Source organism: Mya arenaria, chromosome 8 (assembly GCF_026914265.1).
Source record: "Mya arenaria isolate MELC-2E11 chromosome 8, ASM2691426v1".
Classification (NCBI taxonomy): Eukaryota; Metazoa; Mollusca; class Bivalvia; order Myida; family Myidae; genus Mya; species Mya arenaria.
The window spans coordinates 52005793-52077881 of NC_069129.1; the positions used below are offsets into that span (position 1 = coordinate 52005793).

Genomic DNA, 72089 nt, shown 5'->3' on the forward strand with positions numbered 1-72089 from the left:
TTACAAATTAATCAGTGTCATTTGCTAATGAATACTCCCGTGCCAGTAAAAAGCTTAAAAGCGAGATGATGAAGTCTAGCCGATGTCAAGGAAAATCTAGAGCAATGAGTTGATGGCAGCCTTTGTAAAAGTTCGTGCGATGAATATACATTTTTATGGAAATCAAGTTCGTGAAGTTAATGCGGAAACCTTTTTCAATTTAAATTAAAACTGTTTCGAATATTCTCATGTATATGCTTCTTAAACATGATATCATGTTGGTTTGATCTGCCAAGCATTCCTAAATCAGGGGACCACATTTTAGATTTAAATGAATTATTTTGAATGTTTTCAAACAAGAGTTTTGTTCCATACTTAATATATCCATTGATTTCTTAAAAGACTGATACTTTTTAATAATTATGATTAACACCTTTTGCATTTAATGTATAAGTTTATAAAAAAACAAACATGATCAATATAAATACTCAGAATCTTACCACAAAGTCCGTTTTTAGATAGTTTTTCAAATGAGTCGGTTGTAACACATTGTCTAAAGCACCGGAAGTGTCAAGTGTAGTTACGTACGATAGTAAGCCATACTCTAGGCTTGAAAGAATGGTTTCTTGTAGAGCGCAGTATATTGTAATTGACAAAAGATCTTTTTGGTATCCATTTTGTTGTACATTTGAACCTATGGCTGGTGCTTAGTTGAGCCTTTTTTGAAAACAAATTTACAGCAGTTGTTTGAACACATTGAATATGGCATAAAGTTATATATTACACCTTCATTATGACATAAAATAACTCTTTGAGATAATACTGAAAAGTAGCTTCATTATTATTAAGTGTACATTAATGTTTAAATGAATTTGTGTCTGTGATGTTTGAAGATACTTTGTGTGTTTATATTGAATTAAATGACACAATTTTAAATCTGTTATAGCTTTGCTTTTATTGAAGTTATTGGTAACATGATACAAGTAGTTCACATTACCCTAAATATGCAATCATACTTTAAATACATCATATAGAAAACAAGCAGCACGTTTTTCACACCGTAATGTGAAACAAAATCCTACCTCTGGGAATCAATATGCTCTAAAGACTTAGTCCTTACGTTCGTTTAAGGATTAAATGTTCAAGTAATGCTGTTCATCGGTAAATAAAAATATGCGTAGGACTTCATTATTATCCTTACACTGACCAACTAATTTTCATACATAGATGAACCTGCGATTCTACAATGTTCAATGTTTGTATTTGCACTCATTATTTGCAAAATTTGTTTGGGGTAAAATGGTCTTTGACTTAGTAAGAAATGGTCTGAATTGGTAAAAATATGGTTTGAAAATAAATGCGTCGCATTTATCCATTCCCCATACTACATGGTATCTGGGGGGTTTCGCCACTTATGTGATAGCTCAAGTTTGCCATTGTCATATTACGAGAAAATGTTTGCTGTATTTATTGATGTCAACACACGATTGTTTCCATATTTGGCGAACGTAATTCCCAAAGGAACTATAGACTCATGGCACAGAATCGAACATCGGAGCTTTCAATATGTGCATCTATTGATGCTGGCAATTCATATAGTATTTATAAAGCTGCTTTGCGTGTGGACTGTTAAACAGTGATTGTTCTGACGTTCTATTGTCCTCGATCTATAAGGTTCACTACGATATGTAAGTAATATGCTACAACAAGAGCTTTGCAAGCGGATGTCAACACTCGTCAGTTTTTGACGATGCCTCTGTTCAAACGGTCAAATTTATATTTATTTTCGGGAGGGCTTTTTCTCAGGGTAAAGTTTTAGTTAACCCTAAATAAATCTGTGTGAATATTAACATTAAATATTCTAGGATTGCACTTCATTTTTGTTTGAAAAATATGTTCATTCATTTGTACTATATTCAATATAAAACCAACGCAGGAAATAATTTCTGTTCAAGTTTACTATTCAAAAGATGCACAAGGTTTTGTATCACATTGTCATGTGAGAAACGTGATTCCAGTTGTATTGATGTATTGAAAGTGTGTCTCCATATTTCGTGGTACGTGAACAACGTGTATCATGTATTCCATAACAGATTTTAACGAAATGCTGCGATTGATTTAATTGAGTCATTATAAATTTTCATTAAGCACACGTCGTACTTTCAAATATCTTGAGCATTTACACATTTAAAGTTATATTCAATTTAATGGTAAAACATATCATGCGTGTTATAGCTGACTTGAGAAAACAATTGTTTTGTCTCCGGTGACTGAAATTTCTTTTTTTTTCTTTTTATAACTAAGGTTCAAAACTGCATGATCAGACTTTAAGCAAAACCGTTCATAGCATCATCACGATTCAAAGTGTTTCGTCTTTCACATTTACCATTGATGAAAGACTTCATCAAGGTGGGTAAATAAAAGCCTATAAGCCTTGGTCCCGCATTTGTTTCACCATGGCAATGTTTTTGGTGTTAAAATGATATGCAGTATCTTATAGATTGACGTTGTATTTCAAAAAGCGATGTAAAACTATCGTTTTACATAGATTTCATTTTTTAAAGGTTTATGGGAGGTGCCTTTGACATTTGTTAATTGATTTGTCTATGAAATACTATGTACCTGGTTCAAGTTTTAATACCGATCTTTTATTTCCCTATCATTAATAAAAATAACCTAACTTCAATACGTATTTTGTACACAAAAAAGCTGAAGATACATTTTACTTCATGGTTGTTTGTTTTACATACAGAACTAAAAGTTTACTGAAATTACTTTTGATTTGAAATGTTTTTATAGCATTACGTTTTATCATATTGTCTATAAAGCTTGTTAAACATAATTATCCAGAATGTTTCTGGGGGGTTTTGAGAAAGAAATGTATATCTTGTGTACATTTTAAAATATTGCAGGTATAATTTAATATTGTTCTTTGAAATCATTTAAAACAATTATAATTGTTGGCCTCTTGGGAAGAACATACTAACGCGGAGCTATTTTTCAAAACCAAATTAATGGACATATTCTAAATAGTCCTTTATTGAATTCTGAATTAATTTCGCGGTATTGACTCCCCTAGGAAATTATAGTCATTTCACGAACTTTTATAATATGCTTTCATTAACTCCTGGCGCTAAATGTTTATCTACGTTTGCTTGATTTAATTATCTCCTTCATAAGCTCTACAATCACGCGCGGATATTGGTTTATCCAACGATTATCCGTAATATCAATCCGCACTGACAGAAAAAAACCACTATATATGAAATATTGAAGCAATACTCAATCCAAAATGCATTAAAATCTAATTATACAATCACATATGAAGATGGAAGCGACCTTTCCTAATATTATATGCACCTATAAACAAACATGTTTGTTTTTCATACATGAAATATTTAAGCAATACCCAATCCAAATTTCATTAAAATCTAATTTAACAATCATTTATGAAGATGGAAGCGACCTTTCCTAATATTATATGCACCTTCAAACTAACGAAACATTGTTTTTCATACATGAAATATTTAAGCAATACCCAATCCAAAATGCATTTAAATCTAATTTCACAATCATATATGAAGATGGAAGCGACCTTTCCTAATATTAGACACATATTCAAACTAACAAAATCCTTTTTTTTCATACAGTTTTAACTTAAGTTTAGCTTCAGTCTTTCTCTCATTGAATTTTTTAATCGGGAAACTTAAACAGATTAAAAGGTTACTGGAGCGTGTGCAAGGACAAGTTGATTGTCATTATGCGAGACAATAAAATTGCAGGGTTACGAATGTATTCCTCTGGTAGTTGTTTCTTTGCTCAGGAGAGCAGTAAGCATGATCAAACGAGTTTAAATTCCGAGCATTTTTAAAACCTGCACTAGGATTTTTCAGCAAATCTGTTGATCATTGGTGCGGTACCGAAGTGACTCGTGTCATTGTTGCGAACCGACGGACAAGCCTTACCAAGCCTTACAAAGCTGACATTAGAGAGGCAAACAAGGCTTCCACGATCAGCCGTTATTGCCATCGATTGGTATTTTATTAACGAAAACTGTCTCGCAACATAGATGGTAGGCTGATCCAATACTCAGAAATTGCCGGGACTGTACTGCTCCCTGTTGGTCTCAGAGATAGGCTTGCTATTGTAAATTGCTTTTGGACGGATCGGACTTCGTGGTAAGTGCGTTCATGATTTTATTTTTATTTTTGTATTACTTGTATTATTAGGTTTTTAGTTTGCATTTATATATATTTTTAAAATCGGGTAAATTATTTGCATTTAGAGTTACAATTCCTAATTGATTTTCTTTCTTTTCTTTATTTTGTTTTATTTTTAATTGTTCTTTCCTATTTGCAACCGAGATATGGTTAAGAAAATTAATTTTAATGCGATTATTTTTTAAATTATAAATCAAAATGCAAATAGGATCGTCAGAGACTTTAATATCAACATTTATTTAGGTATATTTTTGCTTGGTTTATGCGAATAACTAGGCAATGCAAGAAAGTGATCAATATTCATTTTAAATTACGATAATTGTGTTCAAAAATATTTTAAGATCAAGAATTTTAGCTAAAATCATATTCAGTTTGCCGAAAGAGTAAAGTTCCAATTCAAACGAGGTGTGTTTTCTTGTAGATTGTTTCGTAATTAATACTAATAACCATGTAACAGTGAGCGTACAAAACGATCCGGTTGATAAGAGGCTGCCTGTATTGTTGTACTAAAATCGTGACTTTGTCTTCATTTTTTGCTTCGCTTTTTGAAACGAATTTCCCATGATATTGTCAATGTAAGGGTTCACGAAAAATAAGCATTCAAAAGTACAGAAATTAACCTAGGGTTCTTTTTAATAAAGGTTTTTGTCGGTATATGTCTGACATTGAAATTAGCTTAGTGTCATAGTATCTTGCTTTTGCTACATATTTGTGAAAAATGATATTAAACCAGTACTTAAAACGCACATAGAGTTCATGAAAGGCTTGTTTACATTTGTTCCAATTTATAACTTCTTTTTACAGATTTAAGATTATTGAGGCAATGACTAAGATCCGAGCCCAAGATCAATTTATGATGATGCCTATATATTTTTTTAAAGATTTAAGAATATTGAAGTTACGACTAAAAATAATTTCTTGAAACGGCCCCAAGATCTTTTTCATGCCTGTATATTTGTTTAAAGATTTAAGAATATTGAAGTTACAACTAAATTTTATTTCTTGAAACGGCCCCAAGATCTTTTTCATACCTGTATTTTTTAAAGATTTTAAAGATTTAAGAATATTAAAGTTATTACAAAATTTCATTTCTAGAAACGACCCCCAGATCTTTTTCATGCCTATTTTTTTTAAATATTTTTATAGTTATGACTTTAGCGCTTTTTTTAAACGACCCCAAGTTCTGTTCCATATATATATTTATTATGTATATATTATATAAGATTTCTAGATTATGAGAGTTATGACTAAGATCCTTTTTTGAAACGGGCCCCAGTTCTTTTCCATTTCTATATTCTTTTAAAGATTTAAGATTATTAAGGTTATGACTAATATTCTTTTTTGAAACAACCCCAAGTTCTTGTTAATGTCTGTAATGCAAATCAGCTCTAAATAGTTTGAAACATGAATATTGGTTCACAAATATGTATAAGGGCGAATTTTAGGGATTGATCTAACTTTCTTGTCTTAAAATAGGTTATCTCAACAAAAACACTCAGCGGCGTTTCGAATTATAGTCTTTAAGGCGGCAAATCGTCCATTAATGCATTAGTGTCCATTTGGAAGGTGAAATATTTATAAGAAATGATACCGATATACAACACCAGTTCAGAACCTTTCGAGATGTGACAGATTTGAATCGTGTTTGGGGACACACAGATTGTATAGTACAAAGGAATTGGGCCAAATAAGCAACAGGTCTTAAGTGCAAATATTAAGTGTCAAGTTTAATAGTCTAAATGTTATTGTATAGTTTTTGTTTTAGACAAGGTTTGGACTTCATATATTTACAACCGGTATAGTTTAAGTTCTGTTTCGCGATCAGAATCTCAAAATATTTTATTTGCATTCTGCAATCGAATTGTGTTTTATGCGACATCTATTTATTTCAACAAAAAGGTGTAAAGTCATTTTTGCGGTCGAAAATGGGAACATTATAGGTACTTTTGCAATTGGAAAAGGTTATTTTCATAATTCATTTTTTGTAATCTGATGCGAGGCCATTTAGTGAAAGGATGGTAGTCGAACTTCATTAATCTAAAATCTGTATAAACGTCAAAAGTGGCAACACACTGATTGTTTTATTTCCCTTAACATTTTATTCATTCCAGATACTAGTTTAAGTTCAATTCACTCAAATATGAAGCAAAACAGTGAAACTATGGAACTAAGATGAATAAATTAAATGCATAAAATGACTTTTATTTGCCATTGCTTTTATACCAATCAAAAGTTTTATATATATATACAACAATTCATAAACTTTTTATCATAAAAAAACGAAAAAAGTTTAAGAGGAGATTATATGGACACACAAAATACTTCCCTAAAAACTGTTTCCAGTTTACTGACATTCCCAACTGCACAGTTTTTTTCCACCCAACCTTAATTTTATATTGCTATCTGACGAATGCGATTCTGACCTTTATTATGTCCTCCTTATGGCACACATTTTTCGTAGTTTCCTGCATCGATAAGTCGCCTACTCGTAGACTAAATGACGCTTTTTTTGAATTGTGACAATAATACTCTGACACAACTTTACGTATACAAAACAGATCTCGCCCTACCAACTCCATTTTTTTTTTAAAAAATCAAACTTATTGGTGTTAATGTAGGGTTGGGTTTGGGTGAGCACTGTATTCGGAAACAGACACTATTAAAGGCCTTAATGATAGTTACGGTAGGACAACCATTGTCCAGTAAAACCGACGTATACCTTTTAATTATTCACTCCAGTATATATCACAAACAGATGAGGTGGGGTTTTTTCGGTGATGGTCTAGACAAATATTCATCAGTCGATTAAATAACCAAAATACACAATCTAATATACCATCCCGATTGGGGACTGCAAATATAAATGGATAAACCTGAACAAAATCTTATGAAGTCAGAAATACGCTAGAAAAGTATCCCAGCGGTGGTAGCTCCGTTAGGTTAGTGCTAGATCGTTTGCTTCGGGTGCGAAAGGTCGTGTGCTCTAGTATCGGCCCAATCGGAACGCTTAATCCATTTCCCTTAGAAAGCAAGGTTGGATGTGTGCTAGTATATCAGTAGAAGAAAGCTTGATAATTATGGTATCAATTAATTGTAGTATTTAAACGTGTACTGAGTTCATATGGATTCCCAGTGAAGTGTATTTTTGAATTAATAATTAATATTCCGAGGGGTCTTGTTTTACGGCTTAACTACTTAATTGAATTTACTACGTGATCTACCTGCGTAGTTAAGTGTTAATACTGTTTGGCATTGTTAACCGTCCATATACATCCGCTGTTGTTTTGGATAGGTAACAACCGAGGAGTTCCGATTGGCATAGGTCGCGTCATAACGAAATATGTAAAACTATGGTACAAGTAGCCCACTAGCATCGCGATAGGTATGAAAAGGGAAGTACATGGAAAAAGGTATACTAAGTACTGATTTAACCCCCCCCCCCCAAAAAAAAAAAAAAAAATATATATCCCTTGCATTGGTGCTTTACATACTAGTTAAAGTTCAGGAGGTCAAAAGTTTAGAGTACCGCATCCGGGTCTCCTTGTATCTCACTTTTCTTCTTCCAAAATTTGGCTGGGATATCCTGTTACTTCTATCTTATGTCTCTTATAACATCAGGCCATATGCAGCTTATTGGCGCTGGCAGACCTCCATAAAATCTAACAAACATCATCCAACATAAATCCTAGAAAAAACAACATATCCTTGATAAAAAACCGAAGCAAAAATAAATGTTAGCAGATTATTCAACTTTGTTAATGCGGATTAAGTAATTACAATGCAATAAACTCAGCTTTTTGTTATGGAAATTAGTTGCAAATTGCTTGTTGTTTATGCTAAGATGGATTAGACACATTATTACTGCTATTGTGTTTAAGTATTGTTTTCCCCACTGAATGTATTTAACCAGAAAGCGAGGTCAGCTGAATTGATTTTTTTCTTTCAAATCAGTAGAGAAAACATTTAAAAAGGTACACCTTTAAACACAATATTTTTTTGTTATCTACGTTTGTATTTCAGATTGAATAATTTCATTGTTTCAATAACAAAACTGTTAACGATCACCGGCAATTACTTTGGAAAGAAAACATATCTGGTCCTATACAAATCACCGTCGTGTGTGTGTCTGTCTGTATGTCCGTCCGTTCACATTGTTTATGTTTTTAATAACTTACCAGCCGTTCTTTCTTTACTTGTTCACAGTAATTATACGCTCTTTTGGGACATATTGATTTATAGAATTCTGCTCTGTTCTTCACTGAACTAAATAAGATAGTCACTAAGCATTAGTGTCAGTTGATTCAGAACTGACGTCTAAAATAAAGACAAATTTTATCAGTCCTACTTTAGTAGTGGTTCTAGGCATTATCGTATAATAAACAGATGTCACAGCTTCTGGAAAATATTCTGTATTTTAGTCTCATGTTTTTTTTTCATATTCATACCTTCATTATGTAAGAGTGTCATCAGCCCACAATTTCTGTAAACACTCCATGCCAAGTGAGGATATGTTAGTAGTAAATTTAAATGATCCTCACTAAAATTTTAGAAATATCAATTCGAATAACAATACGTTTGTGATGACTGGTCGACTTTTCTGAGTATTATTCTTTATTATAAAAAATACACCCTTTTTCATTTATTTTGAGAGGAATGAGTCACAGTTGAGATGGTTTCGGTGATTTCAACATTTATTTTACAGCTTCGTCTTCAAATACATTATATATTTTAATTCCCGATTACTCATACACTTTTGCTCTAGATTTTATCCCGATTTACAAGATGATATGCCAGTTTCTTTGACAGATCCATGATAACAAGTTGGCTGTATGTTAATTAAAGCAATCGCTTAATGTGCCTGGGTCTAAAGAGGAATCATATTCTCCATAATGCAAAAAAGTAAATTGAAAAGTCCTGCAGCCAACAAGATACTAAGTTTATTGTTATTTAAACCATATGGTACCAAAGTAACAACACCAACACCACCAACAACACAAACACACGGAACATCACAAATAGCAGAAGAAAGTGTATTCCAAACGTTGGGATAACGTCTTGGAACTGCCGGCGAAAATATGAAACACCCAAATTGCCGGATTGTACCTACATGTATTATCATAATAAACAAAGCAAAATAGGCCATGGAACACGATTATAACAAGCGCAAATGACAAAGTAGACCAATATATCCATGCACGTTAATTTTTTGTAATTTTCGGGATTATATTGTTCTTTTAACGATTAATATAAAGAGTGAAACCTTTAATTCTACAACTTTCATTTTTCGAATCTTGTTTTACCTTGTTTAGGGAAAATAATGTTCAATGATTATTACTGTGTGTAACTGTTGTCAATAAAGTTTATGACCACCTTTATGGCATTTCGGCGGATGTTATTGTACCCAAATCAGCCGTTAGGAACACATCATTATTGAATGTGGGGTAATTTTTATCGAGTTATTGTATAATTAATGGCAACGGTTCTTTAAGGAAACTTGTGTACTAACAACACCCGTGGATGCTTTATTTACCAAACATTGCTGCGAAACAATGCTATAATGTACAAAGTTCACTTGAAACTGACATATTGATTATCAACTGGACCAAGAGATAACATCAATGTCAATTACAAAAACTACGTTTAAGTTTCGTTCGGTCTCACACAGACACGAAACATAATACTATTTAACTCCAATATTGACAAACATTGAAACAAGGACACAACAGGTTAAAAAGTAACTCTGCAATTTAAACGCCAACTTTATGGGTGTTTTTTTTTGTGAAATACATTCGAAATGAAAGATTCCTAAAAAGCACAAATTGTTTTGCGCTACAGTCAACCTTTTGCACAACATTGAGTACGCCCTCATGCCGACTCAGGTTAAAACATGTTTGGGATAAGAACGCCGCAGCAATCCTTATGTATAACATTGCACACGCCCTCATCAACCACTCAGGTTAACTCATATCAGAAACACGAACGCTGCAGCCATTCTTGATAACAACATAACTCACGCCCTCATCGCCGACTCAAGTTTAAACATGTCAGAAACACGAACGCTGCAGCCATTCTCATGTATAACATTGCATACGCCCTAATCGCCAACTCAAGTTGAAACATGTCTGAAACACGAACGCTGCAGCCATTCTAATGTATAACATTGCACACGCCCTAATCGCCAACTCAAGTTGAAACATGTCTGAAACAATAAGGTTGCAGCCAACCTCATGTGTAACATTGCGAACGCCCCAATCGCCGACTCAAGTTGAAACATGTCAGAAACACGAACGCTGCACCCAGCCTCATGTATAACATTGCGAACTCCCTAATCGCCGTCTCAAGTTGAATCATGTATAGCTCACGAACACTGCACCCAGCCTCATGTAAAACATTGCGAACTCCCTAATCGCCGTCTCAAGTTGAATCATGTATAGCTCACGAACACTGCACCCAGCCTCATGTAAAACATTGTGAACTCCCTTATCGCCGTCTCAAGTTGAATCATGTAAAGCTCACGAACACTGCACCCAGCCACATGTATATCATTGCGAACGCCCTCATCGACGACTCAAGTTGAAACATGTCTGAAACACGAACGCTGCACACAGCCTCATGTATAACATTGCGAAAGCCCTCATCGACGACTCAAATCAAATCATATCTAAAAACCCTGACGCTGCAGCCAACGCATGTGGACTGATCAAAGCACTATCAAAGGATTGCCTATACCCAATCGTGACATCGCCACAATGACTTTTGATTGATTGACATTTGATAAGCTTAATATCACCCAAGTGTGGTTCCCGGAAAGGACACAATATATCACATTGACAGCCTCTGAACTTGAGTACGCAGTTGATTACTTTTAATAATATGAATTTACATTGATATATTGGGCGCCATTATCAGGTTCGTAGCTAGCCCTTAATTCATGTGAATTCATAATTGTGCTGGGGTGGAGAGGACCAGAGGCATGCCCCCTCGTAAGCTTAGAAAGCCATGGTGCAATCTGGTGCATTCTGGGCCGTTTGACGTGATTTATTTAGAACTGGAAAATAGACAGTTTTAGAATCATGTAGTCAACTACGCACTCTGCAACTTTGGCTGATTTTTCAGTCAGAAGCATGTGAATACATCCGCGTTCTCACGTAAAGGCAAACACGCGCCTGATTATTGTACTTAAGTGTGCAGATTCTATAGATAACATTTCTGTTCACACTTATATATTCATATAAATTGAGAGAGTATTGTGCTTGAGTCTATGATCTATATCGAGCCTTCAGTTATTAATGAAGTCCATGAATATTTAAGTCCATGTGCATAAAAATGTTTTATCTTTATTTGGTAGAACTGGATTTTCGAGTCTCTCTTGACAGCATTATCATGAATAACATTAAACCACATCAACAAGTTTTCATTACATTCAGGCACATTTGGAGCTTATGACGACAATTTAATGAAGCGTTACGGTATAGCTTTTTGTGAAAAAGAAAACAAAATTGTACATCAAAAATACATTAAAACGGATCAAGTATACATCAAAACATATCCATTATACATATAAACGCATCAAATTTACACCAACTAACATCAACTTCACATACAATAAAACACACTGGAGAATCTGAAACAGTTAAACTACTTTGGTGTTGAAACATTTCATGCTGAAATATTTAAGAGTTGGTTTTGTTACATCAATACACAGAAATGTATCAATTTTGTCATTCCAATTATCCGTATCAATTCTGCATGAATACCAGATACATGTTAGAAAGCTTTTATCAAAGCATTTCATTAAATAATTCATGTGTACATCCTGTTGCTTGACTAGAAAATGATAAAATAATTTGTGTCATTTAAATAAAAAAAAAACTAGACGGGTTTAATACAATGCTCGAAGCTTTGTCGACCGTTTTTCAAACTGGAAACAAAACAATGAATGGACACCTGCCCTGAATAATCAATATGTTATACCTGAAAGGCCACTACAAACAAACAAAGCAATACAAAAAATAACGATTCGCTGCGGTGGAAAATGAATATTAAAGCGTCAGAATAGCGAAATGAGATTTCCCGCCATGGTTTCTCGTTTTCCTGTTTTCATCACCGCCAGCGTGAATGGATGTGTTATTGAATCAGGAACAGCACAGAAGAAAGACAGAGGAAATAAAAGCATCCTAAAATGTAATGGAAATTCACAAACGCCATAGATCCAATAATTATCTTCTATTTCCATGTAATTTATAAGCTTGGTTTTAACTCCTTGTACAAACTGTGCTTTTTTGCTGATTCGATGATAAAGTTAATGTTGCTAGGGTCTTTTATTAAAGCTGAGTACAGCCAACAATCGCTTTGTCGAAGTCGATGGGAACTAAGCGTAAACTTCGAGATAACCAACATTCGAAATAACAGAAATTCAAAACATGAATGACTAAACACAACAAATTCGAAAAAAAAGTTCAACATAATTTCGAGTTAACAGAGTTCTTAATAGCAAGTTTCGACTTTAGTCTTATAAGTTATATTTTGATGCAATTTATCCAATTTGACCCGGTAGTTTCATTACAATGAAGGACAAAACCGTGTTTTGAGAGTAAATAATGGAATTAATGGATGTAGGTTTCACATTTTGACATACAATAAAAAAAATGATTGCACGTTCATACAATATGGTTAAAAACGAATTTACTGAAATAAAAAAAATAAGCCAAAATAATAAAACTAGCTCTCTTTAGGTAACAAATATGCAAATCTGACCCGATGTTTTCCAGTCGGTAATTTCCCATCGCAAACAACCTAGTATATATGTCGGTACATCAGTGGTAATTCGTGAAGTAAGTACTAATATGACATTAATTAGTTGAAGTATTTTAACGTGTTAATTGTTTAATAAGTACAAATTGATTTCATGTGAAGTAAATCAATGCAAGCAAATTATATTCAAGAGTAAAATCCTTGGGTTTAACTGTTAAATTGAAATAACTACGCGATTTACTTGCAGCGTAGATAACTGTAAAGAGTCCAGACATTGTAAATTGTCCAAACGCATCCGAGGTTGTTTTCGATTAAAAATGGCCGAGTAGTTCTGATGGAATTTTTCATGCATTATATCTGTCCAATGTAAATTGCGCGTCTAAAACCATTCCATTTTTCTGTGAGGTTACTGTTAGTGCATTTTTGGTTGATATTTAGCAATGTGTTTTATAACAAAAATATTGGTTCTAACGCCTTTAATACTAGCGTTAATAAAATGGTATGGAAATGGAAACTCGCTGTCAACGAGTTTTAAATAGCATCGCAGTAATAGTACTAGTAATTCGTGCAATATTTATTTCCATATAACATTTTTAGAAGTACACAGTTTGAGCATAATCGAAGGAATTAGCATGGCAATAATACATGAAACATAGACATGTGCATTGTAAATGCACAACACAAAGCAGATGAGGGCTATGCAGTCTGTCGCGTTTGTCAATCTTTAAAGCAACGTGTAAGACGTTTTGAACATTCCTAGACCTAGTTCTAAAACTAACTTCTTCTTTACCAGATTCCGTTCGCTGTATTTGTAGTTTTCACAGATTGCCACATTATAAGGTCTTTTCTCATGGGAAATAAGAAAACAGACAAGGAATTTTAAAATGTATAACTTCCACGGGGGTTGTTCCTATCGCCGTTCCAACCGCATTGCCGTTTGTCCGTGGGGAGCGAAAATTAGTATCAGAAATGATCTTATAAGAAGGCCGTTACCCTGGACATGAATAATAATATCTGTCATGAGTTCCCGTTCCGGATTGAAAAATCCGACCCGAGGGCACCTGCGTTGCCAGGTAACGAGACTTGCCGAGTTACCGGCTAACCAGCGTGCCCGAGGGTCGGATTTTTCTATCCGGAACGGACACACATGATATATTTTTTTTCTAGCATACCTTAAATTACATTTTTATGTGAATAAAAAACATAAGAAAGCGCGTTTGGTACATTTCACCAATAAGCTTGTGCGATGATGTTTACTGACGTCATGACGCGCAGTAATTTGTATTCATTGCATACGTCAATAAGTTCCTTCGCTATCACGTCTTGTAAGGGTTATTTTGTTTTGTTTTTAAGGAATATTTTTGTAAAGTTAATGTTAATGGAACTCATCTATTGAAATCTCATAACTATGCTTACATTAAGTGTTTAATAAAAGAAATTGAAAGTATTACGTCACAGCGCGTGACTCATCTGGCATGGGGGGATGCCAGATGGAGTTTTCCAGCACGGCTGAATTTACCGGAAATGCCTATCCGGTGTGCTAGAACATCAGTTATTCTCAATAAGTGAAGTCGAACTTGATGTTCTCCGCAAGAGTGTGATACAATTTTTGATGAAGCAAAATTTGGCGGAAATGTTCTCAACAAGTTTTTTTTTATAAACGTTCAGTTTAGTCCCTTCTAACTCATTTTTGAATACGACTATGTTTCATTGATTTTTAAATGTATTCCGGAATACTGTATCTTTAATATTGAACTACCCGCGATTATTTTAGTCTTTATGCTTTCAGGCGTTTGTAAATTTATGCCAGCCAGAACATACACAAAATTCACGTTTTCCTAGACATCAAGTCTGGTGGTTATTGTAGAGGGACTATTATTAGTACTATTAGATATCAAGACTTTCTGTATTTTTGCAATAATAATAATGAGTTACTGCATGCATCCTTGATGTATTCCTATCTCTTTTATACATACTTTATCTTGTAAAAGTTGTTCTCATATATCTGTTTTGAATTTCATGACATCGTCTACAAAAGCAAATGAACATGGCCTTAAAGAGAAAATAAGCGTTTGCTCATATAGACTGAAGTATTATGTTCAGAACCAGCCAACAGTGGATGTTACCTCAGAATTGTTATTAACATCATTTCCTTCGAGGGCAGTTTTACTATCAGATTGCCCAAATGTCCCATTGTTGCGCAGGAAAAGCTATGCAATCAGTGCCCAGATTCCGTTTACTGTGTCTGGGCAACTATTTATCTTCTATTTCATTAGCTGAAAACTATTGCCTCTAGACAGGCAAATATCTCGTAAAAGTGCCAATATCTTTAGATGTAAGAGGTTTCTCCGGTTAAAGAGATTCAACTAACTTCGCTTTTTATATTGTGATTTCTGCGCGAAATTAATCACTCAAGAATCTGATAGCGGTGTTGAAATTACCAAGCACACAATATTACAAAATAATCAGTTGATATGGGTTTCTAAAAAATACAATGACTTGTCGAAACACTTTTTTCCACGTGAAATAATACGATGAAAACTTCAGGGACACACCCAGTAGTACAAAAATAAAATGATAATTTATCACTAGGACTTACTTTAGGCTACAGTATGTGTATACCACATGATAAATTGCGTCATAAATGATACGTTGGGGGCCAACATTTTGCTTCGAATGAAGCCTTTAAACAGGGATAACATCACTATTTCTTCACCATTTTAATTGAAATATAGCGCCGCTAATGGAACCCCATCTTCGATCCTTTACCAGAGATTGATTGAGAGTTTAGTTTCTTAAAACACATCGACATACCTGTTCACAAAACGGCCGTCTGACGGAGCACTGTCAAAACATTATTTTGGAAACAAGTTTCTCGAAGTGTTTGATGAAACCTAATAATCACCTTAGCAAACTCGGGAAATAAAACGAAGGCGGGGCTTTTTGAGCGACATACACTGCCCTTTTAAACTGGTTAAGAAAAATATTCTTCGTTTTATAGTCTTCATTTTAAGCAAATTGTTGCCTTCCGATGTAGCATATATGATGTACTTAATCACGTGGTATACAAGCACTGGGCTAGGACCCAGAGGAAACTAAACTAGAGACAGAAAACGTGCACGCGCCAAAATCAGACGACACATAGCGTTATCATTAAAGCTGCACTCTCACAGATTGAACGTTTTGACAACTTTTTTATTTTTTGTCTTTGAACGAGCCAATTGTTTTGCGAAATTCATGGAAATCAGTTATATAAGACTGCTGACAAAAATCAGATCGCAGATTTATATAAATATGTTCAAAAATTGATGTTTGATGCATTTTTCTTAAACCGTTAGTTTAAGCCATAAAACATTAATTTTCAAACGGAAATATGAAAATCTACGATCTGATATTTTGTATGCAATCTTATATAATTGGATTGCAGATATTTACACAAAAATTTGCTCTTTCAAAGACAAAAAATAAAAAAATTGTTAAAATGGTAAATCTGTGAGATTGCAGCTGCTTTATATGATGGGTTTATTACTAGAGCGGTCGGTGAAACACGAGTTCACTAGAACACGGGGTTTCACTTAGGGTTTGAACTAGTTTGAGTCATCAAACTCACACTTGACAAAATATAAACAAGAAATTGCAAGTCTTTGCAAGTTCCGATATAATAATTTAGGCGTCACTTGTTGTGTAATTTTGTCATCACTCCTATTGCACGATCGCTTTAACGGTTGAATATTTCAGTGAGGTATGATTATCTTGTCAATAGTAATATTTATATTCGCCATTTTAATCCTAGTTTATTGATTTTGCAAATGAAACGTTCAATTTCATTTGAAACACTGACATAATATTTAACTAATAATATTGTGTTGCCATTGTAGCGCATGCGTCGCCCGCAATTATGTCACGCAAAGTGCGTAGAAAATTGCACTTTGTGAGGCAATAAACATATTTTAAAAATCACAATTATTCAAGCAATTATTCTTGCACAGGGAACAAGAGACACTGCCGGCGTGGGGCTGAACAATATTGTAATAAAAAAGTATCTAATTTGATTCAGCAATATGCAATCAAATCCATCTCTTTTTCATTTTATAAAACCCGAGACAAAATTATTATTTGACTGTAATACTGCAGTAGTTATTCCAATTGGCTCCTGAGGTCTTGCACATCAAGACAACATATAATCATATAATTGAGACTTCAGGAGCAAGCCTTTACTTACGAACAGTATGAGTACTGCCATATTGGTTTGATAAGGTTTACCTTTTGCGTGTTATCTTTATTTAGGATTGTTGGGATAAGAGTGAGGTTTGTGCACTTAAACTGGTTTAAACCCCCAGTTAATTTACATTTTACTGACAGTTCCAAGGCGGCACCTTACAATCCTTGATAAACATACCTTGTGTTTTATATATAGTATGTATGCATATGCTGTTTGTGGAGTTTCGTGCTGTTCTTCCATGTTTCTTGTTTGTGATTTTATGGTCTATGTCTTTGGCTTTTGCCCAGTGCCATTAAACCGGGTTTATGTTTAAACTTTTTGCTACTGAGCTTGTTTCTGTAGCTTTTCGCATAAATATTAATGACACAAAATCCCGAATAAATATCTGCCGTTTCTGTTAAACTATAAGTAGGTCTCTGTCATTTAATTATCAGATGAGAATGGTCTAGTGGCATAAAAACCCGACTGCCACCAAAGAAGTAAGGTGTTCCATATCAACCAGGGACGTTTTCTTTGGTATCACAAAGACAATCATTAATACTGGCCTCAGTTTTATAAAATATGCATTAAATATTCAATTCGATTCTTTCTAAATCTATTTAACTTAATTACAGAATGGCAATGCTCAAGCTCGCAATTAGAAGTAAATATTTGTGTAAAGGTGTTGATATTACTTTTTTCTTTTTGCCTTTTTGTTTCGAACCAATTGATGCAAACATGCATGGAAACCAGTCATAAGACTGCTGACAAAAAAAATCACAGATTTTTATATTTAAGTTCAAAAATTGATGTTTTATGCATTTTTATTAAACCGTTGGTAACGCTTTAACCATAGAACATTAGTATTTGGACAGAAATATGAAAATCTGCGATCTGTTTTTTGTCAGCAGTTTTTTATCACTGATTTGCCGATATTTTCGCAAAAATGGTTTCATTCCAAGACAATAACTAAAAAAGTTGTCAAAACGTAGAATCGATGAGAGTGCAGCTTTAATAGACGATTTTTATAATGAGTTATAAGCTGTACATATCATTTGAACAATATACTCAAGGTCATAACTTTTCGAGGAACAACGTCTACCTTATGAATGGATCCGCGAATAATACACATCAGCTTAGAGCCGTATCCCTTATTGAAGAAACAAAAGTTAATATAAACTTATTAGTTTTGTCTGTATTTTTCAGGATCCAGGACGTGATTGCATAGAAAGTTTTCCATTTCAACCCATCTGTCTGACAATATGGCTGAGTTGTCGAACTTTCAGGAGAACAAGATTTCAAAGCTGTTTACGATGCTTTATGGTAAACATTTCATGTAACGCTTGAAAAAGAAGAGTCATTTACAAGTGTAGCCGGTATTAGGAGGCAAAAACATGGCTGCCAATGGAGCAACCTGAATATAAACGAGACTTCTATACATGCTAATGATAATTATTTCCTCCAAAATTCTTTTATCTTAATTTTGCATTTCCTTTATTAAAGTTATGTGAGGTTTATATGTGTACGTAACGTTAATTCTGTTAAAAATGAACAATGACAACGTTTAATCAAGGACCTTGTATGTATTGATCGCTACAGGTTACACACTACTGCCTTCCCTTTACTTTTCTGTGTAAACAGGCAACACTTCAGATTGGGAAAGAATGCCATTTCTAGCGTTTCACGTATCTGAGTACATTTCTTTAAAATCCAGTTCAAAACCAATTCATTGAAACAATAGAAGAAGTGTGTCACGTTTCTCCTAAGATATTTGAATCATTTTGAAATTAGTTCACACTTATTTGTTCGCGGAATCCATGTTGCATCAGAACGGAAGTTCGCAGGCAAGCTGGAAATATTCAATCTCTGCTGGATTCATTCTAATTCGAGGTATTGAACTGATTTCAAAGAAAAACGACTATAAATTATTGCAATACAACATTGTTTTATAGGAAAGGTCAGCTTAACTGGTTAAAATAGTTACTTCACATGCAATACTGTTTGCATGTATGAATTCCCTTAACATCCATCATGATGTCTCATCTGATCGGCATTTATAAACGATGCAATTTTCACATTGTGCAGTATTTGATTTTTATTGCCATGTCAATGTCTAGTGTGTTTGGTGCCAACCGAACGCTTCCATGATTGCTATCACCCTAATAAAATGTTTAAGGATATTCTGGAGGCGTCCTGTTATGGCAAAACATGAAACCACATGGGAGATTTACAGACTGAATTATTATGTGCAGGGAATTGTAAAAAATATTGGCATCGACACGAGGAAAACCCATATTTTGTTTCCCTGCTTTTTCAGACAGCAATAATGATGGGGTGATTGAAAAGCGGGACTTTGATATCTACCTTCAAGTAAGTATATATATACTTCGAAAGTCCATTAATGTATCTATTTCTTACAGCTATAATGGACATGTATGCCTAAAATTCAACAGGGTGAACAGTTGTATGATATCCTGGTTAAAGCCTTATTTTGTGCTGCTCTTCAACATGTGTGTGTGTGTGTGTGTTTACCAAAATTGTTTATTTAAAATTTAGGGTTTGACATAATATTAACTTTATTTATTATTTGACACTTTTACCAAGGATTTTATATAAATATGCATAATTTCAAAATCAGACAAATATGCAATGTGATGATTATGTCATTGCATGGTTGATGTCTCGTCGTGGTACAGTCGAAACTCGCTATGTCGACTTCAGTTATATCGATGTTCTGGTTATGTCGAACTATTTTTCGAAAGTGTTGGTTAAAGTAAAACTTTATATTTCGGTTATATCGAAATTGCGTTATCTCGATGTATTTCCCTAGGTCCAAACCACTTTGACATATCGAGTTTTTATATGTTTTTATGTGGCTTATATCGAAATTGCGTTATCTCGATGTATTTCCCTTGGTCTAAACCACTTTGACCGATCGAGTTTTGACGTGTTTTATGTAGCTTATATTGAAATTTCGTTATCCCGATGTATTTCCCTTGGTCCTAACCACTTTGAAAGATCGAGTTTTGACTATATATATATGTATCATTCAAATATTTCATTGGTAACAGAAAGTCAGCCAAGTCCTTGGTTGGAAAAGTGACAGTGAGAAGTACCTTAAGGCACAGGAAACCTTAAACACGGTCTGGGATGGATTGAAGGAATATGCTGATACTGACAAGGTACAATTTTGTTGTCTCATTTCTTTTCTTACCTACTTATCTCAGTTGGAATTCGTAAAGCTCATTGTCTTATATTTTGCAATCTCTAATATATAAACGAGAAAAAAGAATATCAATAACATATTATATATTTAAAATGTCTTATAAGTATGTATTCAACGTAACAACATTTCGCGCCGAAGCTGTTTTTTTTTTCCGAAAAAGCAACATTCGCTCTATAATAATATGTAGTTCACGTACAACCAAAATAAAACAATAATTCGTTTCGAGGCTGTCTTACTTCAGGACAAAGCTACATTCACTCAAACATTATTGCATTTACAAGTGGTCATTCCATCGTGATGTCTTCCTTTGCACTTTTCTAATTGTCCCGTGGTATTGGCGCCGAAAACAGCATAGTCAATAATTTACTCATTCATTTAATCACTGTTCAGCATAGCATGGCTCGAAATATTTTTACTCTATTGGAATCATATCGTCCCATAGATTATTTTGACATAGATGTTGGTCATTAAGTTACAAAAAGCATGTTTAAGAGCAAAAATGTTCGGAAGTAATTACTTTTTTAATACAATTGTGTACTCAACTTTCGCATGGCCATATAATGGAGTGTAACACAAACACTTTGGTTAAGGAATTAAGAAATATCTAAAAACAAAACAAAAAAGTATTCCTTTGTAATTACAATATACTCCGGATTTAAATAGTTTACCCCGTTAAGTGAAAATTTAAGTATAATCGAGGAACTGAGGCCGGGTTATAGTTTCACCAAACTTACTTAATTTACTCAGTAAATAATTTGACTTATTTAACCACGTAACAGCCTAACTGTTTTACAAGTTGAATTACGACTCTGTTAGAAGCGAGATCTCTCTAATCAAATGTTGGTATGAGATTTTGGTGAACATATAAAGAAAACAGTTGCAAGGAAGGAAACACGTTTGAATGATTACTCAAAATACGAAAGTTGTACTGTTCATCTTTCTCGTATTTAATAATCTTATAAGATAAGATAGTATACATAACTTTCGGTCAAACCAAGGTAACATATTAACTAACAATAAATCAAAAGATGAATAATTCAAAATGTGTCTGGACAGTAAGTTTTGGTACTTGACCTGTCCTTATGGTTCCAAGTAGTTCATATTACTCAAACACTGCATCAATTCTTTTACACCCATCAGGACGCCAAGATCACGCTAGAGGAATGGCTGAGAATGTGGCGGGACTGTCTCAAGGACATTGAGGCTGGCGAGTTCCCAGCCTGGCAGAAGAAGTACATGGACCTCATGTTTGATGTCAATGATATGTCAGGTACAAGCACTGTATTATTTTGTTGACAGGTCGATGGATAAACATACAAGATTCAACAAGTCCTATACGAAATAAATTTAATACTTAGTACCAATGAGGTCAAGTACAAAAACTGTCTTACTAAATTGATTAGTATGATATTGTATTGTTTGATATCAGTGGTATGGCATATACAGAAACTTGGAACTCACTGATAAGCCAGGTATTACCAATATCATGATGTTTGATGGCCTTTGTTTGGCAGATACAGACACTTCAAACAACTCTGATAACCCAGGTAGTTCCACTATTGAAATGTTTGATTGCCGTGGTATAACGAATACCGATACTTTTTACTTCACTGATACGCCAGGTATTACCAATATTGCCATGTTTGATGCGAGTGGTATGGCAGATAAAAACACTTTGAACTCCATCTATTAGCCAGGTATTACCAATATTGCCATGTTTAATGAGAGTTGTATGGCAGATAAAAACACTTTGAACTCCATCTATAAGCCAGGTATTACCAATATTGCCATGTTTGATGCAAGTTGTATGGCAGAAACAAACTCTTGGAACTCCACCTGTAAGCCTGGTATTACCAATATTGCCATGTTTGATGCGAGTTGTATGGCTGAAACAAACACATTGAACTCCACCTATAAGCCAGGTATTACCAATATTGCCATGTTTGATGCGAGTTGTATGGCTGAAACAAACACTTTGAACTCCACCTATAAGCCAGGTATTACCAATATTGCCGTGTTTGATGCGCGAGGTATGGCAGATACAAACACTTAAAACTCCACCTGTAAGCCAGGTATTACCAAAATTGCCCTGTTTGATGCATGTGGTTTGGCAGATACAAACACTTTGAACTCCACCTATAAGCCAGGTATTAGCAATATTGACATGTTTGATGCGCGAGGTATGGCAGATACAAACACTTGGAACTCCACCTGTAAGCCAGGTATTACCAAAATTGCCCTGTTTGATGCATGTGGTTTGGCAGAAACAAACACTTTGAACTCCACCTATAAGCCAGGTATTACCAATATTGCCATGTTTGATGAGAGTTGTATAGCAGATACAAACACTTGGAACTCCACCTATAAGACAGGTATTACCAATATTTCCATGTTTGATGCGAGTTGTATGGCAGAAACAAACACATTGAACTCCACCTATAAGACAGGTATTACCAATATTGCCATGTTTGATGAGAGTTGTATGGCAGAAACAAACACTTTGAACTCCACCTATAAGCCAGGTATTACCAATATTGCCGTGTTTGATGCGAGTTGTATGGCAGAAACAAACACGTTGAACTCCACCTATAAACCAGGTATTACCAATATTGCCATGTTTGATGCGAGTGGTATGGCAGAAACAAACACGTTGAACTCCACCTATAAACCAGATATTACCAATATTGCCATGTTTGATGCGAGTGGTATGGCAGAAACAAACACGTTGAACTCCACCTATAAACCAGATATTACCAATATTGCCATGTTTGATGCGAGTGGTATGGCAGAAACAAACACGTTGAACTCCACCTATAAACCAGGTATTACCAATATTGCCATGTTTGATGCGAGTGGTATGGCAGAAACAAACACGTTGAACTCCACCTATAAACCAGATATTACCAATATTGCCATGTTTGATGCGAGTTGTATGGCAGAAACAAACACGTTGAACTCCACCTATAAACCAGGTATTACCAATATTGCCATGTTTGATGCGAGTTGTATGGCAGAAACAAACACTTTGAACTCCACCTATAAGACAGGTATTACCAATATTGCCATGTTTGATGCGAGTTGTATGGCAGAAACAAACACTTTGAACTCCACCTATAAGCCAGGTATTACCAATATTGCCGTGTTTGATGCGAGTGGTATGGCAGAAACAAACACATTGAACTCCACCTATAAACCAGGAATTACCAATATTGCCATGTTTGATGCATGTGGTATGGCAGAAACAAACACTTTGAACTCCACCTATAAGACAGGTATTACCAATATTGCCATGTTTGATGCGAGTTGTATGGCAGAAACAAACACTTTGAACTCCACCTATAAGACAGGTATTACCAATATTGCCATGTTTGATGCGAGTTGTATGGCAGAAACAAACACATTGAACTCCACCTATAAGCCAGGTATTACGAATATTGCCATGTTTGATGCGAGTTGTATGGCAGAAACAAACACTTTGAACTCCACCTATAAGACAGGTATTACCAATATTGCCGTGTTTGATGCGAGTTGTATGGCAGAAACAAACACATTGAACTCCACCTATAAGACAGGTATTACCAATATTGCCGTGTTTGATGCGAGTTGTATGGCAGAAACAAACACATTGAACTCCACCTATAAACCAGATATTACCAATATTGCCATGTTTGATGCGAGTTGTATGGCAGAAACAAACACATTGAACTCCACCTATAAGACAGGTATTACCAATATTGCCATGTTTGATGCGAGTTGTATGGCAGAAACAAACACTTTGAACTCCACCTATAAGACAGGTATTACCAATATTGCCCTGTTTGATGCGAGTTGTATGGCAGAAACAAACACATTGAACTCCACCTACAGACAGGTATTACCAATATTGCCGTGTTTGATGCGAGTTGTATGGCAGAAACAAACACATTGAACTCCACCTATAAACCAGGTATTACCAATATTGCCATGTTTGATGCGAGTTGTATGGCAGAAACAAACACATTGAACTCCACCTATAAGACAGGTATTACCAATATTGCCATGTTTGATGCGAGTTGTATGGCAGAAACAAACACTTTGAACTCCACCTGTAAGCCAGGTACTACCAATATTGCCATGTTTGATGCGAGTTGTATGGCAGAAACAAACACTTTGAACTCCACCTATAAGCCAGGTATTACCAATATTGCCATGTTTGATGCGAGTTGTATGGCAGTAACAAACACTTTGAACTCCACCTATAAGACAGGTATTACCAATATTGCCATGTTTGATGCGAGTTGTATGGCAGAAACAAACACTTTGAACTCCACCTATAAGCCAGGTATTACCAATATTGCCATGTTTGATGCGAGTTGTATGGCAGTAACAAACACTTTGAACTCCACCTATAAGACAGGTATTACCAATATTGCCATGTTTGATGCGAGTTGTATGGCAGAAACAAACACTTTGAACTCCACCTATAAGACAGGTATTACCAATATTGCCATGTTTGATGCGAGTTGTATGGCAGAAACAAACACATTGAACTCCACCTATAAGACAGGTATTACCAATATTGCCGTGTTTGATGCGAGTTGTATGGCAGAAACAAACACATTGAACTCCACCTATAAACCAGATATTACCAATATTGCCATGTTTGATGCGAGTGGTATGGCAGAAACAAACACGTTGAACTCCACCTATAAGACAGGTATTACCAATATTGCCATGTTTGATGCGAGTTGTATGGCAGAAACAAACACATTGAACTCCACCTATAAGACAGGTATTACCAATATTGCCATGTTTGATGCGAGTTGTATGGCAGAAACAAACACTTTGAACTCCACCTATAAGACAGGTATTACCAATAGTGCCATGTTTGATGCGAGTTGTATGGCAGTAACAAACACATTGAACTCCACCTATAAGACAGGTATTACCAATATTGCCATGTTTGATGCGAGTTGTATGGCAGAAACAAACACATTGAACTCCACCTATAAGCCAGGTATTACCAATATTGCCATGTTTGATGCATGTGGTATGGCAGAAACAAACACATTGAACTCCACCTATAAACCAGGAATTACCAATATTGCCATGTTTGATGCATGTGGTATGGCAGAAACAAACACATTGAACTCCACCTATAAGCCAGGTATTACCAATATTGCCATGTTTGATGCGAGTTGTATGGCAGAAACAAACACATTGAACTCCACCTATAAACCAGATATTACCAATATTTCCATGTTTGATGCGAGTTGTATGGCAGAAACAAACACTTTGAACTCCACCTGTAAGCCAGGTACTACCAATATTGCCATGTTTGATGCGAGTTGTATGGCAGAAACAACACTTTGAACTCCACCTATAAGCCAGGTATTACCAATATTGCCATGTTTGATGCGAGTTGTATGGCAGTAACAAACACTTTGAACTCCACCTATAAGACAGGTATTACCAATATTGCCATGTTTGATGCGAGTTGTATGGCAGAAACAAACACTTTGAACTCCACCTATAAGCCAGGTATTACCAATATTGCCATGTTTGATGCGAGTTGTATGGCAGTAACAAACACTTTGAACTCCACCTATAAGACAGGTATTACCAATATTGCCATGTTTGATGCGAGTTGTATGGCAGAAACAAACACTTTGAACTCCACCTATAAGACAGGTATTACCAATATTGCCATGTTTGATGCGAGTTGTATGGCAGAAACAAACACATTGAACTCCACCTATAAGACAGGTATTACCAATATTGCCGTGTTTGATGCGAGTTGTATGGCAGAAACAAACACATTGAACTCCACCTATAAACCAGATATTACCAATATTGCCATGTTTGATGCGAGTGGTATGGAAGAAACAAACACGTTGAACTCCACCTATAAGACAGGTATTACCAATATTGCCATGTTTGATGCGAGTTGTATGGCAGAAACAAACACATTGAACTCCACCTATAAACCAGGTATTACCAATATTGCCATGTTTGATGCGAGTTGTATGGCAGAAACAAACACATTGAACTCCACCTATAAGACAGGTATTACCAATATTGCCATGTTTGATGCGAGTTGTATGGCAGAAACAAACACTTTGAACTCCACCTATAAGACAGGTATTACCAATAGTGCCATGTTTGATGCGAGTTGTATGGCAGTAACAAACACATTGAACTCCACCTATAAGACAGGTATTACCAATATTGCCATGTTTGATGCGAGTTGTATGGCAGAAACAAACACATTGAACTCCACCTATAAGCCAGGTATTACCAATATTGCCATGTTTGATGCATGTGGTATGGCAGAAACAAACACATTGAACTCCACCTATAAACCAGGAATTACCAATATTGCCATGTTTGATGCATGTGGTATGGCAGAAACAAACACATTGAACTCCACCTATAAGCCAGGTATTACCAATATTGCCATGTTTGATGCGAGTTGTATGGCAGAAACAAACACATTGAACTCCACCTATAAACCAGATATTACCAATATTTCCATGTTTGATGCGAGTTGTATGGCAGAAACAAACACATTGAACTCCACCTATAAGACAGGTATTACCAATATTGCCATGTTTGATGCGAGTTGTATGGCAGAAACAAACACATTGAACTCCACCTATAAGACAGGTATTACCAATATTGCCATGTTTGATGCGAGTTGTATGGCAGAAACAAACACATTGAACTCCACCTATAAGACAGGTATTACCAATATTGCCATGTTTGATGCGAGTTGTATGGCAGAAACAAACACTTTGAACTCCACCTATAAGACAGGTATTACCAATAGTGCCATGTTTGATGCGAGTCGTATGGCAGTAACAAACACATTGAACTCCACCTATAAGACAGGTATTACCAATAGTGCCATGTTTGATGCGAGTTGTATGGCAGAAACAAACACATTGAACTCCACCTATAAGACAGGTATTACCAATATTGCCATGTTTGATGCGAGTTGTATGGCAGAAACAAACACATTGAACACCACCTATAAGCCAGGTATTACCAATATTTCCATGTTTGATGCGAGTTGTATGGCAGAAACAAACACTTTGAACTCCACCTATAAGACAGGTATTACCAATATTGCCATGTTTTATGCGAGTTGTATGGCAGAAACAAACACATTGAACTCCACCTATAAGACAGGTATTACCAATATTGCCATGTTTGATGCGAGTTGTATGGCAGTAACAAACACATTGAACTCCACCTATAAGACAGGTATTACCAATATTGCCATGTTTGATGCGAGTTGTATGGCAGAAACAAACACATTGAACTCCACCTATAAGACAGGTATTACCAATATTGCCATGTTTGATGAGAGTTGTATAGAGATACAAACACTTGGAACTCCACCTATAAGACAGGTATTACCAATATTGCCATGTTTGATGCGAGTTGTATGGCAGAAACAAACACTTGGAACTCCACCTGTAAGCCAGGTACTACCAATATTGCCATGTTTGATACGAGTTGTATAGCAGAAACAAACACTTTGAACTCCACCTATAAGACAGGTATTACCAATATTGCCATGTTTGATGCGAGTTGTATAGCAGATACAAACACTTGGAACTCCACCTATAAGACAGGTATTACCAATATTGCCATGTTTGATGAGAGTTGTATAGCAGAAACAAACACTTGGAACTCCACCTGTAAGCCAGGTACTACCAATATTGCCACGTTTGATGCGAGTTGTATGGCAGAAACAAAACACTTTGAAATCCACCTATAAGCCATGTATTACCAATATTGCCATGTTTGATGCGAGTTGTTTAGCAGAAACAAACACTTAGAACTCCACCTATAAGACAGGTATTACCAATATTGCCGTGTTTGATGAGAGTTGTATAGCAGATACAAACACTTTGAACTCCACCTATAAGCCTGGTATTACCAATATTGCCATGTTTGATGCGAGTTGTATAGCAGATACAAACACTTGGAACACCACCTATAAGCCAGGTATTACCAATATTTGCATGTTTGATGCGAGTTGTATAGCAGATACAAACACATTGAACACCACCTATAAGCCAGGTACTACCAATATTTCCATGTTTGATGCGAGTTGTATGGCAGAAACAAACACTTTGAACTCCACCTATAAGCCAGGTATTACCAATATTGCCATGTTTGATGCGAGTGGTATGGCAGAAAGAAACACTTGGAACACCACCTATAAGCCAGGTACTACCAATATTGCCATGTTTGATGCGAGTTGTATGGCAGAAACAAACACTTTGAACTCCACCTATAAGCCAGATATTACCAATATTGCCGTGTTTGATGAGAGTTGTATAGCAGATACAAACACTTGGAACACCACCTATAAGCCAGGTATTACCAACATTGCTCTATTTGATGCATGTGGTATGGCAGATACAAACACTTTGAACTCCACCTATAAGCCAGGTTTTACCAATATTGCCATGTTTAATGAGAGTTGTATGGCAGAAACAAACACGTTGAACTCCACCTATAAGCCAGGTATTACCAATATTGACATGTTTGATGCGAGTTGTATGGCAGAAACAAACACTTTGAACTCCACCTATAAGCCAGGTATTACCAATATTGCCGTGTTTGATGCGAGTGGTATGGCAGAAACAAACACTTTGAACTCCACCTATAAGCCAGGTATTACCAATATTGCCATGTTTGATGCGAGTTGTATGGCAGAAACAAACACTTTGAACTCCACCTATAAGCCAGATATTACCAATATTGCCATGTTTGATGCGAGTGTTATGGCAGACACAAACACTTTGAACTCCGCGTATAAGCCAGATATTAACAATATTGCCGTGTTTGATGCGAGTGGAATGGCAGAAACAAACACTTTGAACTCCACCTGTAAGCCAGGTATTACCAAAATTGCCCTGTTTGATGCGAGTGGTATGGCAGAAACAAACACTTTGAACTCCACCTATAAGCCAGATATTACCAATATTGCCGTGTTTGATGCGAGTGGTATGGCAGAAACAAACACTTGGAACTCCACCTGTAAGCCTAGTATTACCAATATTGCCATGTTTGATGCGAGTTGTATGGCAGAAACAAACACTTTGAACTCCACCTATAAACCAGGTATTACCAATATTGCCATGTTTGATGCATGTGGTTTGACAGAAACAAACGTTTGGAACTCCACCTATAAGCCATTACCAATATTGCCGTCTTTGATGCGAGTTGTATGGCAGATACAAACACTTGGAACTCCACCTATAAGCCAGGTATTACCAATATTGCTATTTTTGATGCATGTGGTATGGCAGATAAAGACACTTGGAACTCCACTGAAAGCCAAGTATTACCAATATTGGCATGTTTAATGCGAATTGTATGGCAGATACAGGACGTCATAAAAACGTCTTATTATAATCGAATAGGTCGGCAGCAAAACAATAGCATTATTAACCTTTTATGTTATCTATTATCAACATATTACCTTTAGGTTTTCGTTTGAGATCTTATTAAAACTAATGATAAGTCAGCTAAACATACTGAATTGCTTTAAAGAGTTTGTACAAAGCAGTTGACGACTAAGACAAAATGGTTTTCTTTTGCAGGGGATGAGTTGATCGACATGGAGGAGTACAAAACCTTCCTCACTCAGTTTGGAGTCTCGCAGGATGAATGCAGTGTCGCATTCAGTAAAATCTCTGGCGTGCGTGTTCCTTCTCTTCTTCTTAAAACATTAACAAAATCAAATTATATAATAATTACAATCAATTAAAGATGTATATTTTTAGTTTTTACTTGCTATAACCAATATGCTTCTCTTTCATACTATCCCGACCGTCTTACAAAACTGCTTGTGACCAGGGGTGGTATAGTCAATATTATGGTCAACATTGCTTTCATTTAAAATAAAGGTCCATTAATTATATTGAGCAGTCCGATTAGCTACATCGATCTTATATCCAAATAAGTATTGAATACCATTGATCGAGTTTCTAAGATGGTCTTATTGTTTCTACTTACCTACGAAAGTTGATTGAGGCCAAACAATGTATCTTCAATTGTGGCCTTTTGTACAGTTAACAGTCGCATCAGACTGGATATATTTAACCGTTGAAATTAAGTTTAAAACTGAAACTAAAATTTATAATCGTCAATTAACATATATTTGCATTTGTTTCAGGGAAGTGACATAACGCGGGAGCAATTTGCCAGTCTATGGCGCGGTTATTTAACTTCCAACGATAAAGAAGCTGCTGCAAACTTCCTTTTTGGGACCAATCAATAGGTCTTCTTTTGTGTGTATAATTTATTCATTCATGAAGGACATTATTTTAGGCTAGATGGTTTTCAAGTTGGGTAAGCGGATTTGATTTAATAAACATACGAAATGAATACTTGTGAACTATTGCTGGTATTTGATAGCAGAAGAAACCCATAAGCTATATTTAGAACGGATGCATGACATAGCGAAAAGGGCATGTGATAAAACGGTCTCATAATGACATAAAGCTGTTTTATAGTCACGTGATTAAATAATTATTTTATACGCCTACTGGGCATTTAAATTAATTTTAAGGTATCAAGCGTTCAATAGTGTGAATTTGTTATGACTTGTGATCCAATATTGATTTTGGAATTATTTTTTCGGACTAATGAGTAGAAAAATAAAAAATGTTAAATAATTACCTAAAACATATTGGAAACCTTCTTTATGGTCTTGAAAAAAAATAACCATTTCAATTCCGATTTTACTTAAAATAAAGAATATAATTTAAACTGCAATGACTTATAAATAATGGCTTTCCGCCGGATATTATTTTCATTAAATGAAATCATGAAATATAAAAAGAAATAGCAAACTCGGACCGATTTGGTAGGTCTTATATTCGGTCATATGTTGACTACTCTTAAAATTGATATCTATGATGTAACAGTTTGAAAAATAAATGGAAAACAAATAAATCGCTTACCCTTCTTAGAATGTTTTCTTTTAATATATTTAAAACAGTTGAAGGAGAATATTTTTCACTTTAGAATACAGACTCATGTTTATATCTCTTTGCTCAGACTTTTCCGCATATATTGCACTGAATGTTATATATCGTTTTTAAGTAAGGTTGATGTTGTTTTTGCATTTGATAAGTGCTCGCTGTTTTTCTGGCAACGTTGTTGTCACTGACACCGGATTTTCAAACTTTATTATTTTTTAAAAAATCAAAAAAAAATCTTATAATTCCTTACTAAAAATTATCATACCGAATAGGTGAAAAAATATTAAAAAAACATTTTTTTTTAAACATGCACTTTGTACGGTAAAAGTTAGGATATTATACAGTGCATATTTAAAAAAACACAAAGAAAAACATTATTTTTTTCACATAATCGATATTATAATTTTTATAAGTTTTTTTGATTTTTAAAAAAAATGATTGAGTTTGAAAATCCGGTGCCAGTGGTTGTTGTATATTGTAGCTTCTTTTCCTTCAATAAAAGCGTTGTACCTTGATGTGTTTGTACTTAGTAGTGGTTCAACTTTAATTGTCCGACATGCAGAGGCTAGCAGGGATTTACATGAAAAATCGGATAGTATCACTCGTTCTGAGAAATGAAACACGATGTGGCCAAAGATATGGACATGCAATGATCGAAATGGTTTTGAACACGTGTCGTTGCTTTATCAAGAGAATAGTGAAACTTTCTCTTGAATAGTTTTAGATGAGTTGAAACGAATGACATATATTTATGAAAGAAATAACACTCTTAGCCTGTGAAATAGATGTCTAATATCGGGGTAGGTAGAAACACATACAATGCAGAAACTCAAGCGGATGTCGATCTGACAGAAAAAGCTATTTAAATGAAATTCACAAGAGAAATCAAACAAGACTTAAAGTTAAATGAAGAAATTGGCCACACCTCGACATCTGACCCAAATGTCTCGACAGTTCTTAAACGTAACAAGCTCAGGAATCTTACTTCATTCAGCCAAATGTCTTACTTAATCTTCATTTTGACAATTATAAAGTATTTATTGTAATAATCATAAAGATAGTTTCCTCCTAAAGTCCGAAAACTGTCGCGAGCGTACATATTAAACAAAATATACTATAAAAAAGTGAGCCTAGATTAATCCTGTTATTAGGTTATTAAATAAGATTATTCGAAAAAGTAGGGAATATGGATTTTAATACTCTATAAATTATTTAAAAAACGTTTTCAATCTTTTGTGGCGAAGCTAGTGAACGTTTACATGGAACAACAAACATCAAAATTACGAAACAAATTACACTGAATGCTTAGTTGCTTACACCAAGATTCGAGAACGAATTACACTTAATACGAAATAAATGGATAATTCGCTGCTTATATCAAAACAAGAGAACAAATTACACTAAATAAGAAATGGATATTTCGTTGCTCGCATCAAAAGTAGAGAACGAATTACACTTAATAAGCAAAACATGGATGATTATTTGCTGAAATCAAAACCACTGCACTAATAACATGAAGTAGGGAATAAATGAATGATTTGTTGCTAACGTAAAAACACAGAACACATCAACAAAATAAACGTCGTGGCGCCACTAGGTATTGGCTTGGAAGAGTAGTTGCCATCGTAATTGATTTGGTTAGTTTAGTCAGTGAGGACCGTCAAGTCCGCCATTGGGTCCAGTCGTTCATTCGCTTCATTCGCTTCTGTGACTGCATTGCAGAAGACGTCTGTGCCCTCGGGAGCCAGGCTGCACACGGAAGCGCATAATAGCGTCTCAGTTTGAAAAGACAATAAAATGTTTAGGTAGTTTTAATACAACATAATATTTAACATTATAGTTCATGATGTGTCAAAGCGCTTGTCAAAAATGTCTTTGTTATATAATAATTAACATAAAGAATCATAAAAAGAAACATAAACGTGAATAAATCCTTATCCTGAAATGATTTTTTTTATATTTCATTACTATATAGATATGTCCTTTAGACGCAATGGTATCTTTTATTAAAAAGAACTGACATATTTTATGAATATTGAATACAATGTGCTAATCATTTTAAATAGGAGTTCCTAAAAGTTTTTTTAAGTATGTAGTACGTGAGTGCACGTCACACATAACGATAATTTTGAGGTATCTTTAATTAAGATACTCGGCTGTGGTAAATCAGTGGATGACTAGTGTCTGAATGTTTTGAATGTTCGGCATGTGGAATATTTTTTGTGTGTGTTTATTTGCTGGGAAGTTCCAATAGTTAATTGTTGAAAGGAATATCATAACCATGCCTAATTTTAAAATAACAAATCGATTGGATTAAGGACATGCCTATATACACCTTACGAGGCTTACATATATGCAGTTATTTTGTACTATCTTATGTAGCAGAACACTATTTTTGGTAAAAAAGAAATTAGTGCGAGCCGATATTTTGTTCAAATGAAAACAGTGCAAGATGTGTAACAGCTTTCTATTTACATATGACGTATAAACCACGTTATTTGTACACCGTGTATAGTTTGCATTTCAACCCTAAACATCAGCCGAAGATGATGATTCTAGTTTTCGTTCTGTAGTGGAGATTCAGAGGATGACGAAAGTACACGAATTAGTTTATTTTAACATATTTATTTTACAACTATTGTGAGAAAAAGTTATAACAATATCATGTTAATTACTCTCGTTGGCACGATTTTACGCGAGAGTGTGGCCTTGTGGTGTAGGGGAAAGCAGGGTACCCAGAGAAAACTAACATGTCCGGCTTGTTGACCACCAACCAAACTCACATACGCCACCAATATTGATATAGGTAGCCCTATTTAGGTGCTGCATCGCAAAAAATAATTGATATCAAGTTGTCCGCACGCGCCATATATTGGTGTGTGTTCGAAAACGGCCACACATTTTAATAATCAGTTTTGACGTTTTCTAGCATGTTATGGTATGTGTACAATTGTAACATTCTGAGAATAAAACGGTCAGTGAAAATATCATAGTGAATCATTAGGGATCAAAGCGGTTTTCGGCCTTAACCAAACTCTTATCAAAACATTATCTTCATCACGAAAGAAATACACATATGTGCCTTATCAAACATGAATACAAGTAACAAGTTAAATAACAAACAGAACGAATACACGCAAACACGTATACACACACCAAAGTTATAAGTGCAAATACAGAAGGAAAGTTTTAAGTCACATGATAAAGTTTCTTAGTCTGTATCAGTGATTTAGGTTGAACATCTAAAGAACGCTATTCTCTTTTATTATGTATTTTTTTAGTATAAGCTTTTTGAAATGATCTAGCCCCATAAGCTGTTGAGTATAATATATTACACAACTTACAAAAGGAGACGAACGTCGCATATTTCGATTTCAAGTCTCAATACAAAACACAGTCTTATTTATGGGAACAATTAAGCATATCGTTGACTGATTGTCTGTCTAAGAAGCCAATAAGGCCCAAACAAATTACATTTGGTTTGGGAACCCGCGACATGATGTATCAGTTAGCTGCGTAAAATTAAAATTACACTGTACGTATGTCGTCGTAGATTTTTACTTATTGCTATTTCTGTTCTCAATTTACATGGCAAAATCTTCTTGAACATAACACGTTCACAGTTTTGCATTGCCGACGAAACATGTTATACCACATGTACAATAACAATCAGACAGGTTTTAAAATGCCTAAATCAACGCGCTCTCTGGGCTATCGTAATTGCGGTCTGTCAATTTTTTTAAGGCACACACCCGAACTTCATAGTTTACAGTATTAGCGCCAAAAGCGGTCCAGGTGGAGCGCTTCCTCCCCCCCTTCCAATACAATGTTAATATTTTATGTTAATATCGAAGAAAAGGGTAATAAGATACGCTCAAAATGCACAATTTTGGACTAGAAGTATTTTTAAAAAACTATTGGAGAGAACCATCATCCCTCCTCTATTTTTTAGCTATTTAATTTCGGTTCCGAGGTAGGGGCGAAAATCAAAAGGTTGTGCCTCTAACTTACGCCCCCACCCCCTTAACGTCAATTCCTGGAGCCGTCTCTGAGCGCAGTCTGGCAATTTGAAATTAGTAGTCTTGTTCCGTGAAGCGTTCCCGCGTATTGTTCATGGTATTTAAATGTGCCCAAAATCGTTTGCTCATGATTTCATTGAGGATTAGGGCGGAGTAAACACTGCGACTATTCAATGCTTCGAAACCTTCAAGCGCTCGGTGTTATATTGTATTCATATTGTATAATTTAAGCAGAGTTTCTTTTCTTATGAAGAAACTTTACCCGTCAGTAGTTCTAACAATTGTTCATCTGGCTTCGATTGAATAATTATAAGGAACGTATTGGCAAGGATAACACAGTGAAGTCCACAAATGTTCTCTATGTGTGGCAGACTTAATGCAGACCATTATCCTATGCGTGGTGATTTGATCAGATACGGATACACATGTTTTGCATGTGGTCTTAAATTTCCGTGCGCAAAATTTGCTTAAACCTTGCATAACCACTCTGCAATAGTTTAAATGATCTCTATTAGATTACTGAAATGCCATATAATAGCAGATTCGTATTCACAGTGAGTGGTTCTAATTACATTTTAATATTCGTCATTGAGGTTTGTGTCTTTGTACTTTCTGACAACGTAAATATGAATGGTTTTATTCACAGTTGACTTCAGGGGTCTTGACGTCTAATGGTTTCTGCGAGCAACCGGAAGCTGTGTAGCACATATGTTTGTTGGTATTTTCCCACAGTCCTATATAAAACTTGGATACAACCTAACGTTTCACTTGGTTTGGTAGTAAAATGTAAAAGCCTTTGTACAAATAAAGTGTATAAACATTTAAGGTAATCCGTGCGGCATAGTTGTCAGAAAAAAATACAATTTACTTTTGTCTATAATACATGTTTTGAGATAAAATATCCCTACACAGCTAAGAACAATATCAGATTGGGTGAGAACTGGCATTTTCTGCATCTGTTAAACACATCTTTAGTTGGCTTGTTCTAATTACAGAAGTTGGAGGTCTCCCCATAACTCACTACCGTAGAGGGCCTTTGGGAGCACAGTGCTTAGGTAGAGTTTTGAAATGTCAATAGGGTGCATCATTGTATCGTTAAGTCCGACAAAATTTTGTACAGCACACTTCAATAGATTTGTTGAGATCATTTTATATTTATTGCACAGTACTCTAAGGTGTGGGATATAGATTGAAGGCCTTTTGGTGTAAGAGAAAACAGCATCATGTCGCCTGCAACAGTACGGCAAGCAAAACTAGTACCATTTTTTTCTGACTTTGTTCATGGTGATCTAGCTTCTCAATAAGAGTGTATTATATAGTATAATGCGCTTTAGCACTGTCCTTGTCTGGCTCTTTTTATGACGTTGTATAATATTGCTTGCTTAAACTCAGCTATTGATTTCTTTGAGCTAGATGCATTGTATATTAAGAAATTAAGTGGCATCCCTGAGTTGTAAAGTTTAAAGGTAAGTATTTCAAAATTCAAATTGTCAAATACTTTGTTGCAACGAGATAACAAGAATATAATTTGGATCCATGTTCACGTGCAAAGTGTATGCATTCTTTCGCCATGAACGCAGTAGACATGCAACTCAGTCCTTTCTGAAACCCGCCAGGTAATCCGGGTACATTAACTTTGTTATGCATATCCAATTTATGTAATATATTTTTTTTCGTATTATTTCAAAATGGTGGCTCTGTAGTTGTTGGGGTCTATCTTATCTTTGCTGCAGCTTTAAATAAAACCGTAATTATCTCCCGTTTTAACAGGACGATGACCAAACTCTGTCATTTTTAAAAAGAGTAACTGTAATACACGTAACAATATGGTTCCAACGTAATTTATATTTTCATAGTAAATTCTAGCAAATTCACATGATTACACATAATTAACTATTCTTGCATGTTTTGAGAACAGGCACAATATTATCCTCTAATAAGACAATATCGGTGCTCTCCGCTGCTGTAATGGTATATTTTGAGGGTTTTTCCCTCAATTCTGTTTGAACATTTGATAAATGATTGTCACCGAACATAGATGAGTCTAAGGGTGTGCTTTCGAAGTATTTCATCCAGCCACTGTTTCTATCCTCAGGGGTGTTGCACACTTTCTCGTGAAATTTTATCTCAAATGTTTTAGATGCTGTTTTTTTTCCGTCTATTTGTGAGTTTCCAAAATACAGCATTATCCACATCGGTAATCTCGTTTAACTCATTTTCAAGTGTTTCATTATAATCTAATATGCATTCCCGATGGTGTGCTCGAAATGTACGTTTCAAGTGTACTCTTAAAAACGTTCAGAGTCGCCTTCCCTAGGCTGGTGATTTTTTATAAATTCACAATTCACTTCCAACATTAATTTGTGCATCTTTGATAATCGTGCAGTATGGTTTTTTAATTTTTTTATATAAAGGTTTTGAGATTAATGTAACACACATTTTATATTGATGTAATTTTACTACTTTGAATAATAAACACCTAACATCAAGTGGCAGATACTCATTTGAACAGAATTTTGTAATTTATCAGCCTAACCTCATTCAATTTTCAATAGCGTTACTAATGCATTTCGGTAAAATAGAGCCTTTTGTTTCGCACTTTTAAATATCTGGTAACAGCAAAACTCTTTTTTGTACTTGTGCTGATGATTAACAATCACAGTAAAATACTAAACAAAATGATATCCACGGGTAATTTAATGACATGCGTACGGTTGTCACTTAGGTTTCTGATGATTTGAGTCATTCAGAAATTATAAAAATGACACAAGACTTGTATACACAAACGTATGGCTTGTATTATTCCGGACCAGTTTTCATTAAACAAAACTAGGGAGAGTAAAACAAATAAATCAGTTAATAACGCATAAAGACAATGCAACCAGATGGACAAATCCCAAAAGTATTTAGGCACAGTAAATGGCCTTGCTACATATGTGCGTATACTGATAATACACATGTGTACCTATGTGTATTAAATTTCACGTGAATATATAGAGCGATTTTGCAGTAATGGTCTAAACAATAATAATGAAGTAAAGGACGCCGCTGTCGACGTTCGTCAACCCTTAGACTATTTATTTAAAAAAAAACGTGAATAAAACGCAATTTTATTTCTTGTGAATTCAGATTGAGTCGGGTCAAATTTTGAAAAAAAAAATACATTGGGTATTTTTTTTAAAAACTTGGTACACTTGCAGAAATATGAATATGATTTGAAAAGGCTCTGGATTCGTCCAATATGTCAGCCAAAATTCAAGATGGCCAATATTACCATAGTTATGCTTATATATATTAGTTGTACTTACTGTGACCCGAATAAATGACTTATATCGTGATATTTAATAAATATAGCGATGTTGGGATTTTATTTTTTTTTCAAAATTCATAATAATATTCCTCAAAATAAATTATTTTGCCGTGTCAACCATAATTTCCTTAATAATGATTATTTTACCGATTTTATGGGATTTAACTACATGCAGTTGATGCTTATAACAAAGATATGTTTAAATATTAATATCTGTTCAATGTTTTGTAGTATTGCCTACAGTTTTGAATTATTAATTTCGTGCAACATATGAAAATGACAATCTAGAAATCCAAGATGGAGACCAAGGTGTCAACCATAAATATCTTATTGAGAATTTCTGTCCCAAAATATGGTACACATGTCAATAGAAACGGAAGTATATTTCAATGTGTATTGCTCATATTGCTACTTAACTTAAATAAACATGCTGTATATTGCTCATATTCCTAATGTACCTTAAACACATGCTGCAATGATTATTCAAAGTTTAAGGTCAAGCTCATTTTAAGGTAAAATTACAAAAATCCCACACATTTTCTGTATAACACTTTTAGAATTTGACTCAAATACAAATTATATCATAATTGCCAATTGAATATTCATAACCATCTATTTATTTATTTATTTTTGAGTCTTAAACAGAATTCAATATACTACTAGTGGTATGAATATGATTGGACCTTTTTGGACATATTCAATATGGCCACACGGCCTTGAGTACTAATTATAGAACCGCACATGGGTTTGGAAAGCTTTAAATGAGCTCTATGCTTGCCAAATTGGGTAGATTTTGACGCTGAAAAGGTCTAATGTGAGTAGCACTTGGGTTTATTTGGCTCTGACTGACCATTTTGGTTGCCAAAATATGGTCTTTATGGCTCTGAGTAGGCTTAATACGAACTGCGCATGGTTTTTTTTGCTCTGTACGGGCTTTATTGTTGCCAAACAATGTTTTATTGGGCTCTGGATACGCCTCAATAGAGCAGCGCATGGGTTTGTTTTGTTTTAAATGGGTTTGATTGGTCCAATAATGTGGTCCATCTGGCACTGCTTAGTCTTAATTAGGGCTTCATGGGAGTGCTTTGGGTTTGTGTATGAGCTGGATGGTTGCCACGATGTAAAATATTTGGTACTGAGTAGTCTTAATAAGAGCAGCACAATGGGTTGCTGGCTCCGAATGGGGTTCATGGTTACAAAAGATTAGTCTATTTGGCACTGATTATTCTTAAAAAGGGCTGTCCATTGCTGTTTGTTTGCTCTGAATTGGGCTTAAAGTTGATAAAATAATGAATAGTTAGCACTGAAAAGGCTATATTAGAGAACACATAACAAATTTTTGCTTTGAATAGGCTTACCGGTTGCCAAAATGTAGTATATTTGGCAATAATGAGGCTTAATTAGAGCTCAACATGCGTTTGTTCGCTTTGAACGACACAATTCAAATGATAGAGAACTGGACTGACTAAAGTATAGAGCGTGTGGGCTTTGTTTTTCGTTTAACATGCTAGACTATGTTCACAATAGGAATTGCCATGCCCTTGAAGGGTTTGTGCATAATGGGTCTGTGGTTAAGAATGTTGATTGTAGTGCTGCTTTGGTGTTAGCTTCACATGATGGACTCAATCGAGCTGATTTGTGTTTTTATCTGTGTATTTAATACAAAGTGGGATTAAAACAGTAACAGTCACTCTGTAGTTAATGAATTGCACATTTAGGTTGATGGTAGTCAAAATGTGGTAGAAGGAGCTCTGGCTTGACTTTGTAAAGCCCGCCTAGTGCTTGTTTGATAATGTGTGGGCTTGACTGTAACCACAACAGGGTTACAAAGGCCTGTTACGGATATATTGTGTTTCGAATCGCACCCTTTTGGGGTTTGAGGCAAACAGTGAACTTATTGAAACATGTTTTGCTTTCTTGATATTGAATTGAACTAGGAAATCATTTTTGGAGTTGTTTGGTACTAGAACATTCGCACATTAGAAAAACACTTCACAAATAATACTTCCGGCTGGATGGGCTTACATGAAACTCACGAAAAGAGTTTATGTGCAGCTTGTTTAGCAATGGATGCACCTGAGTAGGGCCATTGTATGGTTAATTGACTATTAAAAAGGGAAAAGAGACGAACTTTTATTTTATGACCTTTTCAAATGAAAACTTTGGCGCTTTTCCTAACCGCTTAGGAAATTGCTAATGCACGAATGAAGTCTTGATATCAATATCTGTTTTTAATGCCACTCTTTTTTCACCTAGCGAATTAAAAAAAGGTAATAAGGAAATATTCTTTTTAAAAAACATGTCACACTGTCAGAAAACATTTATACTGTATGTATTCGCGTTAGGTGGAAAACGGATACCATGGCGTCAAGAAACCTTAATGACTTGTATAGAAGCAAATATTTGAATTGTTCAGGGTTTCTTTGTAAGATTTAAACAAAAAGTAAATTTAACTTGAATAATGTGGTAATTTAACACCATATATTTATATATGACAATACCACTTTTTTAATATTTTGAGTGAATGTGGCCATTTTGGATTTTGGCTGACAGTATGGAGAATATTTAGGTGGGTCCGGAGTTTTATTTTGAACATTGCATGCATATGTTTCATACGAAAAAGTCCATTGATTGGGCGCAATGCATTAAATCTAGAATCCAATATTAATGTTTCCAACTACTGTTATGCATTTAGAATGTCACGTAGGAATACAGATATATACTGCTTTGAGCAGACTTTAGACTTATAAGTTCTACATCAATAGCACTCAGGGATTACGAAAATTTCTAGTTTTGAGCATCTCTTGTTTCTGTGGAAACTCATTCTGTGTGCTTTGTTTAAGATTTAAAGAGGCTTTTGATAAAGTAGATCAGTAATACCTTAACATCATCATCATTATCATCTTCATCACCATCAACAACTTAGTGTTTTCAGTGCAAAATGCACCGCAAACGACATTATAGTACCCAGAGCGCATACATGGGTGTCAAATTACTCACTAAATATAACCAAAAATTAAAATTTGGCAGTTTTGTAATCTGCTGTAAGAATGTTTAGTTTCAGGGCTCATCTAAAGGAGAATCTGCGATCCCTTTTGCAGAGGCATCCCCCTGAACAGTAAGTGACACTACCAAATGAATAGTGCGACAGTGCGTTTATATTTGGTACGGTTATATTGGTTATATAATTTTTTACATTTTCCTCGGGAAAAAAACAGTATTAAGTGATATGCTGATTTGATAAATCACTAGCAGGCTCAAAAACACTAAGTTATATTATGAAAGCTTTTTTATTATCATTATTATAAGGATGTAGTTATTGATGATTATCAATTAACATATTAAAATTCTTTTTAGTTTGTAACTGTTTCCGTACGTTACCAGTGTACGAGTGCGAAGCTTGTTCTTATTGAGAGCTGTGAGGGTCATTGACTCCGGACATTACCAAAATGCAGGAGCATGAATCCACAGTGTATAGGAACTTTGAGCTATCATAAACTTTAGCTACTCATTCAGAGGAACCAGTACCTGTGTGAATACGTTTGAATTGCAATTACATATGAAATAAATTTGTGTTGCCTTCATCATGTTTGAGTTCTGTCTCATGCATATTTATCTTTTCAGTTTGATATTTGTAATAAAATCAATTATACATCAATGTGTTTTTAATATGTATAGGGGATCAGTTACAAGTGATGAGGTAGACGACCACATGTCTGTTCAGTTAAAACGAATCGTATTATAACAAATGTCTCAATCGTTAAATTAGTTTTGTTCCGGTTGGAGCTTTGACATTACCTTATGGACGGAAACATTCGTGCTCGATGCTCCTCGCTGTAAGGATGAATAGCATGAATTGCCCGCCGTCAGAATTAAAGCTTAAAGTAACAGAAATTTCAAACTCCAAAAGACATGACATTGTAATGATTTAGGACTTTGCGCCTTTTAACCCTTCAAGTATTTGGGCGTGCTTAAACATTAACCATTTGAAAACGTGTATGGACATTGTTTATAAACGTGCATTAAAATTTCATCTCGCTCTGGTCATATTTATATTGAACACACACGGGTTAAGTGCATTATTTATTCATACTCGTTGGAGGTTGTGGTGGCTTCACTTTTCCAGGGGTTTTTTACGTTTGATAATTGGACCGAAGTTTTAATACTGTTTTTTACTCTGGTCTAGCATATTTTTGTAATCGGTTTTGAAGATTTGATTAAACGGCGCGCACTAAAGAAATAACAAGCTAATAGTTGTATACAAATTAAAAAAAATAATGCCGTAATTTCAAGATAAACGTAATGATTGCTGTTTTCTATTATGCATCATACATCTGACAATGATCAATCTGTAATCCTTTTAATATCAGACAACGGTATTGGACACAATTCAACACCGTCATACAGAAATACAACAAACACAATATTAGTAGATGGTCACCTATTGTCATTTGTACTAATCTTAACACATTTAACGGCTGTCGGGTTATAGTTACATATGTAACAACGCAATTGATAAAGTGCTAAACATGTGGACATTACGGAGGGGAGGGGATATTGAAAAGGCTCTGCACGGTGAAGTTACATTACCCAAAAAATCAATCATCTTTACCCAAAAGCTAATCAACTATTACCCAAAAGATAAAACCACTTCAACCTAAAAAATACTCTACAATATTTAACTTATCCTATACGATCCCACAATAACCAAAAAGGTGATATATGAATGCCCAATTACCCTGAAGATAATTCACTAGTTATCAGGGAATAATTCACCATTACGCAAAAGATAATCGAACATAACCCCAAAGCATCCCTTCATACAGCTGATAGACAGGTTCAACTCAAGATCATTTACGAACAATATACTCAAAGATTAAATCCATTTCTGAATGTTTGAATGTAGTTGCTACGAACAATGTTATGACCGTGAGTCTCAAATAGTTACGTCAAAAAGCAAGAAGGAAACTCCATGAAAAGAAAAAAGTATTCTTCCTAAATAGTTATAGATACTTGCTGGTGCAGGTGGAATAGGTGAATCATGATACTGGAATGAAAGGACAAAACAGATAAGTAGTAGAAATTTAACCTTACAGCTAACATTTATTGGATTCTAGAATAACACAGCAATAAACCACCCGATTCAACTGTAATAATGACAACCCTGAACAGAAAGCGTCAATTAAATTGTCTGTCTAAAACTAAAAAGCAACAGGACTCATTTTAATGCTAAGCAACTGATGTCTAAGTACAAAGGATTCTGGTCATGTTTGAGGGACCTCTACCAAGTTCGAGTTCTCTAGGCTAAGCCTTTTCCAATTATTGAAAGGAAAATTAAATATGTTCTCACCTTACGGTCACACGGACCTTGAACTTTGACACGATACTATCAAAAACAATAAGGTTTATCTGCTTTGGCCTACAATATTTTAGGTCCCTGTGCCATAGCGTTCTTCATATATTGATCTGAAACTGATCTTTCGCTTAAGGTTACCACCGACTTTCGATCCACTGACCTCAATGTTATTAGTTTGGTTCATCTGCTGGTCATGACCAGTCAAACTTTCAAGTATAAGGTCCCTGCGCCAAAGTGTTCTTCACATATTGTTAACCGATTTTTAATTGAAGGTCACCACGACCTTGAACTAAACCAACTGACCTCAAACTCAATAAAGTTCATATCATGGTCACCAACCTACCTGATAAGTGTAAGGTCCCTAGGCCAAAGTGTTATGCAAATATTTATAGGAAACCGTTTTTCGGCTGAAGGTTATCTTAAAGTCATTACGACATTTACGTTTGATCAACTGACCTCAAAATCAAAAGGCTTTATATGCTGGTCATGACCAACCTGCCTGCAAAGTTTAAGAGCCCAATGCCTAATCGTTCTTTTGACATTGATCGGAAATGTGGGAACGAACGGAGAGATGGACAGACAATCAGATAACTATAGGCCACCCTTTGGGGCATAAAGGTCTCAGGTGTTATAATACTAAAAAATATAAGCTTAAGGTTTATTACTTAGTTATGAGTTAAGCTTTACTGAATAAGGTAAGTTCTATAATCTTTAAAGGTTATAATTGTAAGAACATGAGCATATATGGAAAAAGAAATTCAAAGTAATTATATCAAGTCTAATGGTATTTATTATCAAAAAGGAGCATATATGATACCTAAAATAAAATTCAGATGAGTGTACACTCAACAAAATACAATAGTCTGAATAAACAAATTGAACTGTAAGAGGAATGTTAGAAGTACAACAGGGCCCATGTTACAGAAGCATCTTAAGGCACCATTTTTTTAATTAAATTTAAAAAATAAAAATGATATTTTTCCAACTCTTATAAGAACTTCAAGATGATTTAACAGCCTAAGCATAGAAATAGTAGCACTATTCATCTTTTTTTCTACATTTAACCACTGATATTTTTTTTGCTTAAAAATCCAAGACACAGTATGTTTTGGTAATGTAAACTTATCGAAATGTATGTATATCCAAATGACATCCACTAACCTTTTTGACATGTTTTAACAACCAGTTTTATAAAAGAAAAACATTTATCGCAAAATCAAACATGCCATAAAACCGAAACTATAGTCTCAATTTAGCGCACATATCGTCAATACTAAATGCGTAACATGCTTGGCTTTCTTAATGCAAAATATGTTTATGCTTTACAAACTAATAATTTTCGCATTTAAACTTTGAAGTAAGTATTTTTTTAAACAAAATAATACTCTCTCTCTCTCTCTCTCTCTCTCTCTCCCTCTCTCTCTGTGTGTGTGTGTGTGTGTGTGTGTGTTATTTTCATTAACTGTTTCTATTGAAAGCTAAATATATTTTTATTGAAGAAAAAAGAGGTAATACGACAATGGTACGGCCATGCTTATTGCATAGTTTGGTTACGTACAGTTCCTAAGTTATCATTCATACTGTTATAATTTATGTAATGAATTGTCATTGAATTTTTAAATTGATCCATCTATTAAAAGTCAGATTATTTTAAATAAGCCAAGCATCATCCGAAAGAGTTTTTTTCTGAGCTTTAATCAATCAGGTCCTAAGGTTCGTCAACCAAGCTCTTAAAAAACGTAGCCTACAAGTTTGGGGGCTTATTTAGCATTCATTTAATGTGTCCTAATGTTTGTTATAACGGTAAACGACATACGTTTTCTTGTAAAATTATGTTCCTCTAGACTTTAATCAGTTTATACAATTGTGTTCATAAAGATTTTTTATTTAACATATTTTACAGTTTCATTTAAAAACAATAGTGCGGCCTGGTCCACATTGATCCCGTGACTCTTTATTGTACAACATTGAAAACTATTTAATCCTGACGACGCGTTTCCACGCGACGTCAACAAAGTTAAATGCGTAGTCGTGAAAGAACGAAGATAATGTGCTTAACACTGTATTGCTAACGCTGCATATTATCAGCCTATTTTGGAAGAAGACCATAGTTTCGCTTGACTATACCTTCTCAAACAGGACATAATTATAGTTTGTTGCAATTACTGGATTGAGTTATTACAGTAATGAAATGTAAAAGCTCAATCCAAATATGCCACCTGCTCAATCTGTTTAAAATCGAATATACACCTGATACATACCCGCGTCGAGTTAAACCAAACAACAAAACACAATGTATGTTAAATATCGCAACCAGATAACTTTAAACAAAGTGTAAACCTCCATGCTGAAAGTGCACGTAGCAATATGTCTGGCTAATATCAAAACGCGTAGTCTCACAAATATAGCTGATGAAAGTATGACGATCAACAAAATTGTCTCTAGACCAGGACACAATTATCAAATGAAGTGTCGATTCTCATATACACCATACAGCTACGATCAAGGGCGGTCAATGCCTTGACGTAATAAGGGGGTTAGTTGGGTCAAAATTATGATTTTTTGTTAATCCCATGCATATTATTTCTACCACATTGTCATAAACAGGCAACTTCGGGCATTTAAGGAGGGGAGGTCGCCGGGTGTAAAATCCGCTAGTGACGATGTTACTCGAACAGAAATCTGCAGTTTATCAAATAATAGCTTTTGTTAAATCAGTGTACACTACAAAGGCAACCTCCATTTTGTTCATTCCTACTGAGCAATATCCACCTTCCTTCATTTTGCGTATCTGTTACAGAAATAATATTGAAGGTTTATTTCAATAAATTTAGCCTAAATTTGTCACATTTTTGAAGCTAGCTCTAAGACTCGTTCCGTTTTCATGACGGCGGTTACTGTGAGAGTTTACAAGAGCTCGGCACCATTAAGGACTATTGGTTTACGTACCATTTCTAAGAGACTCGCAAAAGTTACGAAATTTATATCAAAGGAGGAATTCCGTATTGACATTAATGAATATATCGATTAAAGACCTCTTGCATCGAACGCGATACTGCATTTCATTATCTTTTTAAGTTCAATTCTTACGTGTTTGGCTGACTCGGAAGAGTAGATAGAGAAGCAATTTATCTGTTCTGATTCATTTTTGCGCGATTTGTAATCGAAAATGACACATGACCATTAAATGACAGTCGTTGAGTGGGTATCCCAGTCTGTTTGCATAGGCACACACAATGTCAGTTTGGTTCTGGAATGCCAGTTTTTTATGGTGCCAGCGTGATTTTTTCCGCCTTTAAATGTCCTACGAGCGATCCAAGCTAGAAGGCTTCTAGGTCTTTGAGGACCTTGTCGATAAACAAAGAATAGGCGTGGATACGAATCCTCCTTGTCCGGCTGACGACTTGCTTCACCGAAAGTTGTGATGACGAAAATTCGTTTACCAAAATATATTCATAAATAGATCTTCCTTGTTATCTTCATGTCAACAAATGTCTTTAGTTATTACTTAACTATTTATGATACATTCCCTTCTGCCTTACGCTGATTATTATGCGCCGCCTTGATGATTTCGTTCCAGTATGGCTTTGCATGTTCATTATATTTACTGGGTGGTTATTCCTGAGATGCATTTTCAATATAATTCAATATGTGTCCGTAAAGAAACTTAATATTTTCTTAAAATGTCCTTGCATTTAATACAAGCGACAAGTAAAGTTATTCCATGCTATAAATGAGCTCGCGTTGATGCTTAACAAAATCAAAGGGATGCTCAATTGTGCAATAACTGGAAGATGATCCGAAACTGTCCAGCAATCACGGTTTATAATGGCGTTTTCATCACGATATAGTCAAATGTTTTGCGTGTAGGCGTGAAAGTTTGATTTCCGGGTTCGTATGCTGCAACGGGATGCAAACTGTTCTTTTCAAGGAACGCCGTTAAATTTATCTTATCTTATCGTACACTGCGCGCGTTCATCGTTCTTGATGATCCTGCGGACGTGACGTCACAAAATGATCACTGTAGAATATCAATTTCCTTTTGAATAATATCAGTCTTTAGCAAAATGTCTACGTATTCAATATAGTTTTCTGTATCATAGTTCACTGTCGGCATGTTTAAAGCAAACAGAAATACTTCAAAGAATATTTTGTACATATTTAAAAAAAAATACCGTATTGTATAAATCATATTTTTATTGGATATACATTTTAGAGTTTGGTTTGATAAGAGAGTAAAACCACTTTTCCCACATTAGGGGGGATCGTCAGATGATAATGTGCCGTTCTAACTGTAATGAATTGTGCTTAAAAATAAATTTGAATTTGTTCATAATCTTATGTCTAGTAACAACCGCAATGTTAATACTGCGTTTATTAAGCTAATGCCTCAAGCTCTCGTCATATGAAATTGCGCTTTTAATGCCACATGTAAGTAATAGTAAACGTCAGGTTGACAATGGGGTATGTATAAAGTTCATCAGTTTATAAAGTAAAACAAGTTGGTGTGGACGACCGACAGGCGACGTTTATCTAACTATTGTGAACGCTTGCGGAAACAGAGAGTCTTGATTCGCCCATGAACCAATCTCTATATGTTGCTTGAATCTTCTTTAAGGTTTGCTTCAAACACTGTAAAATGTGAGCTGGCGAGCACTGCATCTTTAACTGAAAGGTCGGACAACAAAAAGGAAGGAAACTTCCTTATTATGGCTTTGTTATGGTCAGACTTTTATTACCTGTCGAACGACTGAAACAGAATATGGATTTATATTTTAGAACATGTACAGATTCAGCATTTGATGTTAAAAGGCTTTGTAAAGAAATGCCGATAAATATAATTTTTCATTGTTCTGCTTATACAAAACAGTTTGAAATAAATACGTTTGAAAAGCTTAATTTCCTTATAAGTCTGTTCACATGGCATTTTTTATTTGTAAAACTTTAAAGTATGGTAAAATGACGCTCATTGTTTGATAGTCTTAAAAATAAATAGCTATTAAATCACGGGGTAAATTTAAGTTCCTTTTTAATTCATCAACCAAAAAAACGTAAAAAATGAAGGTTGCAATCTAAGCTGCGTCATTCATGTAGTATAGTGAAATATCAAACACATTTAAATCTGTGCTCTGTATATGATAGGGTTGTAAACGCTCATGTTCCTAACGAAAATAAGGTATTCGACACACAAATAAGCTAAATTTCATTTCGGTCTATTAACCATCAAGATAAACATCCGTTCCTGATGACACTATGCAATGTTTGTATAATTTGTAAGGGATTTGAATGCTGATTATTACTATGCAAAATAAACGACGAAGTATATGTTCTCGTAGTCTCATGCTTTTGCGTTTAACGCTTGTCTAATGCCCGTGTGATCTTTATAACAAATGTTAAATATAACTCTCAATATGACTTATATTTGTTATACGATATTCTCAAAAAGCTACGTAAACCTAAAATATACTTACTGATCGGCTCAATGGCCTTTTTTAATAAGGATATGAATCAAGGTCATAATGTGATAATTTTACATGATGCATGTCTGTAAGTATTTGAAAAGGGATATCTTAGATACACGGCCTCTAAACGCCAGCTCCACCACTTTACGGTGGTGCAAAGAAAAAGAGCTGTCGACACTTCCGTGGCTGTGGACTATGTTTACATAAACAAACGTGAGTATGATTTATATTTCATTTGATAATTTCATTTAGCGGACATATTTCGAAAATCGGAGAATGTGGTACCGTGTTAGAACACTTCTACTATAGGCTGGTTACTATTTCGTTTCAATATTGTGCAAACTGTGGTGTCAGGAGCTTTTCTCCCGAATCGAACTGGTGCATATTTTGTGATCTGATTGCATAGCAAGTACATTTAGATGCTTACACACCCAGTAAGAACATTCTCACGCATGCAAACATAACTGTTATGTATGGTACTTATGCCGGAACACAACAAAACTGATAAGCACTTCTTAAAAAGGAAAAATGCACATATTTATAAAAGTGGTGGCGCTGTTGCCCTAGTGGTGGCGCTATCGAGTATGTTTTGCGCTTGAAGTAATATAAAATATAAACGCTTTTGATATGAATACAAAAGTTGCTATGTTTATTATTCATTGAACATTATGCTGGTTATGCATACTAATTGCGGAAACAAAACTCTACGCAAACTACTCTACGCGAACTATCTTAACCTTACTGAAAACTATTTCGAAAATAAATGGCTAGGTGCTGTTAATTTTACCATATAAATATAAGTATCTATCATGTGGGTCCGGTTATGAGAGAGGTATTCTTGCATACCGGACGTGTGTTCCCTGTCATTTGACCAGTGCTGGAAAAACGCATCTTACACCACCATGTAAGATGAGTTATGGGCCACAACGCGCTACTTCTTATTTCTTTTATTGTATGGTTTATGAAAAGTACATTATTTCATTTCAATAAAGCGCAATCAATTATAAGTATGCAATTAATTTAAATGGATAATGAATAATCGTAATAACGCGATTTAAATAGTTACTATTTGACATCAATAGTGATTTAAAATTACTGCGCTTTATGACATCAGTAAACAACGTTTCACGCGCTTTTTGGTAAAATGTACAAAAGTGCGTTTTTAACCTCAATTCTTCCACAAATTGATAATTTTAGATATGCAATAAAAAATATCAATCATGTTTTTCCGGTACGGAAAGAAAAATCGGTCACGCTACGTGGCCGGTAACTCGGCAAACCTCTTTACCGGCTTACGCGCGTGCACTCGGGTCGGATTTTCTATCCGTACCGGACACACATGATAGATACTTATATTTATATGGTAAAATTAACAGCACCTAGCCGTTTGTTTTCGAAATAGTTTTCAGTAAGGTTAAGGTAGTTCGCGTAGAGTTTTGTTTCCGCAAGTATTAGTATGCATAACCAGCATAATGTTCAATGAATGATAAACATAGCAACTGTTGTATTCATTCCAAAAGCGTTAACTTTTTATATTACTTCGAGCATAAAACATACTCGATAGCGCCACCACTAGGGCAACAGTGCCACCACTTTTATAAATATGTGCATTTTACTTTTTTAAGAAGTGCTTATCAGTTTTGTTGTGTTCTGGCATAAGTACCATACATAACAGTTATGTTTGCATGCGTGAGAATGTTCTTACTGGGTGTGTAAGCACCGAAATGTACTTGCTATGCAATCAGATCTCAAAATATGCACAAGTTCGATTAGGGAGAAAAGCTCCTGACACCACAGTTTGCACAATATTGAACTGAAATAGTAACCAGCCTACAGTAGAAGTGTTCTAACACGGTACCACATTCTCCGATTTTCGAAATTTGTCAGTAAAATGAAATTATCAAATAAAATATAAATCATACTCACGTTTGTTCATGTAAACATAGGGCACAGCTCCACCACGGAAGTGTCGACAGCTCTTTTTCTTTGCACCACCGTAAAGTGGTGGAGCTGGTGTTTACAGGCCGTGAGATAGAGTAGGTAAGGAAAAGTGTTGATATACACTAATTTAAAGGGGCTTGACACCAGATGGTCCAAGACTCGGGAAACACAGTATTTCCTCAAAACAAGCTTACAATTGTCAATGCGAGCTAACAAAAGACCGATGATACGTCACTTAACATGGTTAAAATGATAAACGCAATAATCGTGTTGCTGTCTCATCTGTGTTTTTCCGTTTAAATTAGCGCATTATAGTTTCCCAGTTTAAATCGTATATATCTATGAGTTCAGATAAATATACCGATGCTATTTTTAAACTGACTGGGATTTACTTGGTAACTCTAGCAAAATTCAAATTGGTAAATTGCGCGAAAACTGCGAAAGATGCATGTGACGTAAGCGATGTGATACGTCATTAATGAAGATTCAATGCGTTGTACACAACGATGTCGATTTTATGTATGCTTTTGACAATTTTCTCTCTTTTTCTCTTGCAATTGTACCATCTGCAGCCAATTGTATAAAACCGGTTATCTTTTTGGTTTGGTCAAAGCTATCCGAAATGTTTATCGATTGGTCAATATTTATCCAATAATTTTTTCTAACCAATCAAATCATTGAAAAGTGTTCACTAGCCGAAATATAACCTTTGGACAACTTATCCAAGTTTTATACAAATGGCTGCTGGTGTCTTGTCCCTTAACCAAAAGTAAACTCGTGTTCGAATTACCTCAAGCGTCATGAACGTGTTAAGGCTTTAATGCCGTCACTTATTGATACAGCTATTGTCTGCTTGCGATGTTAATGTGTTTTGTGTCTCTCTCTAAATGTCGTTTTGTTAATAACTCAGCCTCTGAATAGGGTTTATATTTTATGTTTAACTACTGTTCGCCCCTGTAGTTTTCATTTTGTATTATTTATACATTTTTAGGGGGGGGGGGGTATCATAAACACGCCATTGTCAATTTCTGAACTGATACAAACTGAGGCATTCGGAGCTCCTCGGCCATTTTTTTCAAAAACAACCTCGGATGTATTTGGACGGTTTACATACTAAAAATGTGGTACGTTTAAGTCCGCTGTTAATAGATCGCGTAGTAATCTTTTTCGGCAGTTGAACTTTGTGACTTAACTCTTGGGAATCTTAATTATGTTTGCAATAAAACACTTCACTGGCAATCAATTTAAACCGAGATCAATAAATGCAACTCTTAAACACTACATTTAATTAATAATATTATTCAAAAATTTACGAACTACTAATGCACCGGCATACATCCGAGGTTGTTTTCGATAAAATGGCCGAGGATTTCCGAATGAAACTGAGGAAGTTCCTTTTAGTTTCCATTCGTTGAATTATTTTTTTCCGTGTCCAATTTAAATTGCCGTCGTTGCAAAACAGTGAAATAAACAAAAACGAATTTCTTATACAATATTATAGTAAACTTTATTTTTGTTTTGCCGGTATACAAGGCTAATGTGAATTAACAGTTATAGACATGAATCTAAACGAGAGCAAATTTGATCCAGTTAACAGTTGCAATTTAATATGTAAATAAAGCAAACACTTTATGGGAAAAGGCAATTATATTTATAAACTGCACAACCAATGTTATTCTTTAAATAATAGACAATGAAACCTTGAGTAAGCATATATATTGTTTGCGCTACTGAAAAAAAATGGAATCATAGATATTTAAGCAAAACACTTATTGGGAAATATAAGAAAAAAACAATATTCAATAAACTGATGTTTAATATTCTAACTCAGATATCCTGAATAATGCAAGACATTAGATTCGTCCATTTTAATGATTTGTTTTTTTTTATTTTCGTGTTTTTATCATCTTGATTTACATTCAACGATGTATTATGTATGATTCCTTTGGAGTAAATCGATGGGATCTTCTTCATGTTAAACAAGAATCTCTTTAATCAAAACCTCATAAAAATATCTAAACACGTTCTTTAAATAATATAAATCATGTAAGGTTTTTGTGTTCTATAGTTTCAGAAAGAGTATTGTCCAAATTATACAAAGACGTGTAATGCTCGTTTTAAAACGTCTATGCATACGCAAACATGAAACATAATATTATATCATTTTTAAGACCAAACCTAATTTTAGCATGCTAGATTATATTGTTGTGTGTACATTATTGTAAAATGACAGTGTTAGGATATGTATATATGAATATATGTGCTGATAGTCCCTTGTTATTCTATAACAGAATGGCCACATGCATATTATTATATTGTACAATGTGGACTTGGTTTAAATTAGGGATGCAAACGAATGCAAAATTTATATTCGAATATTCGGTAATTCTTTTGGTTGAATATTCGAATATTCGATCACCAAAATGAATTTTTAAAAAATGTAGTAAACTACTATAAGTATTCGCTACAGATATAGCCGGGGCTTTTGTCATAGCAAGTACACGCGACGGACGCTGATTTTCCCCCAAATTAGCTCCTGCAATTCCCTATTTACAGAAAATAAATCCAACAAAAAGCCAAATATTCCTAACAAACAAAAACCCTAATTAATTTCAATTTAACAGCATTTGTATTTGTAAACTAGGCCATGATTGTAAATTTTCGGTTGAATATCGTGATGCACAAACAGATGGTCGTTCTGTAGGACGCGCAGCCTCGTTCTGGGATTGATTTCTACTAAGCATAACTATGGAAATACCGGACCTACTCGGGAATTAGTTCAATAATAAAACGAAAATAACCCTGCGTATCGACTCATCTATTGTACAACAATGTCCTAAAATGCTATTCTATACAGTTACATTCTATAGCACGAGCGTACGTTATGTTGAAACATGGAAAACAGTTTAGAGCACGAAACCAGCACATGTCATTCATATAATTACGGCGATTATTGCACAGTTAAATTGGCAGCCATGACACCACTTTGACAGCTGATTCCGTATATCATTGATTGACATGGTCATTAAAATTTACCGAAAATAACTGAAACTTGTTTGATGTTATTTGTCTAATAGCCAGATGTCGTAAAATTACGGGTACTGTCTTCTGTCCCCGACGATGTGTTCCTTATGTGACGCGTGTATAGTGTCATCACGTTCACGCCTCTGGCATTAGGGACCAATCGTTGTAAAAACAATGCAAGCGAATATATACAACAACACAGTTGTATGGAAAAGGTTTTTTAATCAAACAAAAAAAACATCGAATATTCGAATACCGATTTTGACATTCGAATATTAAACGTTCGATCGAATATTCGAATATTCGAATATTTGTTTGCATCCCTAGTTTAAATGAATAAATAAGATATAAATGCAACATTTTGCTTGCAAACTCTTCGAAATTCCCCTTACAGGAATGATTTTCAATTATGATTTTATACAAGATACAAAACAAATATCAAAACCGCAACTGATGGCATGAGGGGTATCGTTGATGAGCCACTTTTTTGTTTCGCAGGTATCGTGTCAGATCTGGTGCAGTAGTTGCCATTAAATTTGATGGAAACAAACGTGTTTCTCATTGCCTCGAGTAACTTCCTAATATAGCCTAGACCCTTAGCGTCTACAAGTGTATCAATCGTGCGGCAAGAGTCTTCGGTGCCTTCTGGCAATGTGATGCACCCACGCGTCACTACCGTTATATTCAGACCGACATCTGGAATATATATGACTGTTTGGCCTGTGTACTTCCGAATGATTTGGTAATTGACTATCAGTGCAATAAAATGCATGTACTGATTTAATATGGACTTAAAATATTTTATGTAAGAGTATGCAATATTTATATATTACATTGAGCTAGACATGTAGCATAGAAGTTGTTTAGGGTTTCAGGAGATAGCTCAAAGCAAAAATTATTACCTGCCTACTGAAAAACGTGCTCTTTTAATCTCTTTTTATGCGACAAAGTTGCTTAAGGGAGTCAGGGCCTGCTTTAACAATACATCAGTTAATCTTAATTGCAGTTGAATTATATATCTACTGGTCTTGTTGATGATTGTATTATATATTTGCATGAATTCAATGAAAGCCAGTATTATAGGTGAATACAAAGTTAAGAAAATGAAATGAAAGAAATGTGCGTGCTCTCTTTAGGAAGTTTCTAAAGATTTTTTATGTTGGATGTTACGACTATGATCCTTCAATCAATTTGACCCAAGATGAAACGCATTTGCTCAGGAATTGAATAGTGCTTGCATTAACAATATGCCTGGCAGCAGAAAGTAACCCATACACGTCATGGTGAATGTGGAGCTACTGCACGTGTCAATAAGACCTCGAACAGCAACTGCGCAAGCTTTCGTCGGGGCTGTGTTGCTAGCACATGACTCGTCCCGTAAATAAGTCAGGGACGACAGCATTCCATTAACTATGCTTTCGGTTTGGGCCGGCATGTTGAAGTATTTAAAGGTAACGTGCATACAGGTAGAGCATTCTGAAATAGTACAGTAAGAATTCATCATTAAATAATATTCAATGTGTGGTCAGAATCATTTCCAGTTTCATTCGTGATATAATTTTAATCGACAAAACGTTTTAACATGTGTTGAGTTTGTTATACATATCAACACAACAATCTATCTTTCAATCCATCCGTCCATCCATTCCGTGTAATCTAGATCCATTTATCAATTCAATTCAATTCAATTCAATCCCATCCCATCCCATCCCATCCCATTTGATCCAGCTATCCATCTAATCAAAACACACTCCCATCCACTAATCCAATCAATCCAAAATCCCATCCACGCAACAATTCATCCATGAATCCTTGGGTACACTTGTCTTAAGCTTCAACGCAATACATGAAATATTCACAAAGATATTGACTAAATGTGCTAAGCCTTTACCAGAACGTCGAATAATGAAAGGCTATAATGAGTAGTGTATACAAGAAAGAGTTATTTATTAATAACTTGATCAAGTTGGATGGATGGAAACTCGTGTCAAACACGATATATGGGGTATTTGCTGAGATAGTGACTTACATGCAAAACCTTAACAAAGGTTTGTCACCCGAGCCGATGCCAGGGTGAGTAGAACAGCACTCACTGTTTTCAAATATTCCAGCTTGAAATGGAAGAGATATCCCCAAAATTCATGAAAATTGTCCATAAAGTAAAAGCTTTTAATCGATTGCTCGCCTCTTATATATATTTCTCTCTATACAAATTAGCGGAATGTATTTATTTGTAATACTGTTTTAATAGCTTCAACCATGTGAACAACTTTAAGATCACAATGTTAAGCATATTCATTTCATTCATAATTTGAAATGACAATTGTTAAAACACTCTAAATGCAAATGATCTTAGCCAAAAAAAGAAGCATAATGTCACACTTTGATGTTCTTTTATATGTGACATAAAGGTACATACGAGTGTGTGTTGAACAAAATAGGTTAACAGTTTCCTATCCAACAATAAGAGTAGTCTTTCAACATTTAAATAAAAATGTATAGACTATATGACTTTTAATATAAAGAAATGCGCATTAATATGTTAACTATTTATAGTACAATTTTAATGCAATTGAAAGGTCATCGATTCAAGTCCATCAGAGCCCAATATTCCGAGCACTCTATTCCTGTTATTAGCCTACTTTCCTGAGTCGATTCATATTTTCGGTCGTGACGTCATACTAAATGATGTAACTAAGGTATCCGTTTTACAGCTAAACGTTTCAATACATTAAGCCGATGGTTACTGGTAACCCCATGTTACTTGGATAAATAATGAATTAAATTAATGCAAAAAGAGTTATGACAGTTGATAGTTTTGTTCTTTATTTCATCTGAAACGGGAAGTGAAATTACTGATGTGTTCAATCTGTTCAAGTCAAAACAGCAGATTTGCAATATCCAATATTTATATGGCTACCAGACATCAAACGTTCACATAAATGTACATTGAATACCTTTAGGTTACAAGACTACACTCTTGTATGGTTTAACGGTATGTGTACCATGTATGCCGATCGATGTTGTTGTCTAGACAATATGTTTGTTTACTTTATAAAGATTAGTGTTTTATGATGTTTTCGATTGTTTGTATTCAACAAGTGATTTATTCTTCACCTGACACATTTTAACAATATTGAATAGATCAAACTAACTTTAAACAAGATTTTTGTCCTTCACATAGTTATAACATAAGACCAGTTTTCATACCTAGACCAATGTTTATTGGAAACCTTAAACAGTTAATTCATTCGCCGTGAAATAGTTGACCATTAATGTTATGCAACAGGGTGTAGTTAACAGTTTTAACAATATTGGATTTCTTTCTTGAATCATTGCTACATCTTCCTAATCCCTGTCAGGAACGTCGCCCGGTCGACGCACATTGAAGTCTTTTTCTTTCTTTGATTGTTCAACATTTTGGATTGGCTTGTTAATTTATAACTATTCTTTATTTAAAGTGGATATCCCACACCAACTAGCGATGCTCCGAGGCTGAACAAACAATATTATCATATACAATCAATGGTTTAGTTAGATTTTAATTGTTTGATCTAGAATTAATCCAGATTATTTTGAATATGATATTATTTGTCTTTTTGAATCATGCGGGAACCCCTCCCCCCCCCCCCCATTATTTCTGTATTTGAAATAATGATTAAACAAAGGACATTTCTCAATCATGGAGCTTAAGAAATGAAATAGCGGCGGAGTTATAGTTTATAGACTCATTACATCCCTAGCATAAGCAAATATTTCCGTTTGTGCTGACTAGACTACTTTTTTGAGCAACAACATATATATGTGGGTAAAAACAACTTATAATTACTTCCATACTTTGCTTTGCATTCAATTTAAAGGTTTTCCACTAGTTACAATTATACAAATGCTCAATATAATTCCAACAAATATCAATGATATTAAACCATACCTGAGCATGTCACAATCTTATCATATGACTCATTATTCTAAATATTAAGAAAACCATGAATTGTTTAATGATATGGTTTAATTTATAAACCGAGCGATAGGCATCATGGTAAACTCGTGCTTAAGCCAAACAAAAACATCGCTTTGTATGCGTTATATTAAAATATGTGAAATCTGTATCAAAAAACAATATAAAAAACTTCCTCGCTTTGGTTCAAGTTGTCTTAGTCGAATACACACCTCGTGGACATATCTATGAAATACGAGTATGAATATCATAGATACGTCTTCTCCCCCTGGTTTATGTACATATCAACTTTTTAAATATTTTTTCGAATAATCTTTGTATCTCGACAAATATTCATTACAATCGTTCGTATTGGAAATCATACATTCCTGACCGATTGCCTATTTTCTTGAATATGATTATACGATTAATAGGATTAAAAAGGTTTAATACCAATTATACATACCTAAAGCGATGCATGGTGAAATCGTTAACAAAAACAGCAAACAAATCCTTGTGTCCATTTTGAAAATATGCTTAATTGCAAAGCCAAGATTTTATTCCGTTGTATTCAACTGGCTTATAACAATACATTAACTAAACTAAAACATTTGCTGCGATGTTCTTTCTAGCTAGAGATGCGCTAGGCTGAGCATCATTCTTTGTCGGCGCGGGGTCTTGTTACAAACAAGGAAAAATTTGGGTTAATTAATTAGTTTCCGTCCTGAATAACAGTCAGTTTTGTGGAGTTGTGTGCGGTTGTTTCATGTTTCTGGTTGGTGATTGTTTGTTTTTGTGTGCTATGTCTTGGCGTTGACCCTGGGCCATTAAACGGGGTTTATATTTAAACTTTCGACTACTGTGCTTGTTTCTGTAGTTTTTCATACAGACATTGTGCTTAAATAACAACTCAACTAAACAATTGCCTCTACGGTCACCTGGCGTATCGAATAAAATATGAATTTAAGAACAAATAAGTACTTATTCCAGAACTTAGCCATCGGCATTTTGCTAGTTGTTTCAGCTTGGCTTTTATTATTTAAAACGGTTTATTCCCAATTTCGGCATTGCCTAGAATATGATTGTCTGAGTATTGCACCCTTAACTGATGTAACTGCATAAGCAAACTGACCCCGTAAATAATAATCAAAGATATTTGTTATATATGGAAAATGTTGAGTGATTGATACAACTCCCTTTCAAATATGTGCTTATATGTTTTGTTTGAAAAAAAAAACGAATTATTTTTCATTAAAAGAAGAATAATCAAAAACTTATGCAGAGCTACTGCAGCCACAATGCGTGAAAGAGTCCTTAAAGGGGACCAATAACAGAATCAGTATAAATAAATTACTAGGAACAATGTATGACCATTTTGGGAACAAGCATTTTGACCAAATAGAACATGGCTGTGTAACTGGTATTGAATCAATTTAACCCCAACGCAGTGATCTCCCTTGATGAGCATAGTGTTTTATAATCTAAAGCAAAGCAAGTGCAATGTAGTGTTTTTAATGGATTTAGTTCTGCGTTTAGGATCAAGACTCTAGTATATATAAATACATGTATGCTTGCAATTATATGTCGCAATACACTTTATTAATTGCCATTACACTTTATTGAATGAAATTCCAAAATGTTCGTTCATCTATTTAAGTAAATCAACACATTGCCAACTTTAGAGCTTATCAGGGTAACGACGGTCTCTGTCGATTTATCCTCTCAGTGCAATAGTAGCGTTAAGATACGCTAGTTTAGCAATTATTTATCTACTGGACGTAGTGTAAGATTTAGGCAGATAATAAATACAGAATTTAATTTAACCCATATGTATTTCCAAAACTGCTATTGAAACTTGAAACATTAATATTTTATAAGAAGAGTAACGTTTTAACTTTCTGTGGTAGTGATTGCGATTAAAAATGGGAATAATATTTGCTAAATATATTACTTTCTCAAGCTTTTGTACACAGACACAATATATGACATTTCTTAACTACTAATGTAAGTAAATAATCGAGTATCATATATAATTTCATTATATAATAATGATAAATGGAAAAAAAATCGAAATAGTCATGGAATAATTTCATTGTTATAAATGACAAACTTCGTTGCACATGTCATACCCAGTGTCATAATTTTGCCGATTGATTATTTCTATCCTGCTGTGAATACGCCGCGGGATGGGCCATAAAACCATTATCGTACAGTTGAATACACAATTTCTAGGAATCGATTTCCTACAAATTTACATGTTCAAAAAGGACCAAAAGATATTTTAAAAATATTCATTTCGAAAAGTGCATTTGAAAGTGAAAAAAATTGTGCATCGTAATCCGTTGGAAACTAAGCGATCGGATGTCTATAATAACTTAAAATAGCAAAACAAGTTTTAGCTCCTTCTTATTTCAATGTAACTTTTAATGACCAACAAAAAGACGGAGGATTGATATTGTCAAATATATATATATATATATTCTCCACCGACAGCGTTCGGCCGGAACAGAGCTTTTGTTTACGTTTAGCATTATTAACGGCTAAATGATATTGCAAGCTTATTTGTACAACTTTTATTCATTTAAACTTAGTCAAAAACATGCAAAGGTCCGGAGAGTTCATAATACGTAAGTGAAGTTTAAAATTTCAACAGAACTGCCTCGGTTTTTTTCATTGTCCAATAAACCGATCAGATGTAAATGTGTTTTCGCTACCTAACTTAACACAGTACACACATTTCCAAAAGAATACATTAGTTAATGTTTAATTTGATAATCAAAATTTATCACTGTACGATTTGAAGAGTATAACCATTTTATCAATAACAATGGGACGAATATAACCACTTTATCAAAATGTACGGATTTGGAGAGTATTGCCACTTCAATTATGAGAAAACGTACCCGAAAATAACGGGTTGTCCTTGATTCCAATTCCCTTTAATTGGTAGGTCAAGTTGTCGCACATGTTGATGACACCCTCAGTTGCGCTTCCAAAGATTTAAGAGCCATATTTTTCACACATAATAAGTCAATTAGAGCGTCGAACGGAAAGGTTTGTTCGAAAAGATCTTCTCGTCCGGCATATTGATGTATTCTATGCCAAGATGGTTACAGTTGGAGCAATCTGAAAACGAACAGTCATCATCATCATCATCATCATCATCATCATCATCATCATCATCATCATCATCATCCATCATCATCATCATCATCATCATCATCATCATCATCATCATCATCATCATCATCATCATCATCATCATCATCATCATCATTATCATCATCATCATCATCATCATCATCATCATCATCATCATCATCATCATCATCATCATCATCATAATCATCATCATCATCATCATCATCATCACACTGAATGAAATGAACTGCAGATAAAACTGAAACAAACAATCATCCTCTATGTTTTTTTAAAGTTTATTTTTGGTCTTCTAACATAATAAGTCGGCAGGCCGGATGCAGCTTATCGCTGACTTATCTTTAGAAAATCAAAATTGAATTGAAATGTTCTCACTGTTGTGTGCAAAATGCATCGTAAATGCCTTTATAGTAGCCAGTGAGCTTTTGTTAGTTTCTAAATTACTCACTTAATAAAACAAATACGTTGAAATTACCTTGAAATGTACGCGCTCTTCTAATCATTAAACGTGAATCAATCGGCGGTTCCGTTTGCGCAAGCAAGAGCCTAAAAACTAAATATCAATATCAAACAAGAGAGGTTTGTCATTATACACCCCCACCCTGAGTGCCACGTTGTCATGATTATTTGGACAACTGAATGAAATTTGCATGGACCGAAATGACAGCTTTTAACAAGTATGTAATGTTTATTCCTGGAAAAGTGGATTTCTCTTTTCAAAAGCTGAGTATAAATAGTGAGCAGTTTTTTTCACAACATTTTCAATATTAGAAGACATCAATATGTTAAACTTAATTATATTTGGGTTCTCATAATATTTTCTTTCTATATATTCTTGTCTAATAGTATTATATAAAGGACACACCAAAAGAAAATGATATTCTGTCTCTACAACATCTTTACAATGAGGACAAAACCTTAACTGTCTTTCAACATTCGTATAACGGCCACGTTCAATTGCTAGCGTATGAGCTGAAGCTCGAAAACGAGCATATACGTTCCGAAATTTCCTAACACAAAGAAAATTTACATACGCTTCAGTCTCAAAATTGGTTTTAAAGCCGATATAAGCTTGCAATTTGGCACTATTTATACAACTGCTACGCCATGACTGAGCATATTGATCTTTAAGGCGTTGTAAGTATATTGCCATAAAGCATTTTTTATTGGTAATACACTGGGCTTCCCAAACATAACCAAAGCCATTTGAAAATAAATGTTTTCTTAAGTGGGTTACCCAATTCACATAACCAACAGTATCCAAAGATTTCAACATCGCATAACATTTTGACACATATCTATGTTTTGGCATACTTAAAATTTTTAACCAATAGCATATAACACGCTTACAAGAAAAAATATACAACGGGAACCGACCACAGTCTCCTAAAATTGGAGCATTACATGTAAATAGAGGTACAGAAAGAAACCTTTTACATGCATAATTGTGCACTCTTTCGACACTTTCATGTCTATGTAATCCCCAAATTTCGGACCCGTACAGTAATATAGGTACAACTTTTGCGTCAACAATTTTGAAATAACTATGTTTCTGTAAAGGCATTAAATCATACATGGAATTTTATAATGATACAAGAACCCGTTTGCCTTTAATGGCCATGCTGTCGGCCATTTTATTCAGTGACAGAGTAGAAGTAAAATGGACCCCAACATAGTTAAAACCGTTTACACATTCAATTTTTTCATTGTTATAATACCAATGTTCGTATCTAGAAAGACAACCGCCATTTTTAAAAACAACAATCTTTGTTTTGTTAACATTAACAGTTAGTTTCCAATTTTCACAATATTCATATAACAGGTTAAGTTGCGATTGCAGACCTACAATAGTATCAGACATAAGTGCTACATCATCAGCAAATAAAATCATGAATATTTCAATAATATCAGGTGAAAGCTGTATTCCGCGTACTCCATTTTGATGTAGAAAGTCATACAATTCATTAATAAACAGACTAAATAAAATAGGACTTAAATTAAATCCTTGACGCAATCCTAGAGGGCAATTTATATTCTCACTAACTTCATAACCATTTTTGATTCGACTTTTAACAGACACATATATAGCTTTTATTGCATTGAATAGTTTACCTTTAATTCCGCGATTAAGCAATGACATATATAACTTACTACGGTTAACATAATCAAACGCCTTTTTAAAATCGACAAAGGCAACATACAATTTACCACGTTTTTTACATAGGTATTTCGATATAACAGCATTTAAAATAAATGCATTATCCATTGTCGAATAATTTGCTCTAAAACCTGCCTGTGATTCAGTTATTTTGTTAAACGCGTCACAATAAAAAGTCAAGCGCTTGTTCAAAATGTAAATGTATATTTTACTAAATACGTCAATTAAGGATATTCCCCTATAGTTATCAGGAACATCTCTAGCTCCTTACTTGTGTATGGGTATCATCAGTGTTGATGTCCATTGTTCAGGAAAGTCGCCTGATGAGTATATACGATTGAAAATTCTACGTACATATGATACTATATGATTAATACTGTGTTTAAAGTGGTTTGCAGTTAGTATGCCCGCTGTAGCCTTATTAGATTTTAACGATCTGATGGCATCAAATATATCATCGTCTGTAATTTCCATGTTCAATATTGATGATTCGACATCACTCTCTATGTCTAATTGTACGGTTGTTCCTGTTAATTCTACGTCCGGCAATTCTGGATTAAACAACTCGTTTAAATGATTAAACCACTGTTCTGTGGAAATTTGTGATTTATAAGTACTATTACTTTGTGTTAAGTCTTTAAGTGTTTTCCAAAAGTCGCTTTGACTTTTTGAAACATCGACCAGTTTGTGCACACATAATTCATTGTAAGATCTTGTTTTGGTTTTACATGTATTTTTATATCGCTTTTTCGCTGTTAAATAATTATTGAGATCATGTAAATTTTTTGATTCCCGAAAACGACGCAGATTTATCGAGACTTTCGTTTTCAAAGTTTTACATTCCTTATCAAACCACTTTTTATTATTATTATTATTCTTACGTCTTAATGGCATCATCTTTCTCGCATCAATGCTACACTCAAGTAACTTATATTCTAATTTATTGATGATATCGGTAATGGGACAACTTTCATTAATGATCATATTGTCAATATCTTCAAAGTTTTCTACATTGATATTTTCATCAAGTTTTCTTTGAAATAATACAATGTTATTGTCTGTAAATGTATAATGCGGTTTAGGGGTTGGCACGATATTATCGACATTTTTATTGTTAGCTATTTTACTTTTAAGTTTTAGTAAAATTGGAAAATGATCACACTCCGCTATATCCTCAATTGAAAAGTCTTCGACAATTTCAAAAATGTTAACATTACCGATCATATAGTCAATTACACTCTTTCCCAAATGGTTTATAAACGTAAATATGCCTTTATCCTTATCCGAACCTACACGGCCATTAAATATATATAATGCATAACTTTTACACATTTCTATTAGACGTCTTCCAAAAGCATTAGTATACGTGTCACTGGAGGCTCGGTCTGCTATTTTATCATCATCAAAAATACGATCATATTCCTTAAACAATGGAACATTTCTATCTAAGTTAACCTTTTCTTGTTCATTACCAACACGAGCGTTTAAATCTCCCGATATGAGTATTTCATAATCGTTAGTAGAATATATGCTTATAATTTCTTCAATAATTTATATTCCTTTTACATTATCCTTTTTATATGCGGGCGAATTTTCAGGATGTATTAAATAGTTCACGACTAAATTTTAAGATAACTCCGTGTCGAAAATCATTATTAAGTCTTGAAACATATTTCACGATGGTATTTTTTACAAATATCACAACGCCGCCCATATTACGACCTTTGTTTTCAGATTTCCTTGCATGACATTCAAAGGTAGTATAACAAGAAAACTCATTTAAACATAATGATTCACAATCCCACGTTTCCAAAAGAGCAAAAATGTCAAAACTAGTAATGTAAGCAAAAATATCAGGTCGTTTAAAAAGATTAACATTGCCACCAATATTCCATACTAAATACGAAATATGCGAATGAAAACTAGGGCCTCGGCCGAATTCCTAGTCGACCGGTAAGGTTTCCGTCGGGTTTTCGTGGTCTGTGGACTGTGTTTCTTCGCCGGTAGTCGACATTGAATGCCTTTGAAACAGTTTAAAGATTATGACCATTTAAATTGTGGGAATAGTATGTACAGATTTTAATCATTTTCAGATAATGACTGATATTTGCGGATAAAAATGTATCCTCTGAATAGCAGTGAATAAGTAAATACAAAAGTTTAAAAATAAATATGAGTTGTGACCATGATCGTTGACCTAAAAATCATCAACTGGTCAGCTAAAATTTAAATGTTAAGTTTGAGGGCCATGGCTGCAGGCATTGTCAAGTTATCACACAGTCACGCTTTATGCGCTCAAGATCACTGTGACATTTACCTTTGACCCGATGATCCCTAATATGATAAAATGTAAATGATGAATACGAGTTATGACCATGACCGTTGACGTAAAAATCCATAGGGGTCATCAACTGGTCACCTAAAACCTAAATGCTAAGTCAAGCGTTTTGTGCTCAAGGTCGATGTGACATTGACCTTTAACGCAGTTTGAGCGCCATGGGTGCAGGCATTATCGAGACAAAATTTTCACATTCTAAGTCACTGTGGCCTTGACATTTGACCCGATGACCTATAATACATAGGGGTCATCTACTGGTCAGGCCCAGCCTTCATGTAAAATATGAGGATCATAGGTCCAGGCATTGTTGAGATATCAGTGAGAAAGGTTTTGTGATTTTTTGGCATTAAAGGCCTCTGTGACCTTGACCTTTGGCCCGATGACCCCCAAAATCAATCGGGGCCATCTACTGGTCAGGCCCTATGTTCAAGTCAAGTTTGAATTGCAGAATAATCTTCAAGTTCACTGTGACCTTGACCTTTGACCCGATGACCTCTAGAATTAACAGGGGTTATCTACTAGTCAGGCCCAACATACAAGTAAAGGTTAAGGGTCATGGGCGCAGGCATTATCACTCGGACAACCTTTTTCATTCAATGTCACTGTGACCTTGACCTTTTGCCCAATGACCCCAAAATCAAAAGTGGTCATTTACTGGTCAGGCCAAACCTCCAATTCAAGTTTGAAGGCCACGGGTGCAGGCATTGTCGAAAAATCACTGGGACATCCTTTTACCATTCAAGGTCACTGTGACCTTGATCTTGACTCGATGACCCCTAAAATGATAGGGGTCAACAACTGGTCAGGCCCAGCCTTCAATTCAAGATTAATAACAATAGGTCTAGGCATTGATGAGTTATCACTCGGACAAGCTTTGGTCTATCGGCGGACCGACCGGCCTACCGACCGACTTGTGCAAAGCAATATACCCCTCTTCTTCGAAGGGGGCATAATTAATATGAGTATATACATAGATATTTGATGCGTATCTTTGAATACTTACTCATCGAAACGAATGGTGTATACAACAGCAATAACAAGAGACTAACGTTTATATCGATTTTATTTTATACTATAATAAAAAGATAATAATTCAACTGGGGTTAAACCATGAATATAAACCATTTAAAGAATGTCAATTCAATGGTCGGTCCGATTGCAACAAAGTTCCATGAATGGTCATAACTGGACAAGGTGTTGATAAACTGGGAAACCTTGTAGTGGCTAATGCTGCACGTACTCAGCCATAGTTCATACTTCACAAACAGGAATTTATCATAATTTGTAGCAATCATTGAACCGAGTTTTTACATTGATGTTAATATCTGAATCCGGAAGCTAATAGCAATGGCGGTTATGAACCCCTGAATCTGCTTGTGTCGAGATCATTTCAAAAAAGGCCTTCCAACTTACAACGCTTGCAAAATCTGTGTACTCTTTATCGAGCATGATATGAACACAATCAGCTAACGTGCCGCATTCAAAAAATGTACATGAACTTTTCTTAGTATAATTTATGTTTCATTTTTACTTGAAACCTTGAGAAATTTCTCTAAAACTGCTACAAAATAAGACTAATGGTTTCTGGTAATATTATTTTCAAAGTTTGCAGCATTGCAATGTAGGAAAATCCAACCCATTCCTTTTAACGATCATAATGTGCTTTTTTAAAATAACCGCTTGAAATATTTCCAAATCGAACACCGGTTTCTAAAATTACTTCCTTTTACGTTTTATTGCCAACCAAATAAATGTTTGCATGGATTGTATTTTGTCGCACAATTTTGAAGGCAGATAAGAAAACCTTTTAAGGATATTTGAAGATTGCTCGAGATAGTAGAAGTCATTTAAATTAGTTGTAAACGGCGGGCATGCAACAAACATCTCATGATTGTAATCGCTGACGGAAACAACGTGTTATCTTTCGTCCATGTTGCTTGAAACTACTTTCAGGTTGTGGTTATGCTTCGAACATTGTTAATCGAAAAACGGCGCAAGTGAACAAGATCTCTTAAACTTAATGGTGGACAAAAATACACAAAATGAACCTTCCTTATTTGTTGGTGTGTTATGGTAAACAATTGTAATATTTCCATGCGGATATTCATTTACCGTTGGTTATTTGTTATGCCAGCTAGCTGATAATTATATATTCTTATTGTTCTGTATAATCAAAACCGTTTTTTTCATTTGTAAAATATAAGAAGCGGTAAAATGACACCTATTCTTTAACAGTGATATAAATGTTATATCTGCGAAGTCAAAACTACAGGTTAAAATTAAGTCACTTGATGACTTGTCAACAAACAGAAAGTAAACAGAAAGGTTGCGAAATAGCGTATTGCATCTGCGTTAACAAGGTAGTTGTGAACTATGAACAACATTTATATCTGTGCTCTGTACAGAATAGGGTTGTGCACATACATGTATAAAATCGACATAAAGCATAACGTATTCGACCTACAAACAAGCTATTGGGCTGACAATTTCATTAAAGTCCATATACCATCATATAAAAAGTTAATGCCTAGTGAATCTTACAATGTTGGTATCATTTGAACGGTATTACTTGTTGCGTTCTACAATACAAACTGAATTACCGGCGGCTGATAAGTATACGTTCATTACTTGTTTTGGGTGAACTCTTTTTGCGCTGATCGTTGTAATGTAGTATTCCCATCATGTATCAATAAAGCTATTTTAACGCGTATGTGGTCTTTTTGACGTGATTCGGGCCCTTACTTTGTGCCTTTACTTTGTGCCTTAAAACAGAGTTTGAATTTGTATGTATTACTTGGGTACTGTATTATTGTTTTAACACATCATTTTTAATGATAAAAAACCTGGCCCCATAAAACATGAGAATGTCCAATAAACATTATATTCAAGTAATCATTATGATTTATGTTAGTCTACTGTATTCATTGTTGTTAAGCAGAGAAAGAAAGAAATGAAACAAATACTCATTTGTTTTTGTTTTTATGTACAAAGGCAAGGAAGAATAATTAAAACCCATGTAAGCACACTTGATTCAATTTAAATTTGCTTTCTATGATGTACAAAATGCAAACAGGAAAATAGGAGGTCAAAATTTATTACCATCCTGTACAACCAATGTTCCTGTGAAAAATGCCTTTATCATTTAAATTTTGTCAATGAAATCCCATAAGATCATATAAGCCTATTTTAATACCTTCATGCTGTTTTGTAAACTGTTGGAGATTGAGAGGACATTTATTATTTTTTTTATCGCGCTACTGGCACTATAAGATTTTTTACATAAATTTTGAAATATATATAGATTTTTTAGCGAAAATATTTATTCACATAGGTTGTGCCCAATGCAAAATCAAAATTGATGAAAATTTCGAAAATGATTTTGTGGTGGAAGATATCCTGACTAAGTTATCCTGATATTTGCAAAATATTTTGTCCATCCATTTTGAAGATTTATTTTATGTTCATGTTTTTATTACATTACATGTATTCAGAAAGTTCTGGACAAAATGACCTTCTTCAGAATAACAAGGATTCTTTCTTTTTAACACAAAATCGTCGTGTTGTAACAATTGATAAGAAAAACAAAACATATAATGGAGATTTTTTCTTTATAATCACAAAGCAATGATCTGAAAACATTTAGAACAAAACGTCAAAGCAACAAACGCATGTCATAGCGATTAATTATACAATATTTTGCTGGCAATCTGTACAGAACCACAAAAGCAGGAATTGTTTAATTACGTTTTTATTCTTATGTTATATTATCTAGATTTATATTCAACGCATATTTTGTATGATAACTTTGTAGAACATTTATGTGACCTTTGTCAGAATAAAGTGGAAGCACTTTCAACAGAACATTGTATTATATTCGTAACAGGAATGAATATTACAAAACTAACTTGGTTATTTCAGTCTGTATTATATCAAAGACTATTGACCGAATTAAACTAAATCGAACAATCATTGGGACAAATGAATGTTAAGTTCTCTCAACAACGTCTATACATACAGTATACAAACTGCCGAAAATCCTTAAAGCATAAACTATATCCTTCACTGGATTTACACATTCTTCTAATGATTTACACAAGATACGAAGCAATTAACAAAACCGCCACTGACGGCATCAACATCATATTCGAAGAAGCGCTGTTGTCTGGTGCGGTCGTAGGGAATATGCCGGTTGATGAGGTGCAGTAGTCGCCATTATATTCGACGGAATCAAATGATGCGGTCAGAATCTGGAGTAAATTGAAAAAGGTGAATTGATCCTTTGCGTATCGTGTATCCTTTTTGATGCAGGTGTCCACGGTGTATTCCGGCGATGGGCTACACTGACGGTTCACTGCTATAACCGTCATCCCGATATCTGGAATATGAATGTTTGACCTCAGTTCTTAAAATGTTATTGTTCAGCTACTTCAAGTTCCTTTATATACGTGTACTGATTAAATATGATTGTAATGAGTTTGATGTTGGTTTAAACATTATTCTTGTAATACAAATAAATTGATCTAGCCGTATATCATAGAAAATATCTTAAGGACTGAGTAGAAACCTAAAAACGTACATAAACACCAACAAACTGTAATGTAAACTGTTGGAGATTGAAAGTTATAGCGTTAAAAAAGCTCATATATATGGACCGTCACTAAGGCTAAACTAGATAATTAAGACCAAAACAACACCCTTCTAAAAATCATCTAGGGTTTGAAGTTGTATCTTTAGCAACGATAAAATGCCATTTGGATATATATATACGTACTACAATTGTTTGTGCAAGTGTTAATATTATGAACGCTGTTTAAACATGAAAGTTGCATATCAATATCATAATGTTCCCTTTCAGGTGAACAGGTTCACTCTTTTAACATGTCAAAGAAGCTCACGGGAGTAAGGGGCCTGTTTTAATATTAGTCAATATTAGTCTTAGCTAACATATATTAATCTAACATGTTCAGGATTTTTGCCATGTATAAGCGTGAACTCCACTTTAGTATAAAAAATGAACACACACAAAGAAAAAGGAAATAAATCCACGGTTGCCCTTTATGAAATTCCTATAGATTTTGGATATTGGAAGTTACGATTAAGAGACTTTTATGAAACAGGTAAAAAAAAGAAACGTATTTGCCAAGGATTCATGTCGTACATGCTTTTAAACTACATACCCGGCAGATTAGCGGCTGTGAACCCCATACACTTCATGGTAAATGTAAAGCTAGTACAGGTGTCATTGAAACCTGGACCAGCAACTGCGCAAGTCTTTGTCGGGGCTGTATTGCTAACACATTGCTCGTCCCTGAAAGAATTCAGGACCGACATCTGAGCTTTTATTTGACCTTCGATATTGGCCGGTATGTTGAGGTATTCGATTGCGATGTGCGTACAGTTGGAGCATTCTGAAAAAGTACCATTGGAATTCATCATTGCATAATGTAACATACCTCAAAAATAGCTGTGTGCATTTAGCGGCTTCGAATCCACAACCGCTAGCTCTGCATGCGGACGCCTTACCGCGTCGCTTTAAAAACTAGCTTAATAGCGTTACAGTTTGACTGCCGCTGTATACATATCGAACACCCGGTTATACAATATATCCTACATTCTGAAATTCCATCTCATGAAATATTCAATTTTACATACGAGTGTATTCAATGTTTGGTTAAAAGAAATTCTTATTTCTTTAACGCATGTTCCAAATGTCAATTCTTCAAGTTGTATAGACTTGCATTCCGTTTATATCACCTTTCATTTCTCCATTTCTAAAGAGTGCGATATACTATTAAACAATACATAATTCAATCACGTAAATAAAAAGTGATAAAAGAATTAAACAATGATAAACAGATTAAAGAATATATTTGATATTTAAATATTACGTTAAATTATTTCAATATAGCAAATGTATCGACGTGAGTTGAGGTTGTCACAAAAATAAACATAGAAAGTCATGAGAGTTTCAAACTGAGATATTCTATTTTGTTTACCTTAACTTCAATCTACCGTTC

General features: G+C 34.6%; 1 protein-coding gene across 1 annotated transcript; it reads left to right on the plus strand.

Moving 5' to 3' along the window:
- Nucleotides 1-3992: 3992 nt before the first annotated feature.
- LOC128243910 (calexcitin-2-like) lies at nucleotides 3993-31883 on the plus strand. The gene is made up of 7 exons (XM_052961917.1): nucleotides 3993-4157; nucleotides 18361-18477; nucleotides 19472-19524; nucleotides 20226-20336; nucleotides 21521-21650; nucleotides 29983-30080; nucleotides 30558-31883. Exons 2-7 carry the CDS (start codon nucleotides 18417-18419, stop codon nucleotides 30660-30662), a joined length of 558 nt encoding a protein of 185 aa, XP_052817877.1. The 5' UTR covers nucleotides 3993-4157; nucleotides 18361-18416; the 3' UTR covers nucleotides 30663-31883.
- The last annotated feature ends 40206 nt before the right edge of the window (nucleotides 31884-72089 follow it).

Bases quoted from the DNA above. Each gene is read 5' to 3' on its own strand.
- LOC128243910 (XM_052961917.1), top strand. From the start codon at position 18,417: ATGGCTGAGTTGTCGAACTTTCAGGAGAACAAGATTTCAAAGCTGTTT. The intron at 19,525-20,225 runs GTAAGTATATAT...CATTGGTAACAG, and splicing joins ACTTTGATATCTACCTTCAA to AAAGTCAGCCAAGTCCTTGG. The intron at 20,337-21,520 runs GTACAATTTTGT...TACACCCATCAG, and splicing joins AATATGCTGATACTGACAAG to GACGCCAAGATCACGCTAGA.